The sequence below is a fragment of the Lactuca saligna genome, chromosome 6 (assembly GCF_052625555.1).
Source record: "Lactuca saligna cultivar CGN05327 chromosome 6, ASM5262555v1, whole genome shotgun sequence".
In the NCBI taxonomy this organism is placed as follows: Eukaryota; Viridiplantae; Streptophyta; class Magnoliopsida; order Asterales; family Asteraceae; genus Lactuca; species Lactuca saligna.
In genome coordinates, this window is record NC_136422.1 from 122,300,066 (window position 1) to 122,372,154 (window position 72,089).

At 37.1% G+C, this 72,089-nt stretch overlaps 1 protein-coding gene and 1 pseudogene across 1 annotated transcript; both read right to left on the minus strand.

The window, feature by feature from the left end:
• Positions 1 to 19,631: 19,631 nt before the first annotated feature.
• LOC145002864 (uncharacterized) lies at positions 19,632 to 24,587 on the minus strand. Its single transcript, XM_078962050.1, has 2 exons — positions 24,548 to 24,587; positions 19,632 to 20,605 (listed from the first exon to the last, which is right to left on the minus strand). Exons 1-2 carry the CDS (start codon positions 24,585 to 24,587, stop codon positions 19,632 to 19,634), a joined length of 1,014 nt encoding a protein of 337 aa, XP_078818176.1.
• Positions 24,588 to 33,698: 9,111 nt separating this feature from the next.
• On the minus strand, positions 33,699 to 34,931 carry LOC145002865 (xanthohumol 4-O-methyltransferase pseudogene; annotated as a pseudogene).
• Between the last annotated feature and the right edge of the window lie 37,158 nt (positions 34,932 to 72,089).

Sequence of the window (72,089 nt, forward strand, 5' to 3'; positions counted from 1 at the left end):
ACTTTGTTTTACTACTTATAAATTTGCATGCTTATATACGTATAGCTGTATAAATAATGTTTAAAGGGCTTAGGAAAGCCACCTATCCTATTTCCTTTTCCTCGATTTGGATGTGGTCTGGTGGAATTTCGGGTGACTATCCGAGGGTCGTTTCAATATTAGTTATATGTCATATATACGTGTATAGACATAAAGGTACTTCCAATTTTCATGCTTATCAAAACATCATTTGTAAGTTACCATCGGGGTAACACGAGATCATACTACTACGATTTCTAGATCAACGAGTTAGTTCATTCATGAGTCAATATTCATTTCTAAGAGAACATATACAACGATACTAGAACAAGTAATATTTTATTACAAAAACACGAATACTTTAACAATTGTGATCCACTGTATGGGTTCATGTCTTAATTGTCATGACCCGGGTTGTAGCCAGAGTCTCTTGGAGGGAGAGCGTTGATTTTGTGTATAGATCTATACTGGATTGACTATCCTACACCTTTCTGTTAGCTACAGTGGGACCGGCAGGTCTACGGGTGCCAAACGTCATAACCTATTTTTCGACTATACGTTGTCGATTTACCAGTCAATAGTATGGTGCAACTTATCACACGATACCTTAATATAAACCTGGTTTAAGGTAATTAGTACCACAGTAGTTCATATAAAACGAAACTACCGTACTACAAGAATTTACCCATTGCATTTTGGTGATAGCCTCACCTAAACTTAAATGTACAAACTATATTTTGTTAAATGATAGTTACACTTGGAAAATTTCACACTTTTACATCAAACGAGCATACAAACTATTAAGCCTTGGTAAAAGGGGCTACTTTTATACTTTAAACAGAAAATATAGGTTTTTCTGAGAGATTCAAACATTTACAAACACTTACATGCATTTACAACTCATACTTGCAACAGGTTCAAAACGTTTTTGATAAACGAACCACGACACAAAAATACTTATGAACTCACCAGCTTAATGCTGACAAACTCTTTCAAAATAACTTGTATTCTCAGGTCATCAGTAGACAGGTACCGATGCTAGCTTTTGAGAAGATGGAGCGCATTCAAGTCTCATCATACTATTTCGATATACATTATATTTTTGGTGTCTAAAACTGTACGGAACACACTTGTATTAAAATGTTTATATTTAATGCAATGGATGATGTTGTTTGCTTATTTACAATTACTATGTTGTGATACTACACATGACGTCCTCCGCCCCAGAATGTTTCCGCCATTCTTGGTTTTGGGGTGTGACAGTGTTGATACGAAGTCACTTTACAGTGAGAGATTTAAAGAGATGTAGATCACTAGTGTAAATAAATGTAAGTTCTTTTTGTGCTTATGTTTCTGTATTAATGATGACATCCCAAACATTTTGAAATGAATAAAATACGTTTCTTCGAAAATGTTTTAATAACGTATTTATCATGTATTTCTGGGAACAAATTCCACAACATTTTTATTAAAAGAGGTACTCTGATTTTTATAAAGCATAAACAAAATCGGTCTCTTCTGGCCGTGAAAATGGGGATGTCACAGTTCGTATCAGAGCATTAGTTTAAGCGAACAAGGAATATGGATTTATTTCTAGACTTAAACTTAGAATGCTAAGCGATGATTTCCAGGTGTGAGCGCTAGCTTAATTTAGGAATGATGCCTAAATTGCTTTTATGTGCTAAATGATTTGTTATGCTGTAGTTTGATCGGATATATGGTATGTTGCCGATCGGATCTGGAAACCTTATGTGTTTAGGATTCTAAACGTACGAATACGATATTAGAACTATCATATAAACGTTTCGGAGTGATAAGGATGATTTAAACATCAGTCCTAAATAAAGATCTAGATTCACCTTATTCGGTGTATAGATCAAGATGGAAAGGACCCGTAGTGGAAACGTAAATGCAAATGGAAATAGGAACCAACCCCCTCAACCCCCAGTGGTTCAGCAAATACCTGTTGTAGAAGAAGTTGCACCTGAGCCAGTCACCATGGCTGGAGTTCAAGCCATGATTTGGGATATGCTAGTTGAACAAAGGGAAGAAGTGAGACAAATGTTCCACGAAAATAGGGACGAACCTACCATACATGTTGAGCCGACCGAACCAATTCCCGAACAATCTGAGGAAGGGAACTACAGCCGCCAAGCGAGTCAAGTGGGGACTCAAGGCGAACGAAGGGAAGGCCCGGAGGGGAAAAATGACAAGGATGGGTGAATGTACAAGAATTTCCTGGGTGCGAAACCACCGAGTCTCTCAGAAAGCCCGAAGCTGGTTGAGATTATGGATTGGATCTCCGAGATGGAGATGGTGTTTGAGAGTTGCGACTGTAGCGAGAAACAGAAAACCGTCTTCGCTATAAGACAACTAAAAATTGGATTCTTGAGCTGGTGGAAGCTACTGGTAGATACGATGCCACGAGGAGAAGCCTTAAGGATATCATGGGAAGAGTTCTTGGAACAGTTGAAAATGCAAACTGCTCGGAGATAGATCTGATAGACCTAAACAACGAGTTTCAGAACCTGAAGAAAGGGAAGATGAGTGTGGATGAGTATGCCACCGCATTCACCGAGAGGATGAAGCTATTCCCCTACTTGGTGCCTACTGAACTCTCCAAGATTGATAGGTTTGCTAACGGACTGCCCACTGACTTTGGCCCAATGGTCAAAATGGCAACTACCTTGAAAACAACTATTAGGGTAGCTAAGAACGTAGAGGCTCAGATACGAGAGAAGGGTCTGGAGAGATCTGAAGTTGGCGAGAAAAGGAAGCATGAAGGATCTTCAGAATCCAACAAAGAAAGGAAATTCTCAAGGACTGAAGAAGGAGGAGGAGGTGAAACCAAGTGGTGCGAGAAGTGTAAAAATAAGCACTTCGGGAAATGTAGCGAGGAGGTGACTTGCTACAAATGCGGAAAGACAGGGCATTACACCAGCAAGTGTGCATCCAACAAGAAGGTGTGTTATGGATGTAACAAAGAAGGGCATATTTCTAGGGACTGCCCAAGGAAAAAATAAAGCAGCAAGACCAGAAGCACCACCGAGGCCAAGGGCATTTCACATGATCCTCAACGAAACAGAAAACCGTGCAAGGAATCAAGGATGAGGACTTCATATCCTAAGATCGAGTTATGCGGTAGCCATAGTATCATATGATGTAGCCTATTAGAGGCATAGTCTAGGGTGAACTTGAACACCTATGTAATAGTTTCAAGAAATAATAAAACCTTCGTTTTGTTATCTGATGTGTTAAACTGTTGTGTGATTTTCATGTATGGTGACTTGGGAAAACTACGAGACAATACTTGGGACGAGTATGAGTAGGTGTGAAAGGTAGTAGATGCATATACTACTGGAAGCACAAGACTCACGCTTGGATCAGGGAAAGCCACAAGGTTACCAAGAAGCTAGTAAATGATTTCGTTTTATTCAAGCATGTCGTTACCATCGTTTCGGTAATGACCAAGAAGATTGTTGATATTCCGACCCGAGTGGTCATATTGAATTGAGTCCGACTACGATAAGTATGTTACGCGGTTCAGAGAACCAAGTTCGATGTAGCACCGACTTAAGCCAGAAGAATTAATCAAAGCGATCAGTAGAAGTATCGCGACGGTTGCTAGAAATACTACCTTTTCAAGATGTGATCTAGAACATGAAGGAAGGTATAGTCTGTTCTGGAATTTGACTCTAAGAAACTTGAGTCTAAGCTTTGCAACATATAATGAGAGGTCATTAGAATATGACACATCATTCCACTGAAATAATAAAAGAACTTATCTCAAGTTCGTATCAACTGAGGATTGTCGTTGTGACTTGAAGGTCATAATTTGGAGTCTAACGTGAGGTAGAGAGTGTACGCAAGATCGAGCACCGCCTGCAGTCAAGGAGTCTAAGAGTTAGATACTCGAAGAAACATCGAAGTTATGACTTAGGATGAATAGATAACAAATGGAGTCATCATGTGAGCCCTGTTTCGTTGATGATTTCGGGACATAATCATCCTAAGGGGGAGATAATTGTAACGCCCGCAAATCCGGGCTAGTCAATTTAGAGGCAATAGGGGTCGAAAACGACTTCTCGACAAAAGATTATTTAGAATAAATAATCCTAACCAAGTTGTAGAGTATGTGACATAGTTTCTGTACATATAAAGAACGCCGAAATCCGAGTTATAACGAAGAAGTTATGACCCGTCGAAGTTTCACGACGAAACCGACATGGCACCAGGAAACGTAAATAGTGAATTTACGATAGAGCGATATTTAGCCTTGGTGCTATAAACATCGTAGAATACGTTAAACTAAGAAAACTGATAAAAAGAACGCCCAAATCTGACTTCGTATGAAGAAGTTATGATTTTTCGAAGTTTCGGATTAACAGTGTACAACCCGAAATTCGAATATTAGATCGAGCGATTTTTAGCCGACATGACCTAAACAAGAATCGAAGGTCTCATTAAAAGTAACGTAACGAGAAAAAGATGGGCGAAAACAGATGTCGGATGAAGAAGTTATGAGGATTTAACGGACCAATCCTATCCCAGCCCGTTAATAATATAAAATTTAAAATCGAGTCAGAATTAGCCAACGAAGTCTAAACGAAAGTTGTAGAGTACGTTCCCACCTTCGCGTGGATATAAAGAACGTCGAAAACGGAACTCGTATGCGAAAGTTATGATTTTTAGAAGTCGGAGTGCAAAATTACGAAATCTGCGAGAGATTGATGACGTGGCCGCTTCTGAGCCGTTGCTTGCTGACTAAGGCTTCGCTCCGGATCACGCCACGTCGACTCACATCTACGCCCCGCGTACCTCCGTCCTTATCCTTCCGAGATGAGTGAGAGACAGCTGGCTTCGGCTGGCATCCATACCCGAGGAGTACGCCCAGCGTAAGGACCGAGCTGTGCGCCTATAAAAGGGGTATGAAGGCAGCCCTCATTTTCACACCAAAACTCACTCTCTCTCTAAATTACTTTCTCTCTCTAGCCCATTTTAATCCCCTAAACCCTAGGAAGAACCCCTAGCACCTTAGGGAAGCCCCGAGGCTTCCGGAGTCCCAAGAAAAAGTGTCTTTCGGTTTTGAAACGCTGCTCCAAATAAAGTTCTGGTTTTCGATAAAATTCGCTGTAAGGGTGCTACGCTTATGCAATTTTTAATATAGCTTTCAAATAATTATAGGAATGTTATTAGGTCCTTAAAATAATTATTTGGGCTATTATTATGAGTTATATTGAGTGTTATTAACGCTTATATAATAATAATAATAATAATAATAATAATAATAATAGTCAGACTAATTAATTTGTCGCGGTTATCGTTAGACTAAACCCTAGTGGTATTGGTACTAGGTTTTATCCAAGGAAATTGTTTTGAGAGTATCGAAGCGTTGTCCGAGTGCTGAGTCACCACCTTTCAGGTGAGTGCATAGTTCCCTTTCATCTTACGCATAGATACAAAGTATTTTATATAAATTACGTGCTATGTGTGCATATTATCTGAGTACTTGTTGTCTATGCTAAATGAACGATTTTATACATGTTTTGAATGATTTAAACTGTATATGTATTTTATATCTACGATAATGTTGGGGTAAACATGGGTAGATATAATAGATGGAATGATGAGTTGAGAGGTGTTATAGACCACGAGGTGAGGGTGAGAGGTGGATAATATGAGAAGCCTTTTTTCCCGAATGATGCCCCGTCATTCAGCAGAGTATGGATGACAACCATAGACGATTCTAGACAGTTAGTGGAACACTAGCACGCTCGTAACCTGTAGGTGTTGTGAAGGATGTGTTCACTCGGTGTACTCTAAACCTTGGTGATCATGCAGACTTGATGCCTAAACCCTGGTGATCATGCAGACTTGATGCCTAAACCCTGGTGATCATGCAGACTTGATGCCTAAACCTTGGTGATCATGCAGACTTGATGCCTAATCCCTGGCGACTATGCAGATTTAGTGCCCGTTGTGTAAACCGTGGCTATGATGTACTTTGTGCCGATTCCTTAGGATAATCCTTAGGAACGAATGAACGAGAAATAGCTGATTCTTAGGGTAGATCCTTAAGAGTAAAGAAGATAATGGGGATGGATAATTAGGTTTAATTGCTTGATTGATTAAACATAATAATTATATTATTGTGGGTTGAAAACCCTATGTACTCACCAGGTTTCCCAACCTAACCCACTCAGTTCATTTATATCACAGGTGTTGATACGGAGTCACTTTACACTGAGAGATTTAAAGAGATGTAGATCACTAGTGTAAATAAATATAAGTTTTGTTTATGCTTATGTTTTTGTATTAACGATGACATCCGAAACATTTTGAAATGAATAAAATACGTTTCTTCGAAAATGTTTTAATAACGTATTTATCATGTATTTCTGGGAACAAATTCCGCAACATTTTTATTAAAAGAGTTACTCTGATTTTTATAAAGCATAAACAAAATCGGTCTTTTCTGGCCGTGAAAATGGGGATGTCACAATCTCGCTCTCTCTCTCTCTCTCTCTCGATTTCTCTCTCTCTCTCTCTCATTTGGTTTTTCTTGGATTTGAAAGTCATACCCAAGCCCGTCCCAAAGGGTGGGTGATAAGGGTGACCGTTCAGGGCCTTCTTTTAAAGTAGCCCAAATGGAAATTATTATATTTAGAAGATACTACAAGAATTTTTTTTTTCAATTATTGAGTTATTATAAAAACTTGATGACATATGTGTATTTTAAGGACCCACATTTTTCTTTTGCCCAGGCACCAAAATATGTTTGGAACGACTTTGGTCAGACCCGAAAGGAAAAAATATATATATATATTAACCGAATAGGAGAAACCATTGAATCAACAACATATTAACTAAAGAAAAGAAGTCAATGACTTAGAAAAGTACTACGGTAAAGTATTATGGCAAGAAGGGTCATCGTGATGTCGAGAATTTTGTCTAGCGTTTCATTCTATTGGAATCGAGTTTCGGGAAAGGCAAAAAGACGACTATCGGTGATAGATTTAGGATGTAAGTATCGATTTAAGAGGTAAGTGTCGATTTGGACTTTGGATTTCAAAAGAAAGCATGAGAGGTGAGTGTCAATTTAAGAGGGAGAATGTAGGAATGAAAGCAATTAAGAGGGACAAACGAGGAAGGCGAAATAATTGAAAGGAAATAAAAAGAAACCAACAACCGATATTACCAAGGGATTAACATGGTTTCTAAAAATCTATGATTCTGTCACTAATCACTTTCTAATCCTTCGGTAACATGCTAAAATTTACGCCTTAGGGCATCTCTAACCCACCCCAAACTTCATTTCTTCCCTCATTCTTCTCAAATCCTACCTCATTTTCACCTTCATTTTTTGAGATATGAATAGTATTTCCCCATATATGGGGGAATACTATTCATATCTCCAAAATGGAGGTGAAGTTTGGTTGTTAATTTTAGTCTCTTTCATTTTTATTTTATACATATCTAGTTTATTTTTTCTACTAATTATAATTTAAATGCAATATTTAATATTTATAATATCATGTTATATACTAATTTATATTAATTAATCATAAAAAGAGAGTTTAATTAGTAGAGGTGTGTATTAACAATATATATTAGTTATAAAAATGAAATATTCTAAGAATATATTTTTTGGGATAAAAAATGGGATAGAAAATGAAGTACGATAAAACCGCTAGCTTATCCCTTATAAATATGTCGTTAATTAGCTAGGGGTTTTTTCGTCGTTGTTGCGTCCTTTATAATAGTGCAAAAAATTAATTTTTTTTATAAGCGCATCCACATTGAAAGATCCTTGCATACAAAACCCACGAAGTGTAAAAAAAAGATGTTTGTATGAATAAAGACAGTTATAAACAAAATACATATGCACTAGGGTAAGGGTCGGCTAATAAATATGGATAAATACATGAGCAGTCGAAATAGATACAAGAATTAAGCCAACAGATACTAGATAAATTATACTATGAAATTTAAACTTGTATCAGTTAGTGTTATTAAGAAAAAAAATTATCAATAAATGGAATCTTGTGGAAAAAGAGAATCATCTTATATTCTTATTAACGAAAAATAAAAGAATTTTTTGGTTTTTTCTTTGAACATAAAGTCCTCTCTAATAAAGGAATGTTTTCTACCATATTTCAATCTTTAATAAGTTTTAACACTTATTATTTTTATGATATTTTTTAAATAAATAATATCCACATGTCAATTTATGTTTTTTTTTTAATTTTAAAATTAAAAAGTCATATATATATGTAAAGTACTAAATATAATAAATATTATAATAAATTACAATTAATATGTTTCTATATTCCTTATTTTAAAATTTTATTTAAAACAAAATACTTATTAATTACATTTTAATATATTTTTTTTAATCAATCCATATAATACTTATGTTTTACACCTCATAATTTTATAAAAGAATTATGAGGACCAACACACAAAATTAGCAAAGGTATATAAGCAAAATTACATTAGATCTTTCTCTTAAAAAAAAATAATAATAATAAAAAAAATAAAAAATAAAATAAAAGGAGGGCTTATATAAAAGGATTTGCAAAAATTGGATTATTTGAGATTCATTTTGCAAAATTAGAGATTTTGATTTATTTACAAAAATAGAATACTTTGAGATTGATCCCACCTACGAATCTACGATGTCTGTCCTGGACATTCCAAAAAGATGTTTGGAATGTTACAAATTTAACCTATCATTTTTTTATATTTAACATTTCACATGCATCTTAATTTATTTGTATTATTAGTTCTGAAAATTTTATATTACACGTATTTATGAAAAAAAATATATGAATATTTATAAATTTAGGAACTTTGAATTTATAAAGAAAAAAATATTGAATTATTAAAATGTAAAGTGTTAGAAAAAAATTTGTTTTTGGTTAAGGAATGTTACCAAGACTGTTAAAGTGAATGGAGGGGTTCTGGTTTCCAAAGTGTTCACTGCTGGAAAGTGTTCACGGCCGTACACAGTTCTTGGTGAGGATTTCAAGGGTTCACGCTCCTTAAATGGTTTACGGCCATGAACAAATTCCAACACTTGATGATTTGAAGATTTGAAGGGTTCACGGTCGTACACCCTTCAACAGAGGTTTGTTGACTCGGTGAAAAACACGTTTTAGAGGCTCCACAATAACACCCAAAGGTGATTTTTGATGATTTTCGGATGAAAATGAGGAAATCTTGAGTTTGCGGTTGGGAGATTAGAGAGAAGATAGATGAGTTTTCGGCTAGAAAAGTGTATATGAGGGGTAGGAACACGTATATATAGGCTAGGTTCATGGTTGGTGGTGGGGTGCACCCAACTTGTGAACGGTTTATGGCTGTGATTGGGTTCACGACCGTGAACACCATGGTAATCGAATTTCGCTGATTTTCGAGGAAAAAGTCCGGATTTTTGTGTGATTTTGGTTCCGATTCTTATATAAAACTGAATTATATAAATTAATGATTTACCAAACCATAAGGATTTAACGGAACAAAATAAAATTCAAATGTTATTTAACGGAATTAGGCTAACGTTAACAGAAAAGGTTCGGGTCGTCACAAACATCTTGTTTTACATGGGACCAATAGAAGTTACCATTGATTTTGTGAATTGTGGTGGTAATGCCGAAGTATCCACCAAGTATGGTGGAATGGAATTCTTTGAGGGGTTGTTGGTGGAGTGATGGTAGATCTGGAATTAGATGGTGACTATGGAAAATGACTAACCAATCATGAAGTGTAAATCTGGTGGCATCTTCATGGTTTGATTTCACACGCTCCATGCAAACGTGGCCAGTTGGATCATTGAGGTAGTAGTCTCGTAACACTTGATGCGAAGGAATAATGGAGGTCGACAATACCAACAATTGGGTTTCGTCAATGTCTTCTTGTAGACTTAGGGCATAAACTGTTGGATAAGGTGTCTAAGTCCATAACTTATTTGGTATATACTTGACCCGACCGGCATGGTCCATTTAGGTTGCATCTCATCCAAACTATTATGGATAATTTTATGAGAGTTATACACATATGTTTATTAATATATTATGAGTCGTAATATATTAATATGAAGTTACGTTATTTAATTAGTTTTAGTCTTAAATTAATTATGAATTAATTTAGAGATTAAAAGGAATACTAATTAAATTATGGGTTATTTGTTTTATATAGTGTGGGCTAATACTCATTTGTTAATGGGCTAGGCTTATGTGGAAGTCCATGGATGATCCATGGAGCTTTTAACCCATGGATCCTTGGAAAAGGAAAAGACATGGGTTATTAGGGTTTCACCCTAACCATGCATACTATATAAGCATGCTTATGGAGCATGAAATGGAGCCTAAGAGAAAACTAGTGAACTAGTGTGTGTGTGTGCATGTGTGTGGCCGATTTCTATACAAGGTGTATACTCTCTCAAAGTTTTCCAAGAGTTTGTGGTGTTTGTGATTCCATTTGAGGCATTCACACTATTGGTGCTTGGCCCTCAAACTCCTTAGAACCAAACTCACCAAAAGGTATGTAATCTCTTCTAACTCTTTTATGTTGAAATGTTCCCCATGCCATGTTAGATAGGTTATAAACCTTGGAAAATTATTATTTTGCATGTATTTAGACAAACATAGATCCAAGGTTTATTAGGGTTGCATGCACACTTAGAAAGTGTTAGATTGCTCAAAACCCAACAGTGGTATCAGAGCCTAGGCTTGCTTGTTTGATACTTGATGCAAAATAGTGAAAAAAGTCGAAATCGTTGCTGTCTGCATGGTGGACTCGCCGAGTCCATTGGGGGGACTCGACGAGTCCAAGGCAAACTTCAACCTACTCGGCGAGTAAGTTCGTGCACTCGATGAGTAGGATCGAAAGAATGCAGAATCTCGACTTTTGCTGCTGGAAATGGACTAGAAACATTACCCTAAACTGTTTTGGTGTTATAAAACTTATTTTAGTTGGTGTAATGGTTGTTCTAATCCATTTACAATAGCATATATCAAAATTCCATGATTTTATGTGTTCATATAATTCTTGAATTTTTGATGATCATGTTCATGTTCTTATGAATTTAGAAAATGATAGGAATTATTTGCTGAATTGTTTAGAATTAATTCTTGATCATTTATGTGTTTTAATGGAGTCCATAATTTGTCCTCAAGTTATGGATTACCAAAGGTCACTTTCATTTAACACACACTTAAAACACATAAGTTACATGAAAATGAAGAGTCTTCATTTTTATGAACCTTTAATTCATAAGTTATGAAATGAAGAGTTTTGCAAAGTTACAAAACTTGCCCTCAAGTTTTGGAATTTGTAAAGTTTCACACACTTTAATAAACTTTAATTCCAAACCTTAGAGTTTTAATAGTTAAAATTCAACCCTTATACTATTTATAACATTAATGGTTAATTATTATATATATGTATAAGAATAAGTCGTTTTACCATTAGTAGGCCTCATTCACGAAGTCGGTCTATAAGGTGGGTATAAGGTTGTTGCCTATAAAATGGCGACTTAATGGGTGTATACTCTCACCCACCGCTTGCTTGATCGGTGGAGGGTCGTTAGCCGAACGGGTAGAACAATGACTTTAAATCCTCATTAAAAGTATAATGAATATTATAAAATAACTAAACTCTTTTAATTCCCAATCTTAGTTATTTTAGGAAAATGTGAACATGGTGCTAATCCATGGAATTCACACTTTGTACCTTACCAAGTCGTTGGTGGAGCGTGTGTGGTTAACCGGCACACTAACTAGGACTAGTAAGGATCACGAAGGGTGACTTAATGTTTGTCATAGATCAATGGAGCGTGTGTGGTTAACCGGCACATTGATTAGGTGATAATATTAAGAGTACCAAGTGAATTAGCATGGTTATTCACACCTTGTTTTGTGATCCTCGGCATCCCAGTCACAAAACTTGAAGGGCACAATCGAGATTGAAACATGCCATTGAAAAGTTCAATGAATCTCAAAAGAATCTAGGAATTTCAAATCCAATTAAACCTAATAAATCATTTCGTTTTCATGGTGGAAATTGGTGAATCGTCATTCACCTACCTTTCAAATATATTATTACTTAGATTACGGCATCCCTCTTCTAAGTGTAATATATTGTGATTGGATCCTAGCCTTAATATTACATTTGGGTGTCTTATTAAGGATCCTAAATATCTAATCTAAACTTACTTTCTTCTTTCAGATGTCTTCCAACACTAATGCTTCAGGCTCTAACCCAACTGGTTCTTTCTCTCTCATGAATCTTTGTGGGAGGGTCATCTTTGATGGTTCCAACTTCATGGATTGGATTAGGAACATCAGGATGGTTACTCGTTATGAGGACAAGGAATATGTCCTCGATAAGGAGTTAAAAGAACTTGATGAGTCTACTGCTACTCCTGAGGAGATCGCTGAATTCAGGACTCATGAGAGAGATGCTACTAAGGTGGCATGTATCATGATGGCCACGATGACAGCCGAGCTCCAAAAGTCGTATGAAGATTTCTACCCTTTTGAGATGCACCAAGACCTGATGGAAAGGTACCATCAGAGTGCTCGTCAGGAGCGGTATGAAATAATCTCCTCCATAATAACTACCCGCATGAAGGACGGTGAATCCGTCACGGGCCACATGCAAAAGATGCAAAGGTATGTGGACCGTTTGCTGAAGCTGAATGTTAACATCCCCGAGGAGTTGGCAATTGACATTATTTTGCACTCCTTGCCTTCTTGTTATGATCATTTTCGAATGACATATCATATGAACAAGGAGGAAGTTACCCTCAGCAAGCTTCAAGGACTCTTGAAGACCGTTGAAACCGGTCTTAAGGGTAAAGCGGTTGTTACCTCTACTACTCCTACTCCAACTTCTACCCCTGTTTTAGCTATTGGGCAAGGCAAAGGGAAAAAGAGGAAGCACCCTTCGAAGGGTACCAAGGGAAAGTCTCTTGAAGGCTCCTCATCAAAGACTAAGAACGGTTCTGTCACTCCTTCTGCCATTCCAAAGGATGCTGAATGCTTTTATTGCCATGAAAAGGCACACTGGAAGCGAAACTGCCCTAAGTACTTGCAGGATCTAAAGGATGGGAAAGTGAAACCCACCTATGCAGGTATTTACACTATATTGTCTAATTACTCAACATATTCTAACTCTTGGGTGCTTGATACAGGATGTGGTATTCACATATGTTCTGATTTGCAGGGCCTAAGAAGAAGTGAGGATGTGGAGCACGGGAAGATAAACTTAATCATGGGGAATAGGAAGGCTTCACCTGTTTCCAAGATTGGAGTTTATACTTTGTTGCTTAATAATGGGTTAAAATTAGATTTGAATAAATGTGTGTACTCGTCTGAAATGGCGAGGAATATTATTTCTTTTCATGCTTTGTACAAACAAGGTTTTACCTTTTCGTTTGATAATGAATGTGGTGGTATTAATGCTTTCTTTAATAATGTGTTTTATTTTAAAGCATTACCTTGTGATGGTGTGTATGAAACTGTGTCGATTGTAGACAACTTAGGAAATAATGTGTTGTATATTGATTCTTCTACTAGCCTAGATAAAGCATCATTGTGGCATTGTCGTCTTGGACATGTAAACAAGAAACGCATAGGCCAACTCCAAAAGAGTGGAGTCTTGGAATCATTTGACCTTAAATCAGATGATAGTTGTGAATCTTGTCTACTTAGAAAAATGACAAAATCACCCTTCACTGGAACTTGTGAGAGGGGTGAGGGTTTGTTGGACCTAATACATACTGATGTATGTGGGCCATTTAAAACCGCCACAAGGGATGCTAATCGGTATTATGTGACTTTTATTGATGATTATAGTAGATATGGGTATGTCTACTTAATCAAACACAAGTCCGAAACCTTTGAAAGGTTTAAGGAATTCAAGCAGGAAGTAGAAAATCAATTGGGCAGGAACATTAAGATGCTTCGATCCGATCGAGGTGGTGAGTATCTTAGTACCGAGTTCCTTGACTATCTTAAGGAGTGTGGGATTGTCTCACAATTGACTCCTCCCAGGACACCACAGCTGAATGGTGTAGCTGAGAGGCGTAATCGTACCTTGTTGGACATGGTTCGCTCTATGATGAGTCGAGTTTCGTTACCAATCTCTTTTTGGGGGTATGCCTTAGAGACTGCCGCCCATATCCTTAATCTAGTCCCTACAAAGAAGGTTACCAAAACACCTCATGAGATGTGGACTGGGAAGGTTCCCAATTTGGACCACATCAAAATTTGGGGTTGCGAAGCTTTCGTGAGGCGCGAAACTCATGATAAGCTTGAACCCCGAAGTGAAAGGTGTATTTTCATCGGCTACCCACAGAAATCCTTCGGTTACCTTTTCTACAGACCCAGTGAGAATGTGGTCTTTGTAGCACGAAGAGGGATCTTTCGCGAGAAAGAATTTATAAGCCAAGGAGACAGTGGGAGGCAGATTGATCTTGAAGAAATTCAAGAATCAATTGGTGAAGGAACCTCAGACACTAGCAATCAACCTGAGGAAGAAACTCCTGTTGATCCAGCTGACGAGTCTGTACCTCCGAGACGTTCCACACGGGTTAGGAACACACCTTCGTTTTATTATGGTTTTCATATTACTACGGAAGGTGATACGTTTATTAGTGATAGTACACTAGTAAATTCTGATGAACCTAGCAGTGTTAAGGAAGCCATGGCAGGCCCGGAGTCTGCTAAATGGAAGGAGGCTATGGACAGCAAGATACAGTCCATGTATGACAATCAAGTTTGGAACTTGGTTGACAATGTACCGGGCCGTAAAACAGTCGGGTGCAAATGGATCTTCAAGAAGAAGACAGACATGGAAGGAAAAGTGCATACTTATAAGGCTCGACTGGTTGCGAAGGGTTTTACTCAAACTCAAGGTGTTGATTATGATGAAACCTTCTCGCCGGTAGCAAAGATTAAGTCTATTAGGGTTATGTTAGCCATTGCAGCATTTCATGATTATGAAATATGGCAAATGGATGTCAAAACCGCTTTCCTTAATGGAAAGTTGGCTGAGGATGTGTACATGAATCAGCCAGAGGGTTTTGTCAATGCAGAGTACCCTAATAAAGTATGCAAGCTTGAGAAATCCATTTATGGATTAAAACAAGCATCTCGTAGCTGGAATCTTTGTTTTGATGAGAAGGTAAAAGAGTTTGGCTTCTTGAGAAGCGAAGATGAGTCTTGCGTGTATGTTAGAGCTAGTGGGAGTATAGTTAGCTTCTTGGTACTGTATGTGGATGACATACTACTCATAGGAAATGACATCCCAACCTTGCAGGAGGTTAAGTCCTGGCTTGGGAAGTGCTTTGCTATGAAGGACCTAGGGGAGGCTACCTATATCCTAGGGATAAGGATATTAAGAGAAAGGAGTAGAAGACTAATTGGACTTAGTCAGAGTATCTACTTGGATAAGGTGTTGAAAAGGTTCAACATGGAGAATTCCAAGAAAGGAGATTTACCGATCCAAAGCAATACCAAACTGAGTAAGACTCAGAGTCCGAGTACAGAGGCAGAGATAGCTGAGATGAGCCAATTACCATATGCTTCCGCAGTTGGCTCGATCATGTATGCTATGACTTGTACCCGTCCTGATGTGGCATTTGCTTTGAGCATGGTCAGCAGGTATCAAGGGAACCCTGGCAAGGCTCATTGGACCGCGGTAAAGAACATTCTCAAGTACCTACGGAGGACTAAGGATTGGATCCTTACCCTTGGTGGCAGTGATGACTTGAGAATATTAGGGTATAGTGATGCTGGTTTTCAGACTGATAGGGATAATTTCCGCTCTCAGTCGGGCTGGATCTTTACCTTAAATAGAGGAGCAATTTCTTGGAAAAGTTCCAAGCAGGAGACGGTGGCTGATTCGACTTGTGAATCAGAGTATATAGCAGCGAGTGAAGCAGCGAAGGAGGCGATATGGCTAAAGAACTTCATCGGAGACCTTGGAGTTGTACCAGCTATTAAGGAACCTATAGAGATTTTCTGTGACAACAATGGTGCGGTTATCTTAGCCAAGGAACCAAGAGATCATGGCAGATCCCGACACATTGACAGAAAATATCACTTCATCAGACACAAGATTGAAGAAGGACTCCTTGTGACAAGGAGGATATCGTCAGATGAGAATCCTGCAGATCCCCTTACGAAGGGACTGACGAGGGTTAAGCATTTTCATCATGCGAGACGTATCGGGCTGAGGGACGATATTAGTTTTACAGATTAAATAGTTTTCCTGAAACTTGTAAAATTTAATCGACGTTTGATGATGAATAAAATTTGTGATTTATTTATGAGTAAAGTGTTACTATCATTGTCAATTATTTACTATTGTTTCAGTTTTGCATGTTTTGACTTCCAGAATAATTAATTTATTCAAACCTCCACAATCGATCATACGTCGGAAGTAGGTATGAATCAAGATTGTCATGAATTGGGTTTGTAGATGCCTTAAAGGTGTTTAGACATGGCAATGGTTGCTGCAACATTCATGAGTACTCATAAGTTATGAGTATTGATATAAACCCACGCTCACTTGTATCACTTCATGGAATTTATCTCGAGTGATCGTGAGATGATAACATCATATAAATCTTTAAACCTAGAGATATGAGTTGTTACCTATGAGTTGGTTGTGCATTGATTGCACGTAAACGCATCAGTAACTTGATGTTATAAAACGTGCCTTTGTGTACAATTCAATAAGTAGTAGAACAAGCATATCAGTCGAAGTTTATCTGTTCCTTCTAGAAATAGAAGCGATATCTGGGCCCCTCGATGATTTTGTGTTGACCCATGTACCAGGCCTGGTCAGAACTAAACCGATGTGTTCAGTGAAGTTCTTCGTCAAACAAATCGGAAAATCGAGAAACAACTGCTAGACAATAAGCAAGACATAGTTCCATGTGTTTGTTCGGCTGATATCATGAGAACAGAGGATTATGTGATCACTTATCTAAAATGGCGCTTCATAGTTCGACAGAGTCTTCATTGTTCGAGGGAGTTTTCGAGAGCTACGATTGTTGGTTGGTTCCTGAAGTTATAGGCAAATATAGTTATTAGACTTATCCAAGTGGGAGTCTGTTGGATAAGGTGTCTAAGTCCATAACTTATTTGGTATATACTTGACCCGACCGGCATGGTCCATTTGGGTTGCATCTCATCCAAACTATTATGGATAATTTTATGAGAGTTATACACATATGTTTATTAATATATTATGAGTTGTAATATATTAATATGAAGTTACGTTATTTAATTAGTTTTAGTCTTAAATTAATTATGAATTAATTTAGAGATTAAAAGGAATACTAATTAAATTATGGGCTATTTGTTTTATATAGTGTGGGCTAATACTCATTTGTTAATGGGCTAGGCTTATGTGGAAGTCCATGGATGATCCATGGAGCTTTTAACCCATGGATCCTTGGAAAAGGAAAAGACATGGGTTATTAGGGTTTCACCCTAACCATGCATACTATATAAGCATGCTTATGGAGCATGAAATGGAGCCTAAGAGAAAACTAGTGAACTAGTGTGTGTGTGTGCATGTGTGTGGCCGATTTATACAAGGTGTATACTCTCATCAAAGTTTTCCAAGAGTTTGTGGTGTTTGTGATTCCATTTGAGGCATTCACACTATTGGTGCTTGGCCCTCAAACTCCTTAGAACCAAACTCACCAAAAGGTATGTAATCTCTTCTAACTCTTTTATGTTGAAATGTTCCCCATGCCATGTTAGATAGGTTATAAACCTTGGAAAATTATTATTTTGCATGTATTTAGACAAACATAGATCCAAGGTTTATTAGGGTTGCATGCACACTTAGGAAGTGTTAGATTGCTCAAAACCCAACATAAACAACTTTATTTTCTTTTCTGGGCTTATAGTAGACTTCAGAATCATATCCAATCAGCTTAGTGACCGATTTGTGTTGGTCAGGGGTTTGCATGACTTGTGTTAAGTGATGACGTAGGTTTCTTTGGTCACTATAAACTCGAAATTTACATCCCAGAAGATATTGCCACTTCTTGACAGCCTCTGTGATGTTGTATAAATCTCTAAGGTAAGTGGAAGTGGAACACATACGTGAACATTGATGCGTGCAAATAGCTACAACTAATTCTAAATTTAAAATCTAACTACTTAACTAACTAAAATGCACCTAGGCAGTGTACCTAGTCAAATTATAGAATAGTTTGGGTAAATTGGGTGTCAATCACAGGGAACGGTTTTAACTAATTAATCTTCCTACTATTAAATTAACCTAATTTCTAATAAAAAAGGGATTTTATCTGATTTTTCAAGTTTAGATGAACTTAACTCTTTAATAGGAATTCAATCAATAAACAAAACACTTCTGTTAGTTCAAATCCACTTTCACTCAATGGTTTATAAATTACATATGACAATTACTGTTACCAGTTAAGATAGTATTAGCAATTCAATTTTAAATTTTCTATCATTAATTAATTCATGTAGATCTGTGTATGGTAAAAAGCACACTTATGGTCATAATATGAGTTATCTAACACAACCTAATTTATTAGTTCAATTACTTATCTAAGATTGGTTTGATCTTAGCTCTAATAATTTAATGTTCAATAAATTATTAGGTATTCAAAATCATGCAAATTCATATTCACTTACTACATAGAACAATAATTTAAAGCAATCAAATATTAAATCAAACATGCTAGGTTCAATCAATCAAGCACAAGTCATAACCAACAAGTAAATCAAAGCTAAAGTATCAAAATCATGAGTTCCAACTTCATCTAGCTAACCGAAGCAGCTAGATTTAGCTGGACATGCTAACAAATAAACTAACACAAATCATATTCAAAGTCATATTAAAATGTACCAAACTATTAAGCTAAGTATAAACTCTTTCTTCTTCCTAGGTATATAACCCAACTTCCAGACCTTCAAGCTCTGTAAATTTCGACTTATGAAATTCTCCAAGTCAGCGAAAAGCTGTCAATTCGTAGGTAACAATCCCTATTTATAATTTATGAAATTTCCGTACTCACGTCGTGAGCAAGCAATGCTCATGTCGTAAACAAGTAGATATCTGTGTTTGACAAGGAGTCTGATCTGCAATGCTTATCTTCTGGAATATTCATACTAACATCGAGAATAGCTATGACTTACATCATGAGTTGGGCTTTTTATGTGAGTTTCTTCTTCTTTTATTCACCAAGCTTCCAAAGTTCCAAGCTTTTTTTGTTTTTTGTCATTTTCTCCAAAAAAAAATGCTTCTATTTGGCTGCAAAGTGCATTAAAGCTTATAAGTATCATTATTCAATGCAAATAACCAAAATATGTACAGGGGCGGACGCATAAATTAGTAGTAGAGGTTGCACAAAATTTTTTTTCGGGTCAAACATAATATAAAATATTAAAAAAAATCTAGGTCAAACATAATATAAAATATCTAATACAAATTTTGTTCTGGTTAAACATAATATAACAACGATCTATTAGAATTAAAATTTTTCCGCTTCGTGCAAACATCTTTTGAAACCGCTCCATCACTTTTTCATTCTCAACTTTCGCAAGTGCTTCGGTCTAGACATTACAAACCAATGCGTCGTTCAAAAATTCATCGCCAATTTTGTTACGCAAATCGGTCTTCAAGAGTTTCATCTTTGAAAAACATATTTCTACACTTGCGGTCGCTACGGGTAATGTCAAAGCCAACTTTAAAAGCTTATAAACCAAAGGATAAGACCGATGCTTCCCTGTACTAACCATCAAACGAGAAAGGTCGGAAATTCCTTTCAAACTAGTGAAGCGCTCATCTTTGATGCAAGAGTGATAAAATATCTCAAGTTGTCCTTCAAGGTTTATCATATCTGAATCATCAAAGTCATACTTGTATAACTTACCCAACTTCAATAACTTTGATTTGTCAAATTGTGAAAATGAATCACAAGGACTCAAACCACCCATGTATTCTAGTAATTGGGTGCTTTTTTCACTAAATCGATCCCGATATTCTATAAGTTGCATATCTACCACCGTGTTGAAGATTTCAACCTCAAAATGAAACCTATTAGTCTTTGTAGTCCTATGGTTTCTCGCACCAATATACAACTCTTCCATATCTAAAGTATCAATTTCGTGTGTTTGACAAAAAGAGGATACTTTTGACAAAATGCTAGAAAACCCTATGTTTCTAAAAGATTGCAATGCCTTCATTGTCCTTCTAACCATCAAAGTCGCTTCTAAAATGTCTAGTTCTTTTCTTTGAAGTTGCTTTGACAATGTACCCGTGAGGTGTAAAATGTCATACATCATATGTAAGTATAACACAAACTCATATGATTTAAAATATGCTAAGATTCCAGATGCTTGTTGACGGTTTGCCAATGACACTCCCTCATCTTTAACAAAATCTAAAACTACAAGAACATCCGCAAACAACTTCATCAAACTTGTGAGTGTGTTGAAATGTGAACCCCATCTTGTTTCTCCCGCTCGAACAAGTGTAGTCTCTTGATTTAACCCTCTTCCTGTTTCATGTTCACCACTACACAAGCCTTGTAACGACCCAAAATTTAAGACCAAAAATTTCTTTTAATAAATCATTACTTAATGTAAAGTCATCATTCCAAAACATAATATGAGTATAAGTTTTCAAAACACATGTTCATTATCAGAGTAAACATTCCTAGGCTATCTAATTTATGGTGTGTGCCATGCGATCACCCCGAGCACTTCCCTCCGCTACCGGAAGTACCTGAAACCAAAACTGAAAATCGTAAGCACGAAGCTTAGTGAGTTCCCCACCCTACCACATACCATGCATAACCACATACTGCACATACTGGGCCACGCCCACTATCTTGGGCCTTTCCCCTACCTCGGGCCTCGCCCGCTACAACGGCCCCGCCGCTCTAGGCCCCACCTGGCTTCGAGCCCCGCTCGGATACAAATCTGTTTTACTTAGGCCTCGCCTGTCACAGGGCCTCGCCCGCCAACAAATAATAACACATAAACATTTCGCAACACATAACTAACACATGCAACTGGTTCTGTCCTAAGACCTCGCCTATCCTGGGCCTCGCCCATGTCTTGCTACTGATGAGTCATGGGACCTCGTCCACGCTCCTAATGGTAGTGAGGTACGGGCCCAGCCCAGTCTCACTCCTGTTCTAGTTTGGGCCTCGCCCTTATTCTGCTACTAATGAGATATGGAACCCCATCCACACTCTGCTATTGGTGAGATACGGGACCTCGCCCACACTCACCTCCCTACCAGGCACATACATGTATCACGCAGACAACAAGTATAAACTATCATATAAACAATTCCTTGGGCACCCGCCCGCTATTACTGGACCTCGTCCTGAAAATAATACTAGCATACTGTGCCTAGGGCTAACCCCCAAGTCTTCTACTCATAACTACATGGGCCGGCATTGTGGCCTTAGACCCATTCACACAAAGGGAAACTCACATGCACTGGCTGAACTTGCTGATGATCTCACTAGCTGCTGCCCGACAACTTTCGGAACTCCTGCTCCTCCTTGCTCCTCGAACTATCAATATCAATGCTACATTGAGTCTAACTGTCCCCCGAAAGACAACCAAGTCAACCCTGGTCCAAGTCAAAGTCCTGGTCAAGGTCAACCTTCCAGGTCATCCCTACTCGCCGAGTCACCCTACTAACTCGCCGAGTTCATAATGTTCACATTCCTTCCATTCGTGACTCGACTCACCAAGTCAGTCCATGACTCGCCGAGTTTACCGATTTCTGAGTCCAGACCTGCCCAACTCACTGAGTCTCCACCCGACTCAATGATTCGAGTCTCAACTCAAAGGGTTTGGGGTCTCGCGACCTGACTCGCCGAGTCCAAGAACAGACTCGCCAAGTAGAAGGCAATCTTCATACGACTCGACGAGTTGTTCATCCCACTCGTTGAGTTTCTCCACAACTTCATGCTACTCGCCGAGTCCACTCAAAGGACTCGCCGAGTCCCTTCAGATCTCCTTACATGCAGAGGACATTTGAGTCATCCATGAACTCCAAACTGTAGATCCACCCTTCCTAAGCCTTTTCCCCACGTAAAGTTGCAAACTTTACGTGTAGAGAAGGAGATATAGGCAAAATATGCTATAAACTAGGGCTTAAGGCAAAAAGGCTCCATGGTCCACTCAAGGACTGATACTTTACGGAATTCTAGACCAAAATAAGCATCGATCTGAGGTAGCAACCTCATATCTGAACCTCTAGCTCAAAGGTTACTCTTAAGCCAAGAATGCCCAAAACACACACAAAGATCTAGCTGCAAATGAGGGGAGATAGCAGCTTGTTACCTCTAAGATGAACACCCCTGAAGTAGATCTCGGATCTACACCTACTCCTTGAAGCAACCTACTTTCCCTGCAAGTTCCTTTCCCCAAAGTTCCTTCCTCCAAGCTTTAACTCTCAAAATGATGAAAGCTCTCACGAAATCAAGGGTGCGCAAGCTCTCTAGGGTAATATGGGGGCCGAGGGAGGAACATAACACCCTTTAAATAGGATACAACTCCCGGGATTACGGTTTTCCTCGTTCAGACCAGACTCGCCGAGTCACCTTGGCCAACTCGCCGAGTCGGTCGCTTACTCCTTGACCCGGATCCCGCTCGGACTCGCCGAGTCCCTCCTTGGAATCGCCGAGTCTACCCTTAAATTAGGACTTCTCTTTCCTTTCTTGGCCTTCGAAACATTGGGTGTTACAACTCTCCCCCACTTAAACTAAACTTCATCCTCGAAGATTACTATACTCCACTACCTGCGATCTGCCACCTATGCCCCACCATCCATTCTAACACCAGCTACGTAACTTTGTTGGCCTTCTGTTCAGTCATTCGGACTAACGCCAATCCTTACCGATAATAATCTAGGGTGTACCCTGGCCCTGAACATCCTGGAAGCACGACTTACTCAACCGACAATCTTTCTGGTACTCTCCGGGTACTACAGCATAGGGGTTTACCCCTTCTTTCCTTGCGCGATTTCCTTGCCTTCCCAAGGCAACGCTCCATAACCATCTATCTCCTCTGCCACCGTGAAGACCCTGTCTTCACCCAATCTATTACTCCCACTACTCAGTATGGGTCATCATTGCTAGTATCCACTTGGCGTTCTTTCTACTACCGTTCGGTGTCGAGCAACCCTCGACCGACTAACTGAATCCTACCATACTCTGCATCCCCCACCACTACTGACTAGAAATTCTGCTATTCCTTATCTGGCTTCCGGATGAACTGAGACCATCCTGGTCCCTACTAACCTATCAATATCTGGATTACCGACTCTCACCGATTGCTGACCCAACACAACCACTATTCGCTCCCAGCAACATTCGAAGAAACTCCCGCCACCTATACTTCTCAATCTATTCTACCAGGCTGGCACTACAATATTCTGGGATCCTCGACCCCCCTGTCTAGATACTAAGATCCTTACCAGGTCCTACTTGCACTGCTAAAACTCACGGGCCTTGCCCACGGGTCTCACCCAACCATACTACTGAGCAACCCTGCTCTCAGGTCTCACCTATACTGCTATCCTCATACGGGCCTCGCCCACGGGTGTCACCCAACTATATCCTAGAGCGGCCTCTTCCAAGGTCTCATCTCTCAATGGCTATACAGGCAACTCCATACCATTCTCATCCATTCCCCATTCCCGATCCCTATCTGAATGCTAGGAGATAAGGGCCTCGCCCCGACTCCGCCAACGAAGCTACTACAGAATGCTACGGCTGCCCCGTAGTCTGACAACACTTCCACCACTGACTGCTAGTGAATACTACGGCCACCCCGTAGTCTTATATCACTTTCCACCACTGACTGCTAACACGAAAAAATCTCCTGCTATTTGACCTCAAGATCTCCATTCCGACTCACACGAGTCCTACATGCGACCCTTTAACCTGAATCCGAACCACATACCCACCATCACCCTTTACACGCACGCACTGATGGGAAGTTCTGAAACTCCCAACCCTGAACTACTCAATCCGTCAAACGCTGAACTACCTCCATTCCTTCTCAAAAATCATATACCTGATCTGGATTTGCGTGCCCTTACCCTTATACACTCGGAGGATTCTCCCCCACTTTGATCCGGCTTACACCTCGATGCTCGATGAAGAGAAATCCCAATCCTTGCTACCATAATCAATCCGCTGAGGAATCCCAAGCTTACCATAGCTAAGGGTCTAACCTGACCATTCTAAAACTTATACGGCTCCGAACTAGCGAGACATACCAAGTCTCTCCAAGGCATGCTACAGATACTGCACCCTAAGTAACCTTCTTCGATACAACCCATCCCTTAATTACTACCCAATATCCAAGGTATGCAGATGGCATATAACTCGATCATAGTCAATCCGCTCAAAAATAAAATACTCATACAGATAATGATGCAGAACCATAACAATATAATCATGCACAAAATAAAAGAACTGAAAACGGAAGTCGCATACCTGCCACGTCCGGCGCTGCTCGTGTCCCCAAAGTAGCCATTTAAAAAGCCCTGCCTCCAACTGAAGGCGCCTCCGCACAGCCCTGACGGCCGTCTGTGATCCTCAAAGTTGTAGGGGCAGGTGCCATCACCCATCGTGCTGAAAACAAACTGGAGCACTGGGCCTTCTTGTGGTCCCGCTGATTGTAGTGAAAACATATCAAGTATGATCCCTGGCTGATGGTAACAGTACAATCTCTGCTAAAATGACCACTCTGACCGCACCTGAAACAGCCAGACTCACCACCACTACCACTCCTGCACGCGCCTCCATGCGTCCTGCCACACTTTCCGCATCGACTGCGGTCCTGATGATCCCTCGATCTTGAATCCGATCCCTTGGGCCTTTTGCCCGAACTCGCAGCTACTTGAACCTCATCCGGCTTCCTTTTCCGGATCTGCTCCAAATCAACTTCCCTCTCCCTGGCCTGAGAAATCATATCTTCCAGTGTCTTACAACTGGATCTGCTCACGAACTCCCTGATGTCATCCCTCAGCATCTCATGATATCGTGCCTTCTTCATCTCCTCATCCGCGACATACTACGGAACAAGAAGGGCTCTCTCCCTGAACTAGGCGGTGATCTCCGCCACAATCTCAGTAGTCTGCGTCAAATCCTGAAACTCCCGAGCCAACTGCTGCACCTCAATAATCGGCAAAAACTCTGCTCTGAACCTAGCTGAGAAATCACTCCAAGTCATCGCATCCAACGCGACGTCATCACCCAAAGCATGACCAATCTCTTCCCACCAATCCCTCGCTCTGTCCTTCAAAAGACAGGAAGCGAGTCTTACCTTGTCCTTCTCAGGACACCGGCTCGTACGGAATGCGTTGGCAACATCAGCCAACCATCTGTTGCTAGCGATGGGGTCCCTAGCCCTATGATAATCTGGTTCCCCGCAAGCCCTGAACTTCCGAAATGTCAAGGTACGCGCTCCCAGCAAGGCCATCATCTCAGTACAGAAGGCTCCCAGCCTCTCATCCAAAATCTCCAATATACCCTCCTTGACCGTGCCAAAGATCACAGGAGTCTGAGCTAGAATATTGCGCGTCACCTCGGCTGATATCAACTCTCTCATCCGCTCCTCGAGCTACTCGGCTCCTAAACCCGAGCCCAATCCCTCTCCGGCGCCTGATCCACCCGCTGGTCCCTCTTGCAATGTCACCATACTGAAACATATAACATAACCATTATTAGAATACTCCTTACTGCCGTGAGACCAAACATACTCACTACCAGGTTCCCGGTCTTGTCTCGGCCTTTCCCGAATCGAGTACGGATCCTCTACTTTCAGTAGTACGGGCCCATACTACCTTCCACATCTATCCGTACTTTCCTCAAGAACTGCTTTGACTCCACCAGATCCCTTTTCTACTACTACTGCTCCCAGCACTACCTCATCCTAGGCTTACCCTAGGGAAACCTTTGACTCAACTCAAACCAGTCCTCAGCTGCTGAAGGCCTCCTTGCAATGCCAGTTAGCCATTACCTGGATACCATCACATGTGACGAGGCTCAGATAATCCGTCAAGTAAAAGACTCGTTCCTACAACGATTGGACTCAAACAAGAGCTGCGCAATAGGACCAAATCCCACACTCTGAGATTATTCAACCCTGATCACATGCGATGTGACGTATCCACCTAATGGCTAACTCCCATCACTTAGAATCCCAAAATGCACAAAGCAAGCAGCATTTAGACAAGGGAAAGCTTAACCATAACATACTCAAGCAATCATATCCACATAGCAAGAATCTTAACTAGCATGCAATACAACTCATAAACTCAGGCATAACCTAATCAGGCTATCCTACTACTGACTATTCAGCACTATCATGCAGATCAAAAACACATATAATAGGCACATAAGGCATCCTCCCTAGATCCTTAGTCCTAATCTAGCATGCTGTTCTATTAACTCATAATCAAATCATAAACTCTTATGGGTATTTTGGGGTACTTACTTGAGCTCGTTGATTGCATGCACCGCACCTCTTTTCTCTTGTCAGGGTTCTTTTCTTTCTGAATTCTTTTTACTTTTCTAAAACCATTTTCTTTCTCAAAACTCTTTTTACCAAAACTGTCTTTCCATTTTGAAAACTTCCTTACCAATTCCTCAGTTTGAGTTCAGACACACCCGAGAGCATGTCCGAATCCCTCAAACCAAGGCTCTGATACCAACTTGTAACGACCCAAAATTTAAGACCAAAAATTTCTTTTAATAAATCATTACTTAAAGTAAAGTCATCAATCCAAAACATAATCTGAGTATAAGTTTTCAAAACACATGTTCATTATCAGAGTAAACATTCCTAGGCTGTCTAATCTATGGTTTGTGCCATGTGATCACCCCGAGCTCTTCCCTCCGCTACCGGAAGTACCTAAAACCAAAACTGAAAACCGTAAGCACGAAGCTTAGTGAGTTCCCCACCCTACCACATACCATGCATAACCACATACTGCACATACTGGGCCACGCCCACTATCTTGGGCCTCGCCCCTTACCTCGGGCCTCGCCCGCTACAACGGCCCCGCCGCTCCAGGCCCCACCTGGCTTCGAGCCCCGCTCGGATACATATCTGTTTTACTTAGGCCTCACCTGTCACAGGGCCTCGCCCGCCAACAAATAATAACACATAAACATTTCGCAACACATAACTAACACATGCAACTGGTTTTGTCCTAAGACCTCGCCTATCCAGGGCCTCGCCATGTCCTGCTACTGATGAGTCATGGGACCCCGTCCACGCTCCTAATGGTAGTGAGGTACGGGCCTAGCCCACTCTCACTCTTGTTCTAGTTTGGGCCTCGCCCTTATTCTGCTACTAATGAGATATGGAACCCCATCCACACTCTGCTATTGGTGAGATACGGGAGCTCGCCCACACTCACCTCCCTACCAGGCACATACATGTATCACACAGACAACAAGTATAAACTATCATATAAACAATTCCTTGGGCACCCGCCCGCTATTACTGGACCTCGTCCTGAAAATAATACTAGCATACTATGCCTAGGGCTAACCCCCAGGTCTTCTACTCATAACTACATGGGCCGTCATTGTGGCCTTACACCCATTCACACAAAAGGAAACTCACCTGCACTGGCTGAACTTGCAGATGATCTCACTAGCTGCTGCCCGACAACTTCTGGAACTCCTGCTCCTCCTTGCTCCTTGAACTATCAATATCAATGCTACACTGAGTCTAACTGTCCCCCGAAAGACAACCAAGTCAACCCTGGTCCAAGTCAAAGTCCTGGTCAAGGTCGACCTTCCAGGTCAACCCTACTCGTCGAGTCACCCTACTGACTCGCCGAGTTCATAATGTTCAGATTCCTTCCATTCGTGACTCGACTCGCCGAGTCAGTCCATGACTCGCCGAGTTTACCGATTTTTGAGTCCAGACCTGCCCAACTCACTGAGTCTCCACCCGACTCAATGATTCGAGTCTCAACTCGAAGGGTTTGGGGTCTCGCGACCTGACTCGCCGAGTCCAAGAACAGACTCGCCAAGTAGAAGGCAATCTTCATACGACTCGACGAGTTGTTCATCCCACTCGTTGAGTTTCTCCACAACTTCATGCTACTCGCCGAGTCCACTCAAAGGACTCGCCGAGTCCCTTCAGATCTCCTTACATGCAGAGGACATTTGAGTCATCCATGAACTCCAAACTGTAGATCCACCCTTTCTAAGCCTCTTCCCCACGTAAAGTTGCAAACTTTACGTGTAGAGAAGGAGATATAGGCAAAATATGCTATAAACTAGGGCTTAAGGCAAAAAGGCTCCATGATCCACTCAAGGGCTAATACTTTACGAAATTCTAGACCAAAATAAGCATGGATCTGAGGTAGCAACCTCAGATCTGAACCTCTAGCTCAAAGGTTACTCTTAAGCCAAGAATGCCCAAAACACACACAAAGATCTAGGTGCAAATGAGGGGAGATAGTAGCTTGTTACCTCCAAGATGAACACCCCTGAAGTAGATCTCGGATCTACACCTCCTCCTTGAAGCAACCTACTTTCCCTGCAAGTTCCTTTCCCCAAAGTTCCTTCCTCCAAGCTTTTACACTCAAAATGATGGAAGCTCTCACGAAGTCAAGGGTCCACTGGCTCTCTAGGGTGATATGGGGGCTGAGGGAGGGACATAACACCCTTTAAATAGGATACAACTCCCAGGATTAGGGTTTTCCTCGTTCAGACCAGACTCGCCGAGTCGGTCGCTTACTCCTCGACCCGGATCCCGCTCGGACTCGCCGAGTCCCTCCTTGGACTCGCCGAGTCTACCCTTAAATTAGGGCTTTTCTTTCCTTTCTTGGCCTTCGAAACTTTGGGTGTTAAAAGCCTTTTTGCACCCTTTCTCTTGCTTGCTCGCGTAGTAAGTCTTTTCTTTTAGACGAGGCACAAACAACATTAACCACCAACGAAATTTGCTAAAAAAAAGTCACTAACAGCATCATGATTATTTGCTACATCCACAACAACTAATTGAAGTTGGTGTGCAAAGCAATGTATATAAAAAGCCGTGTCATTCTCTTGTAATATCAAAGCTTTCAAACCATTGAATTCCCTTCGCATATTGCTAGCTCTATCGTAACCTTTTCCTCTTATATACCTGACTAAAACTCAACTTATTACTTGTAAGGACTTCATTTATGACGTTTTTGAGTGTCAAAGAAGATGTATCCTTCACGTGCACTAGTCCTATGAATCTTTCTTTCACAAAGCCAATATTATCAACATAATGCAAAACAATAGCCATTTGTTCCTTTTTTGAAGTATCACTAGATTCATCAACTAATAAAGCAAAAGCATTTTGACCAATCTCTTCACGAATACTCAAAAGTACATCTTGTGCAAAACATTGCACAAGTTCTTTTTGAATTTTAGGGGAAAATAGTTGATTGTTTTAGGAGCATTTTCTAAAGTATTGTTGAAAATATCTTCATTGGTCTCTCAAATGGCTTTTAACACATCAATGTAAAGCCCTTTATTTTCCTAGTTAACTGACTCGTCATGACCACGAAACGGTAAACTGGTTTTCAATAAAAGTCTAACAACAATAATAGAAACACATAATCGAGCTTTATATTTATGGTCCTCTGCTTTGGTTTGCCTCTTCAAGACTACATTAATAGCTTGTTTTTCCCTCATTAAAAAATCACACTTTTCTTTTCCTTTGTTGTGAAAACTATCAACACCACCCACATGAGTCCGAAATGTATGTTTTTTTATTCCAAGTATCAAAACCTTGGGAAACAAATGCATCCCTCCCTCCTTTTTGTCCCATGAGGTCCCCATACAAATAACAATATAAACCATATGCACTATTCTTTTTAACACTATATTCCAAGTTTGAACCAATCAAAGTCATCAAACCATGAAGGAACGAATCTTCTAAATCTATCACCTATTTTTTTAGGAAACTTATGTGCCCTTACTTGATACGGTCCTTGAAGAACATATGCTCTTCTTACATCATCTCTTATATTAGGTTTGTAACTTGTAATCAATTAATAGCCTATCCGCTGGGTCCTTTGGAAGATCTTTCAATTCAACATTATCATTAGGTTGGTTAGGGCATGGTGTTTGTGGAGTTGCATTAGAAACCGAAGGGATTGATTGATTGGTGATTGGTGTTTGTGGAGTTGCATTAGGATTAGAAACGGATGGGATTGATTGATTGGTGATTGGTATTTGGGAACATTCTTAACCACTTTCATTAGGATTAGGTCTTTGTCTTTTGGTAAAAAAAACCACTTAGTTTAACCTATAAAAACATAACAATTACACCTAATCAAACAATGATTTCAATAAAACAAGTTGCTTTCACCTAGTCAAACAATAAATTCAATAAAAACATACCAATTACACCTAATCAAACAATCAATTCAATAAAAAACATAGCAATATAACCTAAGCAAACAATATAACTTCAATAAAACAAATCAACTACACCCAAGTCAATAAATAACTTCAAAAAAACATATCAATTTCAAATATCTAAATGAATTGGTACTAAAACTTACTTGTTTCATTGTATTGTAGGGCTTTGAAGTTTGAACTTTGAAGTGGATTTTGTTAACCAATAAACCAAAACAATAGAAATTGAAAGAAGTCTATCGATTGAGTGATTGAGTATTGTTGAAATCGATCAAGGATTGTGATCGATCCAACAATGAAATCGATCAACAACGAAGGATTGTGAGGATGAGTCCAACAGTAGACCTAACGAGCAAACATCGAAGTATGAAGTATCAGACGTAATTTTTGATGCAGAGGAACAGAAGTCGAGTAGTCGAATTGTTGTAATCGTGTTTTTTTTACTTGTACCGATAATAGATAATTACACACTAAATTAATTAGGATTGGGCTGTCTTTTTTACAAGCAATTAGCCCCATTGCTAATTTATTCAATTAAGTTTTATTTTGGGCTTTAGGCAATTGAATTATTAGACAATAATTGATTAAAAACATTGGACATTTGGGCTCGTTATTATGTTTTTTTGTTTGGTAATTCCCAATAAAGTGACAATATTTTTTTTTATGTAGTTGCACGATTTTTTTTACATAGTGACACAATAGGTAAAAATTAAAAAAAAAAAAAAAAAAGAAACTTTTTCTACTACGTGCGCGGAAGCTAGGTGTTGTCGGTGCCACACCGGGCACCTATCTAGGTCCGCCCTTGAATATGTATATAAATATAAGTAAATATTACCTAAAAACATGCATAAAGATTGCAATATAAAATACCCCACACTTATTCTTTTCGTGAACTCAAGCAAATCTAATTTTTTAAACTCAAACTCTTATCTCTAACATCACATAGAGCAAGCCAATTCAAACTCAACTATTATGCTAAGACCGCAACGCATGCATTTGTGTCTAAAATTTTCCTAAGGACCCCCCATAATTCGAAATTCTCACAATCCTCATAAACACTCACCCACTTCTTTTGAGCAACGCTCATTTTATGCATCCCTGTGAATTCATCCGCATAAATCTTTCTTAACCTTAAGGTATTTTTCTAAAGCTACCCAAGTATAAATAATCTAGAAATTTCAACTTTTGATACCAAAATGGAGCTCTTGGAATTCTTCACTTCTTAAATATTTGATCTTTGATTTATTTGCATTCACCAGCTTTTTTATTTTTGGTATCTTTAATTTTTGATTCTTTGAAATTTTGATCTTTTGATCTTCATACTTGATAGCTCCAAAATTCTTCAAGTTTTTGGTAATTTCTCTTTTTCTTTTTACATGTAACTCACTTTTTTTCACTCAAAAACTTACATAGTTAAGCATGAACGCTTAAGTTCAACATTTATTGGTTAATGTATTAGCCTAAGTGCAATGACTACATAAGCTTTCCTAGATAGATTTTTGGTTCATGATGTTAAACATAGCGATCCTCAAACTAAGCGAGACTGTATTTTTATCCCATAATTTCATTAGAATAAAGAGGGCCCCACAAATACACTATAACGTATATTGGCTCAACTAAAAATTTGAGTTCTCATCGAATCACCACATACAATACTAGCAACTTAAGTTCAAGTTATTATCACTAGATTAATTATTAGATTATTACTTCAAACCTATTAAAAATTTTAAATTTTACCGAATTCTAGCAATTTACTTTTTCTTTACTTTTCCGACTCCCTACCCCACACTTATTACATACAATGCCCTCATTGTATGCATAATATAAATTAAAAACAATAAAAGGGAGAAAAGGGAATAGACATCCATGGGATAGCAGTGGCGAGAGCGAACTCCAAATATGTGGAAAAATGATACATCTTGAATACAAACTCTTCTAAATAGGAACTTGGATCTTGATCACGTGAGATATGTAATGTGCCGGCAAAATATGGAATCGAAACTTCAATCTTCAACAAATGTGGTGGAAATCTCCAAAATAGAAAGAACAATGTGGGAAAGCACACGCCACAATATTGGATGGTTGAGAAAATGAGCCATATTGTCTTCATATAAATCTCAAGAAGAATATTGGAAAAAAAATTAATTCAAAGTAACCAAAAAATAACTTTCATTAAATTGAATGATAGTATGACAAGTGACAAAAAAACCTTCATTTATTAGAGATGATATGAAACATTATCAACATCGTTTATTTAACCAAATGTAATTTTTTTCTATTTGTATTCTCATACTCTTCACTACCATTTGGCTAACAATGTACTTAATTGGCTATTCAAACGCTTCCAACAGAAAGAGCACGATGTTTTCCCCCTTAAGATTTTGTACCACATAATGCAACAAATTGTTTCACAGTTTGTCACAACCTAGGAAATGCCCCCATATACTCTCGAAAATATCAATTATATTTTGGGCGTGTTCGGCACGGAACGTTTTGGAGCGTTTGAGAGCTTCTAGCTTCTAACTTCTAGTGATTGACAAAACGCTCCATTTAAAACAAAAAACCTCGTTTGGAACTACAAGCTTCTAGCGTTTAGTTTAATCAAAACGCTTCAAATCCAAAAGCTACTTCATGTAGCGTTTAACAAAACGCTACAAGCTACAAGTTACCCGCTACTAGCTAGTTTTGCCGAACACGACCAAATTGATGATTTCGATTATAGAAAGTAATACAAAAAAGATCTAGGCTCCTAAGAACCGATTTAACTTAAGATAATTGATCTCCAAAGGGTAGACAACGAGTTTTCCAAGTACCCATCTTTGATCGAAATCTATCAATAATTAAAGACATCAAACTTTCCAAGTTCTTCCAAAGGGTAACCAAATTTGTTGCAACGGTTTGACAACGGTTAATCATAGCGTAATTCTAACTATTTAAAAGTAATTATGGCGGCTTTATGTATCAAAACAGATAATCGGTAATACCATCTGTCAAACTTTAACTACAACAAAAGTTCATCCATGAACCGTTAATGATCATGCATACATTTAACATTCAGAACAAGTTTGGTACATTTCAAATCGATTTGGCCAGAACCTTAAATCGCTTTGACTAGAACCTTAACCTTAAATAGTAAATATCATTATAGATTGGATTAAAACCAAGAAAAATACATGAAACATGTCTTATTGCGTTAAACATTCATATAGAGAACTTAATTGTGACTTCATATTGGAAAGGCTTCAATAATTGATACAATCTCGGGAATATAAATAATCTTGTAACGTTGAAAGCCACCTTCCTCAAGTAATTTCTTCCATTCGCCTTCTGTTCGTTCTCTTCCCCTAGAAAAGTATGCAAACATGGTTAGATCAAATGGAACGCGTACATCGTTGAGCAGATCATGTTGTCCAGAGTACTGTTGAACGATCTCCACGATAATGACTTTTCCAATATCCGTAGGTATCGCTTTTCGGCAATTTTTTAGTATCTTAACACAGTCATCATTGCTCCAGTTGTGCAATATCCACTGGAAAAGCAAAATAAATAAATAAATAATAACTCCACTTTCCGTATAACTTAGGAACTTTGAGTTTTTATTATAAATACACATGCGAACATGAATCCATTTTTCATACATCACTCTAATTCTAAAGATGGACGACAAAACTTACCTTCATGAAGATGGTTTCTGCAGGAGGAATGACTTTAAACATGTCGCCAGCAACATGAGTAACCCCATCATACTTTGGTGCATTGGAAATCACTTGTGGCAAATCAAAGTTGATCCCCTTAAGATGTGGATACGCCTTCACAATCTCAGATATTGCAACACCAGTACCACCTCCAACATCCACGACACTTCCTTTCATCCCAAGAAAACCATTTTTGTAATTCGATATGATGACATCCAGGGTGAACTTAGTAGTACATGCCATAGCCTCATTGAACATTTTGTTGAACTCCGAATTGATCAATGAAAAATCAAATATGTCGTCTCCGTGAGTTATTTTAAATGCTGAATCACCTTCTTTAATTGAGCGACTTAGGTTGCGAAGAGGTGAAAGCATAAACGGATCAGTAAAAAACATAACCAAGGGTGCCATTGTCACATTTGTGTGGCTTACAAGCCAATTAGAGTAGTGGTTCAGCGAGTAAACTGTTTCTCCTTCTCCATCATCTTTTTGAGGTATTTCATCAAACATCTTTCTATGGACTAAGAACTTCATGAGTCGTCCAAGCCCATCAAGATTTACTGAGGAAGAGTTGATACCAGTAGCAATTTCTGACAATGTGGTTGGGCGATTGTGGTTGTTTATTATGTCAGGAATACCGAGCTCTATGCAACATCGTATAGCCATGGCGTCAAAAGTTCCGAATAGGTATCGGGCAATTTGTGCTTTGCCTATTAGTGCATCATTGTCTTGATCATTTCCACATTGTGTATTCATCGTTTCTCAAATACTTGGGCTCTTCAATGGATTTGTGGATGTAAAACATGAAGAGAGGTGTATTTATAACCAAAAAGTCATGGATTCCACCTAGAGTATAATCTATAAAAGATAAATGCAGTTTGAAAAAATAAGAAAAAAACAAAGAAATAGTTAATGAAATCTGCTCTCGTCAGAAACAATGGGCGTCAACAACTGAAAGTTATTTTTACTCGCACAACATGGACATGGGTTATTTCTTTTTTCGAAAGTTAATGTCTATTTTGTTATCACAAAAAGTTTCAAATGTTTATGAGTTGATTATAATATAATTTGTTGAATTCGAATATATCTTTATTCTCTTATTGCCAAATCAATCACGCATCAAAAATTCATCTCGCAAAAGAATAAAGAGCTTAAACAAAACCCACGACCTTGAAATATGCAGTAATGATATCAAATTGAAGGACAACTACCGTCGCTAACTTATGTTACGACAGCCGTTGCCACAAAAATGAACTGTCACTTTAGATAGTCCTCGCCTAATATCAAAAACTTCAAAATATAATAAAAAAACCTCACAACTACACGTCGTTCCTTGAAACCTACAAAGACCACAAAGTGTCCTAGCTAGAATGCCAATTTAATATAGTGAATGTCCATCACAAGTACCAATAATAAACTCTATTGATGTGTGGTTAACTATATATAAAATATGTATCATAGCTTTCAATCTATAAAATTTATCTTATGGTAGCTAAACTGTAACAAACTAGGAAGTGTACCAAATAGCGTAGTAATATATTAAAGATAAGACCAGGTGTCGAAGACAAGCGAAACCAGAATGATTATTCTCATGTAACTCAATTTCTAATACACTATACACAGTAAAGTATAGGGAAGATTTGTTTAAATTCAATTAAAGTACACTAGAAACCAAACAAAACTGTAAATTAGTTTTGGATACAAGAGAGATAAAGATGTTTTCACAGAGATTCGGTTACGCCTTTCTAATATAGTGGATTTCAATATAGTGCAATGGGTATTAGTAAATATTCATTGATTTTTAATATTAGTCAGTTATGTGGGTCTGATTAACTAACATTCAAACTGTTAGGACATTTAACGAAATGGTAATGTAATTAACTATCTAGGCAATTATTATTAAGTTCCTATCTTGAAACACCTGATCCGGAAAATGAACCCAATGTTCATAGTAATCAATTTGGTGCATAGGTTGGCTGTCTAACACAAACATATACATTAAAGTTAATTAGATTATTAACGTGACCCTAGGATTTGGTATATCTTTAGTCATAGTCAGAATTGCTAATGGTTGTTAACAACTATAATTCAAGCCAACAAAGTAGATTGGTTCTCTAAACTCTGTCAACTGAGCTATTAGCGATAAAGATATTAACTAAAACACATACCGATCTTTAACCAATCATAATAAACTAAATAAAACTAATAATATGATTAAAGGATAACACAAAAAAAAAAAAAAAAAAAAAAAAAAAAAAAAAAATTAAAGTTATATCTACTCTAGTGAAAGCAAAAGAGTTTTTATTCCATAACCAGTAAAGAACTGAAAAACATCAAAAACGAATTGGTAACATGATCATAAAACAAACCTAATTGACGTCCTAATTCTCCCACCTTCCTATTCCTCAAATCATCACTTCAAAGTTTTTCTCCATCCTTGAAATGGACCCAAAAGGGTTGAGGACAAATATACCACTACGATTATTCTTGTACATGTTGCACAATAAATTATGGTAAAAAGGTCGAGTATTTATATAAACAGCTAAAATGTGTCACAAAGGGGGCTTTGTTGCATCGCTAATCCTAGATGTCCATGTTTGTTGCGATTTGGGAAGTTTAGATGTGGTGCGTGCTTGAGGTTGACGTAACGCATTTCTTGATTTGTAGCAACTTTTCGAATTTGGTCAGTATCAGCTCTTTTCTTGTCCAAAACTTTTCTTTTTGCTCTTAGACATGCATTTTTCTATATTTATCGAGTTCAAAACGTTACTACTATCTTTTATCTTTAAATATAATATTTATGCTCAATATATTAAAATAATGGCCTAGAATATATGTATAAATATGGACATATGAGTTACTAATTAATAAAAGTTCTTTTTATTGTTTTCAACATTTGTAGTTACATAGCTATAAAATGATGGTTAATAAAAAAATACACTTTCAGTCGATGTGTATGTGACAAACTTTCCTGATACGCTATAGTAAACGAACTATGGCAACTCTATGATCGACATGGGGCAATATAGGATGTATACACTAAACGAAAACTCTCAAAACTAGGTAATTTGGTTTTATTGAAGTTTTAAATTTCAAGAAATATAAACATGTTGTGGAAGATTTGAATCGAGGTTGTTTTCGGAATCATCATGTCCTTGATTCTTGGGCAATTCGTAAAAGAAAATATGAGGGATCCAATGTAAGACTACACTCATAAAACCATAAACACCCAATCACTCAAATACACATACAGACAATATCACAACATATACAATGTCAAAAACATATACATAAAGAGGAGTATACATAATTATAACTTTAAACAGAAGGAATAAAAAAATAAAAACTTATACATACACACTTCAAGTTATAACTTATAGAATAAGTAAAAAGAACATGAATTCGTGTCACGAAATGAAATGCAATGAAACCGAAACAAAGTTCTTAGGTGGTAGAAAATGAATTGCAATAGGAAGATGAGAAAAACCGTGATATTATTCTTTTCTTTTGTTCTGATCATACATTTTTTATTCAATTCGCACGTTCATTATGTTGTTTATGCACTGTAATATGGATTATATAAAAGAAAAGTAGTTAATTCTAGAGTAGAATTAATACAAAAAATAATGCAAATGATAGCATAACAAAAATACGAAAAATCATACCAAAAATAAATCGATTAATATCATAATTTCAATTATATAAATCATTTTAAAAGTAAGATTAAAATTAACAGCTAAAATCATGGAGTATCTAATAAACATTTATTGCAATTTGCACTGTATATTGATTATAAAAATAAAATACGTTTTTAGTTATTGTGGAAGAATTTACTAATTTTAAAAATAAAAAATTGAACTTCATACAAGAAGTAAAAAAAAATTGATTTCTTTTTCACATTATACAAAAATACATTGTTTTGTAAAAAATGTTTTATGTATTAGTAACCAAAGTTGAGATCTTTTTGGTGAAAAATACAAAACATTAACAAAACTGAAATCACTCCAACATTTTCAGAAATCGTACCATGACTAATCAAATTAATTATTTAACTGGACAACTCTATTAAAATATATTTATAGGTGTTTTTATAATCTTAAATTTTTAATAAATAATGTTAATTGTTTGCATTTCGCCCAATCAAAGAATAAATGCAAGTTACAACAATGTACTTCCATTCAACTATGCTCGTGTCAATGGGAGGTAGTTTACAATTTTAAATTCATTGAGCTTAGGACCTCATTTACTCCTTGAGCAACATGAACAAATCATCTCAAGAAACATCTCAATGTTGGAGTAGTCATTTTACTCTTCTAGAAATTTAGAACTGAAGATTCCATTTGCCTAAAATCACCAATAAAAATTGATTAGAAATTATCAACGAAATCACAAACGAAATTACCAACTATCAAAATAATAATGCACCTCAGACGCTCTTAGGTGTTGATAAATGTAACATGCCATAATTGCACACAACTGTGGATCCATGAAATAAACATCAAGATCGACAATCTTATCCTTTGTACCTATCTCCATAAGTATCTCTCTCTTGCATACATTTCCCTAAAAAAATCCAATTTGTAAAATTTTAATCTACAAGAAAACAAAATTGAAAAACTACAAATTGTATCATCACAGAAATCAGTATCTGATGTTTCAACGTGATCATAGATGTTCCGTTTTAGTGCATGTTAAGGTTTAAGGTTTAATTTAGGGAATAGGACTTGTTAAGGTAATTAATTTTTCGGGTTTTTCACATATAAGTAACTATCTTTTTTTTGTACACATCTAGGTAACAAACTTTTTGGAACTATTCACATATGACCATTATGACCTGCTGTAGCAGGTTACATCCAGCTACAGCAGGTCATAATGGTTATATGTGAACATTTTCATCAAGTTCGTTACCTAGATTTGTACAAAAAAAATAGTTACCTAAATATGAACAAAACCAAAAGTAAGAGTAAATTCCATGTAATTTGATTTTATTATTTATAATTATTGCTTATTAATTTTAAAACCACTTGTTATTATTAATAAGTGAAAGAAACTTTTAAAAAACACTTATTATTATAATTAAAATGCTAAAGATACACTAAAATATAAAGTAATAAGATAGATAATTTGTATTTAAAAAAAAGCTTATATGGATAATATGGATAATATGACATATCCATAAAATTTAATTATTTATTGTTTTGAAGTATCATGAACATACAAACATGTATAAAATAGTTAATTAAATACTATATATATCATCTTCCATAACACATGATCGATAACATGAATCTAACAAAACATACAATATTATTCTTAAAGGAATACTTAAATCAAGAAAATACAAAAAAGAATTAGTATATAACAAACTTACAAATTACAAACATCAACATAATTACACAGCTCGAAAAATTGTTCAAAGCCCTCAAACCAACATAAAAACTTAAAACTTGTTTTTTTTGTGAATTTTGTATGTGATTTGTATATGTGTGTCTATTAAAAAAGATTGACCTTTTTATAGTAGAGTATCCATTAATTGTTTATTAAATATATTATATAATTTATAAAACCTTTAATTTCTTAATCATTATTATGAGACTTTTGAGTGGTATTCATTAAATTAAGAGATTTCAAATGCATGAGGTGTTTGCAAATTTTTATGGGGGTTTCAAATGCATGAGGTTTAGGGAAAAAAGCTAGCTTTATAAGTATGTTTGACTAGACGAATTATTGTACGTTGCGCAACATAGGTTAAAATATCTTGTTAAAATATTGAAAAATATATGTTCAAAATGGTTATGTTATTGACATTAACCTTCACATAATATGTTGAACAATATTATTCATTGACATCAACCCATCTTCTTTATTAATAAAATTAAACATAATTATATATTTATTATTATTTTTAACAATTGTTAAGATTTATTAATTCAAATTTTTGTTTATACGATTATTTTTTAATTTCAATAATGATGTTCATTTAAAATTATTGTTCTTTTGTTTTAAACTACTTATTATTTGTTAATAAGTTAAATAAGATTTTTAAGAAACACTTAATATTACTATTAAAATGTGAAACATACACTAAATAATAAACTGATAAGATAGACAATTTGTATTTTAAAAGAGACTTGCATGGATAATATGACATATATATGATTTTTATAATTTGATTTTATTATTTATAATTATTGTTCATTAACTTTAATTAAAATGTAAACATATACTAAAATATAAAGTGATAACATAGACAATTTGCATTTTAAAAGAGATTTACATGGATACTATGGATAATATCGCATATCCATGATTTTTAATTAGTTATTGCTTTGAAGCAATACAAACATACAAATGTATTTAAAATATTTAATTTATTATTATCTATATCATTTTCCATAACATATGATCGATAACATGAATCTAGTCTAATTTACATTAATGTTTCAACCATAACATACAATGATTGTCTTAAAATAAAACTTAAACCATGAGAAAAAAGAATTATTATATAACAACTTATAAATTAAAAACTTTTACATGTTAACATGGCTCAATAAATGGTCTAAAGCCCTCAAACCAAAACAAAACATTTAAACTTGTTTTTTTGTGAATTTTGTTTGTGATTTGTATTTGTGTGTCTACTCAAAGATACTGACATTTTTATAGTAGACTATCAATGAATTGCATATTAAACTTATTAAATAAATTATAAAACCTTTGAATGGTTAATCATTGTTAAGAGACTTTTCAGTGATATTCATTCAAATAGGATGTTTGAAATTAATATGGTTTGAGTAAAAGTATCTCTTGTTGACTTATCCGATCAGGAATACATCAAGTGTAAAGGAACTGTCAGTTTAATGGACGGCCTGGGTAAAAGTCAGTGTACACCTACCGTCAAGTCCTCGCCTTCGCCCTTCACAACCCCGTGTGCATTCCTTGGTGCCCAAGCATCAGAACCAACATTAAGACAAAATAGTACTACTCATCCTCCAAAGCGACACATGTAACGCTCAAGATCACGGAGCACAATCTACCAATCGGAAGCCGGTTTTACCTGCCAGACCTAAAAACATACAAGATATGGTCTGGGTTCTATTCCCCCGACTCCAGGTATAAAAAGGCCCCTTCTCCTCCAACAGCAGGGACTGAATCTCAACATTAACCCTTTATCTCATAATTTCACACCCCTCACCAAAACCTAGATTTGACTTGATCATCCGAGCATCGTTCCAGGACAACCTCCCGGGCGACGACTGGCAGTGTTGTTTTCTTTGATGTGATTGGCAAGCCCTTTTTTTCCATCCCTTACGGAGCAGGAATCGAGCCGAAGACAAATGACAACACTTGGTGCCATCCGAACGTACACCAAGTACGCCAAACCGTACTTTGCAACACCAGGCGCCAGAAATGATGGATAAAGGAGCGATATAGCAACAAGGCAAAAAAAATATCCCGGTGAGACCATTGCAATCCCTCGACAGAAGTAATCCGTCGACGCTGGAAGGATAGCCGCTCACATAGGAACCAACGACGCCACTAGTCGACTCCATGGTGGAGTTCATTGCTAGCTTATGGTGACCGCCGCCCGTCACAGCAGAACTACTGGCCACAACTACGACCACAGCTCCTCAAAGAGCGCCAAACACCCAATCACAACAAGTAGCAAATTGAGCACAACCATCATCACGACAGCCAGGGACAAGTGCTTAGTCTTTCGGCACCATTCTATCGACGACACCACTTGCAGGCGAACAACCTTCTCCAATGGCAGCCATGTTGCATATCCTGTTATTCGGCTAACAACCTCCAGCCAGATTTCTATATATAGTCCTGAGATTTTTGTGTGACAACCCGAAATTTCCATTCTGTACGAACTTTATAAGGTCAGTAGAAGTTATAACAATCACAGTAAATTTTCAAACTTTTCTGTATAACTTTGAGTATTTCAGGATTTACACTTAAGGAGATATCAGGAGAGTGGATGCACTAGGGTTTTGTGCAACACTGTTATTCCAAAACTGTATTACATTAGAGTTCATTACGGGAATAAAATATTTTCTGCCAAAAATCTCAAGACTATATATAGGATTTTGAGCCATCTTAATTTATTATTGTCAATTCCAACTAGAGAAAAGCCATTTCTCTCTCACAGATCTTCGGGTTTTCCTCCCAAATCATGAGTACCCTTCTCTAGTTACATTATAGGGCTTATAACATGTTTAATAACCTCGATTACATAACAAATCTGTGAGATCCGGGAGTTTACCGCCTAAGAACGTTCTTGGAGAGTAAACTCATATATGAGGCTTATATGATGCCTAGTCCCTTCCGCATGTTAAATAACGACCTTAGGATGTTATGTAAGTGTATTTAAGACAAGAAAACACCAAAGAAACACCCAAGTTTAGGTGTTCACAGCCCAAGGAGTTCTTGGACCGTGAACTCCAAAAACAAGGACCAAAAGGTATTTTTAACACTCCTAAGGCTTTGGACATTTACATAGAATTGTTTCCACTTAAATCAAGGACTTAAACACATCCAAAAAAACCCACTTTTGAGAGTTTATGGCCCTATGATTGTTCCTGGGCCGCAAACATCAAATTAAGGCACCACAATGTGCCTAAGGCCTTCATTTGCTTAGGTTAAAAGTCTAGAACCTATCCTACATGTGTATGAGACTTGAAAACATCAAAAACACCCTTCCATAAGAGTTTACGATAGTAAACTCAAAGGGATTTGGTCTTTGGGCCGTAAACTCCTCAAAGGAGTGTTTATATGCCCTAAACCCTTCCAAGAATTAATCCACCAAGTTGGAATACTTCTAGGGATCATTTAGAACTTCAAAACACGTAATGTCACAAAGCTTGAGAGTTCACGGCCATAAACTCATGATTTTATAACCGTGAACTCCTTGTGTGATGGCCATGGAAGAGTAAACTCAAGTATAGGGTCCTTTGGAACCCTAAACCCAAGTGCCTTGTCCCACAATAGCTTAGATGCAATCCTTAGGGCTTATAAGACTTATATAAAGTGTTTATTATGTTCTAGGATGTCATAACATTATCAATTAGTAGTTTAAGACTAATTGGATACATATATGTGGTAATATATGTTAACTAGGGTTATAAAGTGTGTTCAAGACTTCACTTGTCACCTAGCGATCGTACATCTTCAGTTCATCCATACAACTCACTACAGGTGAGTTCATACCCCTTAACCAATGATTTAAATGTTTTTAAATGCTTTATGGGGGGGGGGGGAGGGGGGGATACAAGTTAAATACATATAGTTATTACATCAATCACATGTGATTAATAACTACAAAACCAGTGATTTCTTACCGTTCAAACTATTTATCAAACCGTATGGTTTCAAACTGTTTTACAAAGTCATTTACTTATCAAATACTTTCATTTAAACTCTTTAATACTTATTATCAATTTCATGTCTATGTAGGTATACATATATAATAAATGTTTAAAAGGCTTAGGAAGGCATGCCCGCCCTATTTCCTTTTCGTGCTTGAGATGTTGTCTGGTGGGATATCGGGTATCCGTTCGAAGGTCATTTAAATATTAATTATATATCTTGTGTACATATGTAGTCACAAATGTCCTTCCATTTAATTCAGTACCCTTGGGTAGCAATGGTATACTTCCAGGTTCATACGTACCAGTTACATCATTAGTAGGTTACCATAGGGGTAGCACAGGAGAATACTAATACTATAACTAGAAGAAAGAAACATACAATGAGTCAGTTCATTCATGAGTCATTTTGAGTAGTACACACAGTACATTAACTATACATGCTAGATAGAGAGAACGTACATTAAAGCTAGAACACGCAGAACATTTCAGTACACACAGGCTAGATATAGGAAGATTACACTTTCAGTTAGCACATTTGTTACATATACGTTTTTGCAGTTATGTGAACCATTGAGCGGGTCATGGAACTTCGCGCCCCAACCGTTCTTGTATCCCGAATCTCCTAAATTGGAGAGTGTATGAGTTTGCGTATAGATCTATACTGGATTGACTATCGTACACCTTGCTGCTCGCTACAGTGGGACTTGCAAGTCCACGGGTGGCAAATATCATTTCTTACGGCGTCTTACATCGTCGTTTTACTAGAATCGGTAGCAGGATACAGGTCGATCACATGTTCTTTGAAAACACCTTTTTGTATTAAGGTAGTTAGTACCACGGTAGTCACATATTACAAATACTATGGTACGTTAATATTTTCCCATTTACATTCACTTCGTGAATATTCACACGATGCACGGTAATGTAGTAACTATATTTTTGGTTAATGCTAGTCAGAATTTGGGAAACACACACTCTAACAAGAGACATATACACAAACACGAGATGCCTTGGTAGAAGGCTACAGTTAGTAGGAAACATAGGGTTTTCTTTGAGAGTTCAAACATTATACAAAACATTGTACAAAACATTTTACAGAAACAACTTTCAAACGTTTTCATACAAACTCAGACATTAATATACTTATGATCTCACCAGCTTTAAGCTGATACTCGCTTTCAAAATAACTTGTATTCTCAGGTCACCACTAAACAGGTACAGGTGCCAGGCTTTTGAGAATATGGAGATCGTTCAAGACTCATCATTTATTTTGATATGTATATTTTTGGTGTCTATAACTTTGACAGAACACACATGTATGAAATTATAATATTAATGCAATGGATGATGTTGTTGCTTGTTTACTATTATTCATTGTTGTGATACTGTACATGACGTCCTGCGCCCCAGAATGTTTCCGCCATTCATGGTTTTAGGGTGTGACATTTTGGCAGAAAATATTTTATTCCCTGAATGAACTCTAATATCATTGAGTATTGGAATAATAGTGTTGCACAAAACCCTACTATATCCACTCTCCTGATATCTCCTTAAGTTTTAAACCTGAAATGCTCAAACTTATATCCAAAGTCTGAAATTTCACTATAACTGTTCTAACTTCTATTGGCTTGATATGGTTTGTTCAGAATGGAAATTTCGGGTTGTCACAATCGTCTACCAGAAATAAATTTTATATAACCTTAATGTAAGTACTAAGTATTAACAGAGTTATTTCCCCTTTAGAATGTGTAAAAGTATATCTTTACATAAATAATTAGTTAATACTTATTTTGAATGTTCATTATAACCATACTAATATGAATAATGGCTTGCACGACGTTCTTCAGGTGTCATAAAGTTAATGATGTTTGTCACCTCAGGCCTGTTAGCCTAGCTGTAGCAAGTAGCTCAAGTGTGGGATTGTCAGCTCTATATAGATCTATACACACAATCACGCTCTCCCTCCAGGAGACTCTGGTTATAATTAGCATTTTAACGGGTACCATACATCAAGCGGTTCATAATCCTGTATTAACTAGTTTACATAAAGTGAAAAACCTTTTAGTAAATAACATGTGACTTTGTAAAATAGTTCCTTTGTTCCATAAACTATACCCATTATAGTTTATAAGTTTATTTCAATGTTTTAACGTGGACTTTGTAAAATAGTTCATATGATCCATAAACTATACCTATTATAGTTTATAAGTTTATTTCCATGTTTTAACAAATTTCAGGTTTAAATACATATTAACAGTAAGAAAATATAATAAGTAAATTATTATTTTAAACACAAGATCTTGTGTTTGAATTGTATTCTGTCCCTAAAACATTGAGAAAGCTTGAAAAATATGAGGGTATGAACTTACTTTATGTGCGGTTTTGACTAGATATCAAGACGAAAACAGTGACCTTCGGATTAAAATATGGGAGAGTTGTCATGATCCTAATGATTTTAAACCCACACTATTGTGTGAATAAGATGACCTTTAAAACATATAATAAAGACCAAAGAATGTGTATAATACTTACTATGACGCTTTAAGGGAATTTGGTTTGAAGAAAATATGACTCTAGGAGGTGTTGATCTTCAAGATTGAAATGAATGAAGTTGAGTTTTGAGAGAGAATTGCGAGGAATAGTTTACTGAATGTGAGAAATGAAGAATAACTCCCTATTAATTATCTTATACACAAAGTATAATGAGGTGGTGATGTGATATGTTCATTCGAAATCTGAATTCAAGATAAGATATGAAGATATTAGGAGTTTTCGGCCATAACTTCACCTAGAAGGAAGTAAAATCGGTCTTAAAGGGGTTGGCTTATGAGTGTTCGGTCCTTAATGGGCCATTTCTATATGAATTCGGTCATACCTTGACCGAATTCCGCTTGATTTGAATGTGGTTACCGAAAACAAAAAATAGAAAAGATTCTAGAAACGGAATTCTACTTGCTTTTGATTTCCTTAACTAAATTCATGGTGCTTCTAGAATGTATGTACCGAATTCTCTTTATTTGAGGACCAACCCTAAACTAACTTAGTCTTTAATCCATGCTAAGTTGTAACCTTATAAACAAGCCATAAAGGCTATAGAGGATACAATGCAACAAGGGTTGCAATGTAGATAAATTTGTGATATGTTTAAAATTTTAGATTGTGACATCATCTCCCCATTAGAAGGAATTTATGTTGGATTTGTTGTCTAAGTTGTTGAATGAAGAAGTGACCCTCTTGAACCTCACATCCGAAGTCTACATTAGCATTGTGGATTCAGCTACCGCAACCTCAACTGATGTCATCCGCAGCCTACCACAACTGCAATAAAGACTTAGTTTTATCTTACTTCTTTACATTGTAATGTCCAATGTACCTTACATGGACACTTATTTTGTTAGTCTTTATTCATACTTCATATTGTATTCGAACCTCTATAAATAGAGAGTTCCGCTTCTTTATCAATACACATGTTTCCTAAAATTTCATATCATATATTCTCTTTACTCTCAGAGACCTTCTTGAACTCAATGTTCATATTAAGATCATAATGTATCCATCGGGGCAAGTAACTCTTGACTTAATCACTTTGAGATGATCACACTTATTAACTTGGTTTGATTGCAATACTTTTTACGAATCAGCTTAAGTGTTTACTTGATATAATACTTGTTGTCATTTATATTTCCTTATTTTTCCACACTTAACAATCTAACTATCTAACGTTAACTTATGATTCTTGAGCTTCATGATCCTTCGAGTTATGCATTATTTTGCAATATTACTTGTACTAACGTTTGTTCAAGTGTGTTAGTCAAGTTTTTCTCTCAACAATTGGTATCAGAGCCAAAGTGATTGCTTTTTGAACAAAAACTCTGATTTTAAAAGGCCTTCTATACCAATGAAGCTCATTTCTTTCAAACACAACAAAATCTTTTCAAAAAACAAGGAAATATGGCACAAGCATTATCACTCAATGTTTCCAACAGTGTTGGAGGTTCAAATAGAGCTCTAATGTTGGTGGCAAATAAGTACATCACTGGTCCCAAAGGATGGAGAGATATCTAAGAAGACTTCGACGAGATATGTGGAGATCTGTAGAAGAAGGACTTCATGTCCCTATTCTTACTCCAGTTCAAGCCGATGGTGCCCAAGCCAAACTTGGAGGAGGTCAAGTTGCCTTGAATCGCCCCACAAAAGATGATCTCGAGAAAATGGAAAATGATGCAATTGTATTTTATGAAATATCTTTCGAAGTTGCTCCTCAGAACTTCGACATGATCATAAATTTAAAATACGAAAAAGAGATCTATGATGTTCTCAAGAATCTGTATGAAGGTTATGAGCAGCCACAAGATAAGAAGATCACTACCGCACTCAACTAATTCAATAATTTCAAAGCTAATGCGAGAGAAAGCCTTGAGGATTCTTTCAAATGATTCAACCTAATTGTCACCAAGTTATTAAATGTTGGCACTGTCTGTTGCAACCATGAAACCAATCTCCAATTTTTCAATGGTTTAAGGAAACATTGTACTACCGTAAAGATGATAGTCCAAGGTGACAGGTAGATTCACTTACTCTCTCTTTTCAAACTGTATGGGGAACTCCAGGCACCAAAATCAATTGTGCTCAAGGATTGTGTTGACTTCGGAGGACCAGTCGCTCTCATAGCCCAATCTCCACAAAACTTAACTTCTCAACCTTACTCTCTCTCCTATGAAAACCAACCGTAGTCATACGAAGCTGACATAGAGTAGGAGGATGAAGAAGAATTCTAGAATGCCATTGCTCTTGTTAGTCAGCAGTTCAATCGTTTACATCCAACTTCCTTTCATAAAAATTAGCAGTCCCTCGACCAAATTTAAAGAAGATGTTGTCATTTTTCATAAGTGCAATAAAGAGAATCATTTTGCCAAGGAATGTAATGCAAATGTAGTAAAGGACAAAGCCGTTTATCTCTAAATGGCATAGGAGATGGATGAAAAAGAAAACGGAAGGGAATATGTAGCCCAGGTGAAAAGAGATCATCAAGTGTGGTCTTCAGGTGATGAGGATGAAGATTTCAACATCAAAAGCAAAGGAAAGATTTGTATGCTAGCTACTGCGGATGAAGATGGGTCAACAAAGCTCGAAAAGAACTACTACTATATGGCCATGTATGGAACTTTGAGCATAGTCGAACGGGTAAAACTTATGATCCAAACTCTTAATTATAGCATGCATGACCGTCAACCATTCCATGAAAACCTTAATGACACATTTTTTGCCATCCTTTTAGACTATAACGAGGCCCTAGATGAGAAGAACATAGCATCCAAGGAAATGTTCCATGTTAGAGGACGTTTAGAAGACAAAAGGCTCACAGTGGCCATGCTTTAAAGAAACTTAGGATTAGAGAAAGATGAAAAATTGTTATGTGAAACTCAATTAGGAATAACACTAGATTAGAGGGATTTAGCACAAAAAGAAATTGTACGTTTGAATCTTTTAATTGAAAATTTGTTTAATGAAAGCAAGGCCATTGAAAATCTTTTAAATAATGGAACCGTTGATAACACGTACAATTGGGGTTGGTCCATTGGGTACTCCACCCCAAATGACTCATCCCCCCGATTCAACAAAGATTGTCTGTATATCCCACCTAACCAAGAGTTTCACTTTCCTATTAATGACAAGACTTTTCCGGAAGATATAAGAGCTCACTACGGTAGACTTCACAACCTAAGTAATAGTTGTGTCATCGAGGAAATTCTTCCTGAAACCTCAGATCACTCATCTGATCAAATCCCAATTATTGGCGAATTTTATCCGAACTCTCAGGCTTCATCAGTTTTTGATGTGGAAATTCTTATGGAAGGACCCGAAGTTCCAATATAGTGTCCAAACTTGTCCTCAGATTGCAGTTTCGAACTAAAATTACCATCCATAAAGTGTCCCAAGAACGAATCAACTCTGACTTACTCTGTGGTAGTTTAATCCACTCTACCACAGACCGAAGTCAAGAGTACTATGACCTTTCAGCTAATTCATCATGAATTGCCCATCGATAACATTGAATTTTGTCAATGTTCTGAAAGTCCTATTTCTTCCAGCTCAAATGTCTCAAGTCCTCATTTTTTAAAACAGTCAAAATTTTAAGGAAACCGCAGTTAAATCTCTCAGACTGTGGTTCTCCAAAGTCACAGGAAAAACAAGCTTTTAAAGAACTCAAAACTCATGTCAAAAAGAAAGAAAGTTTTTCGAAAAACAAACCTAGAATCTACAAAAAAAAAAAGGGTCCTGAAAAACATGATTAGATTTCAAAAGACAATACATTCGAGAAAATAGACAAAAAGGAATGTAAATATCCAAAAACTTTTTCAAAATACTCTGACAAATTCAAAAAGGTGTAAAATCTTTTCATTGATAACACATTCAAAACTATTCATCAGATGACCCAAAGTGGAAAGGATTTTTACCAACTCCCACACTTCAAAAGTCACGTCAATTTAACAAACAAACAAAACCAAGGAGGAAAACAAAGGCAGACAAAAGATGTAAACCTAGGAGGAATTCCACTGCCAAAACTTTTTCAAAACCCAAGGGTAACTCTATTAAATCTCATACTGGTCACAAGCCTCACACCACACCCTCTGGACCGCTGAGCAGGTGTAGTGTCTGGCTAAATGATAAAAATCTCACATTTGGATTTTATTATCATACACAACCAAATCAACTCCAACCTCCTAATCCTACAAAATCTCTTACTCATTCAAAACCTCGTAATCATTAGAAACCTTGTAACTTTCAGAAACCTTTTAATTCCCAAAAGACAAAACATCTAGGTCTAGAGTTGAAAGTTGATACATAATCTGTCCTCGCTATCTACTCTCATGCATCTAAGAAGAACTCTATTGTAACCTTAGGCTCCAAAATTCTTTGGGTGCCCAAACTAACCGTGTAATTTATAGGCCTTATGCAAGGAAGAATAAGAAGACGTGTGGCTAATCGATAGTGCATGCTCCTTGCACATGGAGGACATGTAACGTTTCGTAACAACTCCAATGGTATCATCCAAGGTTATAACAACTGGGAATTTCTCAATATAGAAAGTTGCTTATGTAGAAACCCTCAAGCATACTCTCATAAGTGTAGGCCAACTATGCAAAGAAGGTCATCGGGTGAAGTTTGATAATGAATTTTCTATATCATGACCAGCGATAGGAGCACCTTCTTGATCAAAATCAAAATCCGAAGGGATCATGTACCCTTTGGATGTCTCATTGATCATTTTGAAACCGCAACTATGCTTTCTGTTCAAAGTTGTATCCGAAGTTAGCTGGTTGTGGCATCGTAAGCTAGCTCAGCTGAATTTTTGAACATCAACAATCTTGTCAATGGAGAACTCGCCCGAGGCGTCTCAATCGTGAAGTTCATCAATGAAACACTCTGCCCTACTTGTGAGTGTGGAAAAAAATCAAAGGGAAGTCACCCTCTGGTTATTGATTCATCAATTTTTAGACCTCTAGAGTTGCTACACATTAACCTCTACGGTCCATCTACCTAACCAATCTCCATCACAAGAAGTACATACTGGTTATAGGGGATGACTTCACTCGTTTCACATGGGTTTTCTTTTTTAGACTAAATTCTGAAACACCACAGGTTCTTATAAACTTCATTAAAGAAATTGAACGCCAAATCAAGCTACTAGTTCCTAGAATCCATAGTGACAATGGAACTAATTTCACTAACCATATCTTGGATAATTTATTGGTTTACAAAGGCATTAGTCACAATTTCTCTGCTTCCTACACACCGCAGCAAAATAGAGTAGTAAAACGAAAGAACTGTACTTTGGTAGTAGCAACCAAAAATATATTAAACTTTGCAAAACTTCATCTATACTTCTAGGCCGAAGCAGTGGCAATAACATGCTTTGTCCAAAATTAAAGCATTGTCTGCAAGCGTGTCAACAAACTTCCTTATGAGGGCCTCAATAATCGAAAACCGAATGTATGATTCTTCCACATATTCAGGTTTAGAGGTTTTGCAATCAGCAACAAGGATCATCTTAACAAATTTGCACCGAAGTCAGATGAAGGCATATTCCTTGGCTAGTCAACAAACAAGGTGGCATACAGAGTCCTTATTCGACGCACACAGCTGATTGTTGAAAGTTTCGATGTCAAATTCGATGACAATTATGCCCGCAACACTGCTCCTTCTAGTGAAACAAATTAAATCTTGGAAAGTGATATCCCAGCCTCTTCAGGTCCTCTCAACATAGTTGAAATCAAATATGATGACCTTTTCGATCCCTTTGAGGCTGCTCAACTATCCAAAATTCTTGTGAACCTTCATCATCGAACGAGACTTTGAGACCTGTACCTCCAACAAGCTGAGATACACTAATGAGGTTGTGTTGGAGTCCTTCCACATAAGCCACCTTCCTTATAGTAAAATCCCCATTTGTTATCATCCCGTATCCCTTTATGGTGCCGAAAGAATTATTTCCAAACTTGACGTTGCCACCATTTGCAAGAGATTTGTATTCCCTAAGCTCCTCTTTCCTCCCTGTCATGTGACGTGAGCAGCCACTATCGATGTACCATTCTTCGTAGAACTGCTTGTCACTTATAACCTGCAAAAATTAGGCAGATTTAGGAACCCAAAGTTTCTTGGGTCCACGTGAGCTTTGCATGGGAACGGGAATAGTAAGTGAGACGTCAACTAGATATGTTAGTTTTATAAGAGTTGTTTCATCTTTCCTTTTAATGGTAAAAACTTTTATTTTGTTAGGATTGGGTGTGTTCGATTTGGACTCTGGTTTGGATTCATTGACCTTCTGCTTTCCCTTTTGTTCAGCTGACGAATGAGATTTTTGAGAACAAGAGGAATCGGTGGAAGTAGAAGAATTCAAAGAATGAGAGGAATTAGAATGGAAGGGTTTGGATTGAGAGGACTTCCTGGTTTGAGACTCTAGGTGACTCTTTTGCTTTTGATCATTGGAGGGACCGTCCTTAGAGTCTTGGTCTCTTTTGACTTCAGAACTAAACCTTTGCGTTCGGTTGGAGCTGTCCTTGGAACCGAACCTTTGGTTTCGGTTGAAGTCTTTTTCAGAACCGAACCTTAGCCTTCGGTTGATATTTTCTCGTGACCCGAACCTTGGCTTTCGGTTGTTGTGACTTTCAGGCTTTCCTACAGGATTGTTTTCATACTTCAGATTCTTGTCTTGGTGTGAGAAATATGCATTCTGGGAATGCCAGAATTGTTTCCTTTCAGAAAGGTTCTTCCTGTATCTTTGGTTCCTTTCTCTCTTCCTATTCCTCATCTGCTTAGGTTGATGATGAACATTCGCTTTCGTCTTCGGTGTCTCCTTGGCTGGTTTCTTTTGAACTGTAGGAGTTTTATTTTGAGCCGAAGGAGCAGAGGAAATGTCTTCCTTTGCCGAACAATCATCCTTCCGAGGAATATCTTTTGTACCATTGGTATTTGGCTCATCGAAATTGTCCGGCTTATTCAAGGGTTCAGGTATGTATCTTCCTTTGCTCTTCCAGGAGGTTCTTTCAGATAAACCAATGGTTTCGTTTGCATTATCTATTGGAGCATCCCAGAAGTACTCATCGCAGCCATCAGCAGTGTCTTCGTTTACAATAGCTGTGAGTTCAGCTGTTTGATGTTCGGTAACTCCTGTCACCTTGTATACTTGATTCGGAGTGGTCCTGACCTTTTGATACACAACCGCTTTCTCAACTAATAATGGGGACTTTTGATGGGACAACCGAGCGAACTCCACTGAATTTTCAGAAATAAGATTCTTGTGGTTTTCAGGTTCGGTTTTAATAAATTCTGAGCAGTCAACCGTGTCCTCTACAGAAATTTCACTCATGTTTTCGTCCTCGTTAAGCTCAGATGCATTTTCAACATCAATTTTGTTTTCTGAGCTTACGTTGGCGTTTAAAGAGTCAAAATTTTGCATGGTTTCGGTTCTCAGTTTAAGTCTATCATTTTCATCCAAAAGATTTTTAAGCATGTCCTTGTGGTTTTTGGATTTAATGTAGGACTCAATTTTGTCCAGTCCATACATGTAGGTCGGATTGACATCATCAGACGATATCACACTCTCACAATTGTAGGCTTCGGTATCGATTTCATCCTCCTTAAACTCTAGGAAGGGCAAAATCATGCGATGGATCTTTTGGCCTATTTCACAATCCAAGAGAAGCTGAGTAATATTAGAGTACAAACGTTTAGCAATTAAACAAAAAACATTCCGCTGTTTTAACAATTTTAAATTGTCTCTTTGCAAATAAATGTTTTCGTCTTTAACTTTAACTAATTCTGACTCCTTTAACTCGATCCACATTCTCCGCTCCTCACTTTTCGACGCCACCCTGCTCAATTGATCAGTTAGGTTAGAATTGGTGACTCGAGTTTGAGTTAAGCTACTATCTAGATGAGAAATTCTTGTATTAACGTTTTTTAGTTCTTTCTCATATGAGGATGATGGTACTTTGCATGAAATAAAAACAGATTGTACCTTCTTTATCAGTTCATCGAGCTCATTGAATTACTGGCTGAGAGGTTTGGCCGTAAAGCACATGTCCTCCTTTACCTTCGGTCCATCGCTTCCTCTATCGGTGTTGTATCCCCGCATTTGAGATACATCAGTTACCATGAAGCATCTTCCTCCACTTCTTTCCTCCTTAGCCACATAAGCCTTTCCATGGGTAGGCTTCCTCACTTCCTCGTCTTCTGAGTCGGTAGACCAAACTTCCGTGCTACCGAACTCGTCATCATTAACAGAACCCTGCACAATGAGAGCATTAATAGAAGGGTTAGCGGTAGACTTCTTCTTACTCAACTCGTCCAATCTTTTCTACAACACAGCTCCCTCATCATTTCCATCATCCTTTTCAACCATCTTCTTAAGAACACAGTCCTTAGCATAGTGGTTTTTCCCACCACAGTAGAAACAACTTACTTCGGAATCGCCATCCACCTTCGGTTCCTTCTTGTGCTCCTCAGCCTTCGGTTCATTGTTCACCTTTTCAGAGCTGTAACTCCCCTGCCAGTTTCGGTTTTTGTTGCTGGGGAATCTCTTCTTTATGAACCTCTTGGGATTGGACACCATCATGGCATAATCCTCAGACGTGAAATCATATTCCTCCAAGTTGAGATCTTCATCTTCCATCACAACTTTACTTTTAGATAGGAGGGCCATCGAACCAAGACTAGAGACGACGTTCTTTTCTTGCAGCACAATCTTCTCTTGGGACTTGAGAATACCCACCAGTTTCGCCAAAGAGTATGATTTAAACTGCTCATGGGCTTTGACTATGGAAACCACTGCTCTCCATTCAGACCTCAGACCATTCAAGAAAGTAACCTTCTGTTCGATAAGCTTCCTTTCAATATCGTGTTTGATCATCTTGCTGAGTAGATGATTAAAGCGATCAAACGTCTGGGTCACGGTTTCTTCGACCCCTTGCCTGAATTCTCCAAACTCAGATAAAAGCAAAGTTTGAATAGAATGTTCAAGATCCTCGTCTGTAGAATACAGTTCACGAAGTCTATCCCAAACTTCCTTTGCCGTTGTGCATGAGTTGACCAATCTGAATGTGTCGGACTGAAGGGCGAATCTGATCCACCTTAACGCCTTAATATTGCACTGGAATTTGTCCTTTTCATCTTGTGCAATATCCTTCACGTCCTTTAGCAGATCATTGTACTCCTTTTGTGTGTTAATGATTCTGGACGATGCAGAATGAGAGAATGGTCCATTGATGATAGCTTCCCATATGAGGTACCCATTATCCTCCGATCCAATCATGTAGTCTTCAAAGTGATGTGCCCATACTTCATAGTCATGGGTGTATAAGATTGGAATCTTTGTCGTCGAACCGATGCTGTTGGAAATGTTAATAGGATTTGATTGCGTCGCGTCCATTATAATTGTAACAACCTGTTCAAAGATCAGACTTGTAATAAAGCAGATTAGGGCAAAACAATAAATATCAAGATACGTCAATAAAGAGATGACGGCTCAATAAATATTGATAATTGCGGAAAAACCCTAATGGAAATCTTTTTCACAGAAAAGATGTGTATGGATTACACAGCCTCCTGCTCTGATACCACTTGTTGAGATTAATTCAACCTTTAATCTACAAAGATCGATTAGATCTTGAACAAGTATGTAGATATAAAACTGAATGAATACAATAATAAGAACAAGTCAAGAAGGAATCAAACGTGTCGAATGATTAAACAAAATCCTCAGAAGAGCTCAATTAAGAACATCAACTGTAGAGGATTGGAAGGTTACAAGAACGATTAAAGAAACCTGTTATCGTCTAGATGAATCGCTATCCTTGTTTAGATCTCTAAAAACTTGACCTAATATGCATGCAAGCGTAAACTTATATACAAAACATAAAAGGTTCATGGTTGGACAGGCCCAAACCGGAATGCAAAGAAACATATACTATCGAGGCCAAAAAGACGCAATCTTTAAAATAATTTTCAGCCCAACAAATCCGAAAAGTAGAGAAGATTAAGAAGAAAAAGAAGTTTAACCATGAAACTATGGAAGAAGATGTTGTTGTTTACCTTGGTTTTGACCTTAAGAGAAGTAAGAACACTTCAAGGTCTTCAAAGTCTTGAAATTTGGCAGAGAAATGAGAGAAAATTCGTGAGTTTAGAGAGAGAGAGAGAGAGGAAGAGAGTGAAGTGTGTGAAGAGAGTGAAGTGAGAAGAGTGAAGAGAGAAGAGGTGGAGTGTGGGTTTGAGTTTAATCATGAGTTTTGGGAAGAGAGTGCATGGGGAGAGGAGATGGACGGCTCTTGCATGCATTTAGGCCTCCTCTCTCCTAAATTTTAAACTTTATAAACTTCCCTCCTATATTTTATATAAAAACATTCATTTTTATAAAATGTTTATTAAGCAATTTGATTTATTTAAAAATCTTGTTTTTAACTAATAAATTATGATTAATGCATGATAATTTATATTTCTATTTCATTGGTATAATCCATAATTTGATTAATAAAATTTGATATTAGGAATTTTATAGCCAAATTTTATAAAGTTTTTAAGCTTTAAGATTTATAAATTTTGATTTTTGGCTCTTTAGGGTTTTTGGAAAATTGTTTGATACTCAACAACATGTTGAAGTATAATTAGAATGTTTTAATTTATTTTTAGAGTTTTATACCCTATGTCAATTATAACAAAGCTTGAAGCTTTACTCTAATTATAGTATTGGCATTTCCTATTGTAGCTAAGCAACTTACTAGAATTGTAAGTATCAAGTGTATTAGTCCTAAACCATAGTTGGATCCTAGTTTATGCAAGATTTTTGACCTAATTTATACTACTAGGTCATGGCATATTGTGCATGAATGGTTTTTATAAGGATGCATGAGTCCGAGAATGACCTGAATTGACAGTTGTCACACATGTAATAGTACAACATTCATTGTTTACATCGAGTATTGTATTTGAATATTACATGCCAAAATAGTAAGAGTACGATGAAACAAAATATCACACAATATGCATTAGTTTGTTTCGTTCATCCTGCTTCAACGGTTTCCTGAGAATAAAAGTTATTTTGAAAACGGTCAACATAAAAATGTTGGTGAGTTCATAAGCATGTTTGTGAAAATGATTTGTATAACTTGGAAAACCACCAGAAAATCCGATATTTTCTGAAAACTGTTTAGTGTGTTTGTGTTAGATCTTGTATTAATGCATGTATGCTATTGTTTATCTGACTAAAAAGGTAAAGAGAATGTAGAGAGAATGTAAGAGCATGTAAAGCGAATGTTCCCAGACAACCCGACGTTGCCTAAAAAAAATGTAGATGTCTTCCGTAAACTTCATAACGTTAATTCCTCTAAGCGAGCCGTCATAACCATACTAAATAATGACAATTTCGCCTGTCTTGGCGTCGTTGGATGCCGACGGAAAAATAGAATAAGGTTTTCGTCACCCTAGACTGAGTGAGTCTAACTGTAGCGAACAGCTGAGGTGTGGGGTGTCAACCCCGTATAGATCTATACACAAATCCCCGTTCTCCCTCCAGGAGACTCTGGTTATAACTATAGGCTACGAACATACACTTAATAGGTGCCAACCGATAAAACCTTGCTAGATCCTTAATCGAATTTACGCGAAGAAAAAATGTCTAAACTCATTCTAGGACCCATGATCCATGTAAGTGAACCACTAAGGCGTCGCTAAAGATGTAAATCATTTCAAGACCCAAATGGAATGAGATTATATAACATGAGCCCGGAATATATATGAAAGGACAACTAAGGCCCATTTCACATATAAAGTATTTACATGCCCAAATAGCACACAAATAGTATCCAAGGTCTGTCGCACATGTTAATGGGTCAATGAGGCCCAATAAACATGTAAACAGTATAGAGGACCTATCACACATAGAAATGGGCCACTAAGGCCCAATAACCTAGAAAATGATCAAATTAAATCCGTTTGTTGGTTTATCATTGATTTTGAATCAAGTATTTAGTAAAATAGCATAAAAGAAGAACACATATAAAACTCATTCTTGAGCCCAATAAACATGTAAGTGGACCACTACGACCAATAAACATGTAAGTGGACCACTAAGGCCCACTATACGTGTCTATTATTTTCAGGCTTAAAGGAATGTGAATGTCTATCCTAAGCCCAATATACATGTAAAATGACACTAAGGCCCACTAAACATGTATATTATTTACAGATCCAATAAGGATATGAATATCGTTTTTAACCCGTTTGTTATTGTTTTGTTTATTTTAGCTTGATTATTTACAAAGTTGATATAAAAAGCCCACTTTTTGTAAATATGATGTTCTTGGCCCAATAAGCCAAAAATTTAGGATTTAGGGCCCAATTTTTGTAAGAATAACACTTTAGTCTCCATTTTTTCAAAACTTGTTTTGATGACTATTTTGTAGTAAAAATAACATGTTAAAACCCATTTTTGTCAAAACTAACATTCTTGGGTTGATTTTTGTGAAAATACACATTTTCTGGTTTTTAGCATTTCCGACTTAGTTGTTTGAAAAGTTGTAGAAAAATTATTGTAAGTTGAAATTTGGATCCGTAAACTCTCAAAGTTTAGAAATTTTGTCTACTTTGTTCACAAATTTTCTGATAATTTTTAATGGCTTGTAACAAGTGTTAAATTGCTCATCTTCACAGGTTGGTTCGAAATTATTTCAAATCTGATAGGCAGTTTTGTAAAATTTGCCAAAAATTGTAGAAAACTCTTATGAAAGCGTGCGAGTAGTAATTTTAAAGGTATGAACCTGAACTTTATCCATGTGAAGAATTAAAAATTCTTCCATTTGGATAGTCAAAACAGTCTTAGATTGGACCAAAACGTTTCTGTCAAGAGCTGTTTTGTGAGTTTAGTTTATAAATCTTTGAACACAACACTCATTTTTGCTATATAAAGTATACAAATACCAGATCTACATGTTTACATGTAATACTTGAGATAAAAAATACTTTTCTCATGTTTCATATAAAGATCTTAGTGATACACTTCAAGTTTCGTAACATATTTGTAGATTAGTGAAGAAATCACACATAATCACCAAATGTTTCAAGGAAATCACACAAAATCATGCATATACACATAGATCTACACAAATCAACCTGTATGCTCCCCCTAAAACAAGTAAAAACCAAAACCAAGGGGGTATGAACTCATCTTGGGCTTTGGTTCGGTTTTGGTGAGAAGATGGAAGGAGAATTTGGCCTAGCTTGCTTTTTGAGAGGAGTTTTCGAATTCAAGATGGATCTAAGAGTCATGATCCACGAAAATATGGTGTAAGAGGAGTGATTTTTGAAAAGATTAAGAAGTTAAATCATAGATCTAAGTAAGAAATTACCAAGGTTGAAGATCTAGAAGAACAATCTCTTGAAGCTACACCCACACTCACACAAAATTTGAAGAAGGAAAGAAAATGATTTTTCTTGAAGTTTCCTAGAGAGTTAAGGGAGGAATGTGTTTCAAATTGAAGTGACGTTGATGGTGGTCTTGTGATTCTCGGCAATAAGTAAAGAAGAAAAGAGGATCAATTAGTTATTGTATGAAGGTTTATTCCTAGATATATGTGGGTTATTACTTAGAAATCTATTAAATAATAATTAGGTGTCAACACCCTAATTATTCTCTTGTTATTGATTTATTTATTATTATTAATTTTTTTATTTAAAACGAGATTGAGGTGTGGAGAGGGGATAAGAGTTATGTTGGGCCATAATCTAAATACTCTTGAAAATACAAGGCCTAATTATGAAAGTTTTCGGCCTATTAGGCTCTCATTGGTGCTCATGGCCCAGTAGAAGCATAATAATGTAGTTTACGACACATTAGGGCTAATAAAACTAGTTATGGCCCATCATTTCTCATTAGGGTTAATTAATTCATTTATGGCCCATCATGCTCATTTGGAGGTAGAATGAATCATTCTACACATAAATGGCCCAAAATGTTATAGATTGATGAATTGATGATTTATTGGTCCTTTAGGCCCAATAAGAAAATCCGAGTCCATAATAAATTTGAGTCGGGATTTCTAGGGTTTCCAACACTTATTTAAACATATGAGATATATTTGAATGAGAATGAAGTATATTATTCACTTAGAGTACTAGTTATTACACTAGGTGAATGATTGCATGAGAGTAGAATTTCCTAGCAAAAATGCCAGTTGTGACAATTTTCCCCTTTAAGTTTTATAGTTTAAATTTAAACTCAAAAGTTTAGTTTTGAAATTTAAATAGTTGAAACCCAAATGTTTTGAAAAAGGTTTCAAAACATTCCCTCAAGTTTTGGAATTTAAATTTTGATTAAAAAGTTTAATTTTGATGTATATTTAAATTCTAAACCCTAATGTTTTGAAATGTTTCAAAACTTGTCCTAAAGTTTTTGAATTTAAATGCTGATTAAAAGTTAATTTAGAAAAGTTAAATTCTTAAACCCTAGTATTGTTTTGAAAAGTTCAAATCACATCCTTATGGTTTTATCAATTAATTAAAGTGTATAATTAAAAGAGATTTCATAAATCCATAAAAGTTTAGGTTTACCATTTAATTGAATTAAAGGTATAATTGTTAAATTTGATCACTTAGTATTTTAAAAGTGTAAAATACACCCTATACTACATGTAGCATTAAAAGACTAACATTATATATATGTATGAGTAAAAGTCAGTGTTACCGTTAGTAGGCCTTATTCATGAAGCTGGTCGATAAGGGGTGTTTAAGGAAATTGCCTATAAAATGGCGATTGAATGGGTGTCCACTCTTACCCACCGCACTCTTGACTAGTAGAGGGTCGTTAGCTGAACGGGTAAGATAGGACAAAACCTTTCATTATAAGTATAATGAAGTACAAAAGTAACTAAATGTTTTTACAAATTCCCAATCTTAGTTACTTAGGCAAAAGTGAATTGATGCAATTCCATGAAATTACACTTTGTGCCCTTGCGAAGACGTTAGTGGAGCGTGTGTGGTTTACTGGCACACTAAATGGTTCTAAGCAAAGGTAGCAAAGGGTGACTCAATGTTTGTCATAGTTTGGTGGAGCGTGTGTGGTTTACCGGCACATCAAATAGGTGATCGTAACATGTGCGGGCACCATGTAAGTTTGCATGGTTATTCACACCCGCTTTGTGATCCTCGGCATCCCAGTCACAAACTAGAGGGGTATATCGACATTTAAACATGCCATTGAAAAGTTCAATGAATCTCATAGGATCTAGGAGTTTTCATAGATTTAAAACTTAAATTTATTTTTCGTTATTCATGGTGGAAATTAGTGAATCGTCATTCACTTACCTTCAAATATTCTGCAACTAGATAAAGACATCCCTTTTCTAGGTTGTAGCATATTGTGTTGGGTCCTAGCCTTAATATCTCGTTTGGGTGATTTATTAAGGACTCAATCTACCAACTAACTTGAATTTGTTTTCTCCTATTTTGTAGATGTCAAAGTTCGAAAACTATGGTCTTCCCAAATCCCGTGGAACAAGCTTTCCACATGAAGATGATATTCCACGATTCGATCGAGGAACAAGAAATGATGCTTCAATTCCTCCTCCTCCTCCTGTTATTCTCCCTAACCCACAAGATCGAAGAATTGAAAGGTTCAATGTCACTAAATCCCTATTGGAAATGAAACATGAAGATCGTAAACCCGTGTGTGCCTCCATTCTAGGAATGAAATCACACATTGATAGGTTGAGAATGTTGGGTGTGTCATTCCTGGATAAGTTGGTTGTGAACTGGGTTCTGCAGTCACTTCCTGAATCATATAATTAGTTCAAAAGAAAGTATTATATGATGGATCATGAAGAAGGCCTCATTGACCTAACTTACATGCTCCTTGCTGCTGAATCAGAAATGATTTGGCAAAGCAATGGAGCGTATTTGTTGGGAAAGTCAACCAACCATGCTTCCGAGGACGTTCTAGGAGAACCGACATGCATTTGCTGCCAAGAGAAAGGGCGTTGGATACAAGTCTGCCCTAAGAGCCTGAAGAGTCCAGAAGATGGGAGAGTCAAAGAGTATGATTGTGCTTCAGATAAAATCCACTATCTAACTCGATTAAGTTCCTATTCGTTGATTCATGATATATAATGTGATAACATCGCATTTGAATGTTTTGCAGGATCAATGAAAGGAGAGGAACCTTGATGAAATTGAGCAAGATGAGTCTAATCATGAAGAAATGGATCTCGATCGCATGGATTCGAAGATTAGATTGTGAGCTTAGATAGAGTTGTTAGGAATATTTGCTGCATAGTTTTTCACTTGATTTAGGATTGTAAGGACAAATGTTTTCCGCTGCTTTTATAAATAAAATAAATTTTGTTTGACTCATTTATTTATTTATTTCCTTGCAATGAAATCGTTATGAAAAATTGATGATCGTATATTTACAACAAGTGGATGTGATTCTTAATTATGTTGTTTGCGGAAATGTCGAGAATTTACCAAATAGGGAAAGTTTGTCATCGCCCAAGTTTCTATTGGATAGAGATATGGAATCGTACAACAAGAATTTTATGATGAATCTATAAACTTTCACATTTGGAAATTAGACTACTTTGTTGACAAAATGTCAAGTGAAGGACTAGGAGATCAAGTACACAAGGTTATGTGTTGATCAAGTCCACCATAAGAGTAACAAAGATATTCGTCATGATTTACTAAAGGTTTAGCAAATATGATTACACTTATAAGATTAAGTGTAATACTGAATTAATTGTAAAAGTTTAAATCAATAAGCAGAACGAATAAGAAGAATCAAGTAGGAAGAAAGATAAAAGTTTTTCTATTCTAAGAAGAAGGGAGTGTACCTTTTATTATGGTTTATGATAGGTCTTAATGATCAAGAACCATATCTCAATTGATCCTCTAAGTAAGTCTTAGTACAATTGTATGTCTAAGAAGAGGAATCAAGAATTGAAGAAATGATTAAATCAAGAAGTCAAATCATACTAAACTCCAAAACAAATCTTAGAGTTAAGATTGTGACATTGAGAATTAAGAAGGTTTATCACTTTCATCAAATGAGGAAAGTTGTGATGTCTTGGATAAGACAAAGACCAACTAGGACCTATTTATGAAGTATTTTGATAAAAACTACACTAACTCTTGAATATTTGTTTGTCAAGAAATGTTTATTGATAAGAGAATCCTATATGTCAAGGAGTCAGTGGGAGTTTTAATGGTCTTGAAAGGTTTCAAGAACAAATCAAAATAGACCTAATAAATCATCTCTAGCACACAACTTGAGGTTTATAACCTATCGTGTTGACACTATATTGTTTCTGTGTCATTCCAATTAAGTTAATTATGCATGAGAGTTCTATGAGTTCTGATTTGAATGCATAAAAAGCAAGGACCTAGATCAACGAAAAGTACATTGATAGGAAAAGGTGAGTTGCTTAATTACTTGGAAGGCATGGTGTGCTACCATAAGGCAAGAAATCAAGATTAAGAAAGTACGGTCCATATGAGTTTGGATTTGCTGCAAAATTTGGTTTTGATAAATTCACATGGATAGGAACACACAAATACACCATTAAAATCGAAATGTCATAAGATTTCCTCCTTCATGAAAATTACTGTGAGGAAATGCTTTCACTAAGAGAGATTTTAAGAAGATAGAAATTGTAAAATTGCATTCTCAAATTTGATTATGGTTACGGTATCCCTCTCCATGACTCGAATTGTGAGATTTGGCAATTAGTCTTAATTGTTTAAGACACATATGAGCTATCTCGGATAAAGGTGTATGAGATTAAGAAGCCTTGATAAAGGATTATCAAATCATTAAGTATTAGAAACATGAACTTAAGAAATTCAATAGGGATTGTTTTTCTGTAAGTTAAGCTGTTTTCTGAATACATGTCAGAGCTAGTGGGAGCATAAGCGTTATGTTTATAATAATCATCATGATAGTGGGAGCATAAATGTTATGATTGTATGATTATTAAGGCAAGTGTTGCAAGTTAGCAATATTAATTATAGAAAACAAGAGTCATACTTTGCAAAGTTGTAAGAGTTGAATAGTTGTTTTTCTATAATTAAGGGAGAGAATATTATGCTTCATTTCAAATCTAAAGGCATAGGTTATGGAATATTAATAAATTTAGTCAAGGGCACATAGTGTGTTCTTAAATTTTGATTATGATTATGGGATTCCTCTTCATATTTCGAATTATGAGAACATAGCACATAAAATATTATGACAGAAGATTGATAAAGTATCATATCTTCATGTAAGACATTATGCATCATGTCCCATATGCCTCGGGTATATGAATGATTGCAAATGCTATAATATTTGACCATTCTAAAATTTTCCAAATGTCTAGCACATTTAGAGGGACAAAGGACAAGAATCGGTTTTGACTAAGATAATTAAACAACTATCAAAGGACAATCCAAAGTTCGTCGAGGATTGTTCGCTTGTGAGTAGTTGGAAGTATAGTATTGAGTATATCAACATTTTTTTTGATGAATAGATAAGATTCTATTAAGAATGAGTAGTGATATGGTAAGTATGGAAAGGTTTCCATATTGGGAGTTAGATATTGAGAATCTATGTCTAGATTAGAAACTTTATGCAAAAGGATGTTCAAAGATATGTACTTTGAGTGAGAGACATCACATTTATGGAATTTTCCTGTAACAATTTCTGATAGAGAGCTTTGTAATTCATTGGCAATAGTCATTGTGAATTTAGTGCAATGGCATTACAAAAGGATCTTTGCATAAAATGTTAGAATCTAACATATTCTATAAGTGGCAAGAATTTGATATTCTCACACTTATGAAAAAGGATTTGCAGTTGTGAAATGAGTATGATTGGAAATGTGTTCATTTGATCTATTTCACAAAGTAAGAACCATAGGTAAACATTGTGTGCATGCTGAGAGCATAGGACACGTGTTATAATTCAAGTAAGAAGTTGATTACCCGAAATGACAAATAACGAGTAATCGATATGGTGATAAATAAAATGTGTTTTTTTTATACTCAAGGGTTTGGGGCCATATCGGATTAGTATTATCCTTGTGTTTCACTTTGCATGTTTTGACTTCCTGAATAATTTAATTGGTTAAGAATAGTCAAATTATTCAAACGGGCCATAGTCGTTCATATGTTGGAAGTAGGTATGAATGAAGACTGTTGTGAATTGGTGTGTGAATTGTCTATAAGAGTATTAGACATAAGCAAATGGTTGTTGCAACGTTCATGAGTGCTTATGAATATGATTTGAGCATTGGATTAAACCCACACTCACTTGGATCACTTCATGGATTTTATCACGACTGATTGGTGAGACGATAACATCTTATATTCTTGAAACCAAGATGTGTGAGTTGTATCTTACGAGTCGGTTACACATTGATAATATGTAAACGCACTAGTAACTTGTTGTCATAAAAGATATTGTTGTGTGTGATTCGGTGAGTGAGTGCAAGCGAGCATTGAATCAAAGTTTATCCGTTCCTTTTATCCAAAGAAGGATAAAAGTGATATCTTTGGGCCCCTTCAATGGTTTAGTGATGACAAACAAAAATGCTCGGCCGGGCTAGGGCTAATTTGATTTTTTCAATTAGTCAGTCGTCATAAATAGGATCAGAGTTGATTGCGGCTTTGGAAAGCTACGATTGCAGATCTGGATCTGAAGTCATACGCGTAATAGTTATTAGACTTATCCAAGTGGGAGACTATTGGATTAGTGTTTAAGTCCATAACTACTTTGATATGTACTTGACCCGATGGTGCATGGTCCTTTTGGGTTGCCTTCACCAAAGCAACTTGATAGGATGAATTATGGAGAGAAAGGATGAAATGTGATTTATTAATATATTATGGATATACTATATTAAAGGAGAAATCATATTGTTTAATTAATATTAGTCAAGAATTAATAAGAATTAAGTTTGTGACTAAAAGAGATTAATTAAACTTAAGGGACTGGAATTGTAATTATAAGATAATTGCAATTGGGCTATGGATTATCTTATATTATAATGTTGGACGAATTCTATGGGAAACCCCATTAGAAATCGTCCAAGGCCTTAAGGAAAGGAATACATGGGCTGCTTAGGGCTTAAGTAGTCAGATTAGGGTTTCCTAGTTAAAATCCCTAATAGCCTACATGTATAAATATTACCCTTAAGCCCCCAAAACGTGAGGAACTGATTCTCTAGGGTTTTGGACGGTTTTCGGCAGCCTCCTTCTCTTCTCCTCTTTATCCTCTTGCTCTTGGTGTTTGTGAACCATTAGAGGAGTGACACTTGTGACTCTAAGCTTTCTAAAGTCATTACAAGAAGGAATAGTGATTGTTATTGCTATATAACAATCAAGGTAATATCTTAAACCTATTGTTGTGCTAATATCGATTATCACATGCTAGTATTAGGGTTTATAGTCTTGGATGAATTGCATGTACAATAGAGAAACCTAGATCCAAGCATTAGGGTTTGTATGAGCACATAGGATGTTCTTATGATCAAAACCCTTCATTTAATTCATTGAATGTTGACATGGGATTTACTATGTGGTATTACAAACAAATTACAACTGATAACTCTAAGATTTTTAAATGTACCTCGTTGTTATGTGTATTTAACAGTGTTCTAAAAGGCGCGCCATGGCGTGAGGCGTGGCTCTGCCGTTACGAAAAGCCTCATAACGTTGCTGTTAGGCGTGGCCGTGGCAAGGCGTGATATGGCGCGCCATGGCGCGTTATGGCGTGTTATGGCGCGTGTTTTTTCGTTTGACACATAGTTTTTTGCTCTTTGTTATGTCTTTTCTAATCGGAGATACCAGTATTGTGGTTTTTGTTAAAATTTTGTTACTAGTTATTGATCTACAACTTCTAAAAAGTAGTTATATTTAATATAAATTTATATTTACGTGGTAATAGAATTTTAAATTAATACAAAATTGTCGCGTTACATCACTCCTTGAAAAACTCCATGGATCGCCATGGCTCGTTAAGCTTGAGGCTTGACCTTGCTGCCACGCGACGCCTCATGCCATTTAGAACGTTGGTATTTAAAGAAGTAATCGACCTAGAAATGGTGAGTCTATCTTAGGCCCTGTTCCTTGTTTGGTTGTGGACTTAGGACAAACTCATTAGTATCAACAATTTATTTAGAATTTTAATTGCGCATAACTGTGGCACATCGAGCGAATCTTAGGAGTGAGTCAGACTCGAAACCATACACATGACTCCGTTTGAGTCATCACTATTAAATTCAGAAGTTTAATTGCATAAACTTTTTCTATGAATTACTTGCTAATGCAAACATATGGAAGTTGGGAAATACTATACTTTAAAAGTACCTTGTCTCTTACTTGGAATTCTAATGGTTTTCGACGATTATCCGCATACCTTTTTGGATGATCTCTAGCAGTTTTAAGCCTATCCTTGATGATAGCAATCCTGTCAGATGTTTCCTGGATAAGTTCGAGTCTAGTCAACTGTCTGTCTCCGATTTCTGTCCAACATAAGGGCGAACGACACTTGCGTCCATACAATGCTTCATATGGAGCACATTGGATACTCGTGTGGTAACTATTATTGTAGGAGAACTCAACTAGAGGCAAATGAGTATCCCAATTTCCTTTGAACTCAATGACACACGCTCGTAGCATGTCTTCCAATGTTTGTATTGTTCTCTCTGTTTGCCCATCTGTCCGAGGGTGGTAAGCTGTGCTCAAATCTATCTTGGTTCCTAGTGCCCTCTGTAACATCCACCAAAATCGTGATGTAAAACGACTATCTCTATCAGAAATGATAGATAGGGGTACACCATGCAGAGAAACAATTTTGTCGATGTAGATTTCGGCCAATTTTTTCATTTTGAAATCTTCTGGAATGGGGAGAAAGTGAGCAGATTTCGTCAGTCGATCCACTATGACCCAAATTGAGTCATGACCTTTAGCAGTTCTAGGAAGTTTGGTAATGAAATCCATAGATATTTGCTCCCATTTCCATTGGGGAATTTCAGGTTGTTGTAACAAGTTGGATGGCTTTTGATGTTCAGCTTTGACTATTGAGCATGTCAAACACTTCCCAACATACAAGGCAATATCCTTTTTCATTCCAGGCCACCAATAGTACTCTTTAAGATCCTTGTACATCTTATCCGCTCCAGGGTGGATTGAGTACTTAGATCGATGAGACTCCTCTAGTACCATGTCTCTCAGGTTGTTAACCCTTGGAATCCAGACCCTGTCCTTAAAATAATGAACTCCATCGGGTTTGATTTCAAATCTCTCTTCCAAACCATGCAAGGTCTCGCCTGGAAGATTTTCCTTGAATAATGCTTTCTCCTGGGCATCAATGATTTGAGATTTCAAGCTTATCTGAATTACCATTCCCAAAGCTCTCACACGGGAAGGTTTCACTCTTTCTTTCCTACTAAGAGCATTGGCTACTACGTTAGCTTTCCCCGGGTGATATCGTATCTCACAATCATAATCACTAAACAACTCTACCCATCTCCTCTGCCGCATGTTTAACATTTTCTGATCTAGGATATGCTGAAGGCTTTTGTGATCGGTATAAATGGTGCACTTGGTTCCGTACAAATAATGCCTCCATATCTTAAGGGCGAAAACTATTGCTCCAAGTTCTAGATCATGGTGGTACAATTTTTCTCATGCGGTTTGAGTTGTCTGGAAGCGTACGCAATGACTTTCTCTTTTTTGCATTAACACACATCCTAACCCTTGATGAGACGCATCACAATACACCACAAAGTTTTATGATCCTTCTAGTAAAGCCAGAATTGGTGCATTGCACAGCTTGTTTTTCAGGATTTGAAACGCCTCTTCATGTTTCTCTTCCAAGAGAAATTTTCTATCCTTTTGGGTCAAAGATGTTAATGGTTGAGCAATCCTAGATAAATTCTCAATGAAGCGTCTGTAGTACCCAGCTAATCCTAAGAACTGTCGTATTTTTGTCGGGGTTTTGGGGGCCTCCCATTTCCTGATTGCCTCTATCTTAGCTGGATCTACATGAATTCCTCTTTCGCCGATCACATGACCAAGAAAATGTACTTCCCGAATCCAAAATTCACACTTAGTGAACTTGGCATACAATTTATGCTCCTTCAACAGCTCTAACACTAGCTTCAGATGTCTATTGTGATCTTCTTTGGTCCGCGAGTAAACAAGTATGTCATCGATAAATACAATTACAAACTTGTCTAGGTATGGTCTACAGACCCTGTTCATCAAATCCATGAATACAGCGGGTGCGTTCGTTAGTCCAAAAGGCATGACTAAGAACTCATAATGTCCATAACGGGTTCTAAATGCTGTTTTGTGAATGTCCTCTTCGTGAATTCTTAGCTGATGATACCCTGACCGAAATTCGATTTTTGAGAAGTAGGAAGCGCCCTGCAACTGATCGAATAAGTCATCTATTCTAGGGAGGGAATATCGATTCTTGATTGTCAACTTGTTCACTTCTCTATAATCAATGCACATTCGGAACGAACCATCTTTCTTTTTGACGAATAACACTGGGGCTACCCACTGTGAAGAACTTGGTCGAATAAACCCTTTGTCTAGAAGTTCTTGAAGTTGTCCGGATAGTTCTTGCATCTCGGATGGTGCAAGGCGATATGGTGCTTTTGCTACCGGTGCCACTCCGGGAACTAAGTCTATCCAAAATTCGACCTGCCTATAAGGGGGTAGACCGGGAAATTCCTCCGGAAACACTTCGGGATAGTTTTGAACCACTGGAATCTCCTTGAGTTGCTTAACTTCAAGTTCTCTCTCTAGCACGTGGGCCATGAATGCAATACAATTCTTCTTCAGGTATTTGTGAATCTTCATGCTTGATACTATGTTTAAACTTCTTCCTGGCTTTTCACCGTGTATGATAAGGGTTTCTCCATTAGGGAGAGGCACTCTAATGACTTTATCGTAACAACCAATGTCCGCTCTATTTTTGGATAACCAATCCATCCCTACTATCACATCAAAACTACCTAGCTCTATCGGAATTACGTCAATGCTAAAGAGTTTATCAGCTAAATTCAGAGTACAACCAGGAATTATATCACTAGCCCTAATTTCATATCCATCAGCAAGTTCAACAGCATAAGCATTCCTCATCTTTACCGATTTCAAGCCAATTAACGGTCTAAATGCTAAAGAAACAAAACTCCTATCTGCTCATGCATCGAATATTACTAATGCAAAATGGTTGTTCAGGAGAAACGTACCTGTTATCACTTCAGGGTTCTGACGAGCTTCTTCTGCACCAATCACAAAGGCTACACCTCTTGGCCGTCCAACTTGATTTCCTTGAAAGTTTTGCCTGGCTTGGCCTTGTCCATTGTTACCAGGTCCATTGTTCAGTTTGGGACATGCTCTACGGAGATGATCAGTACTCCCGCACTCGTAACATGCCCTTGTTCCCTCCTTATTCACCTTACAATACTTCGAGTAATGGCCTGTTTGCTTACAGTTTTGGCACACTGGGCAAGCTCCCTTGTGATGGAAGTTACACTTATTGCACTTTGGAAGCGGCCTGGAGTACTGCTTTCGCTCCTGCACTTCCCGTTCTTGAGTTTTCACTGGTTCTTGCTCGTGGGCTCTTACCATAAAGTTTCTTGACACTTTCTGCTTCCTCCCTGACTTGCCTCCATACTTCTTCTCTCCCTGATCTGCTGGCTTCCTCTTGCTACTAGAGCTTTCCTTTGTTGATGCTCCCATCCTTATCACATCATTGGTTAGTCGATTTGCTAGGCTTACTGCACTCTGAATAGTAGTTGGGTTTGCTGAGGTAACCATTCCCCGAATCTCTGGTGCCAGATCCCAGTTGTAACGATCTATCCGTTTCTCCTCAGGAGTAACCATGTGAGGTACCAGCTTTGCTAGTTCATGAAATCGGACTGTGTACTTCTCTATTTGTGTTCCAACCATAGAGTGGTTCCAGAATTCAGATTCAAGCTTATGTAGTTCATCCTTGGGACAATACTCCTCTATCAGCAGCTTCTTTAGGTCTTCCCAGGTTAGCTGGTATGCCGCTGTACGGCCTCGGGTTTGCACTAGGGCATTCCACCAGGTCAATGCCATATCTTGGAGTAGGCAAGTTGCATACTTAACTTTGTTGCGCTCGAGGCATTTGCTAATGTGAAGGACAGACTCCATGCTGTCAATCCATTTCAGCAACCCGACCGCACCTTCGTTTCCATGGAACTCCTTAGGTTTACAGGCCATAAAGGACTTGTAGTTGCATTCTCTTTCATTTTTTCCCCGGTTTCCTCCACTACTTCCTTGGTTAGCGTTAAGTCCTGCAGTTACTTGAGTAACAATGTTTGGGATTGCTTGCATGAGTTGTTGTGCTACCATTTGAGTAACATCGGGTGTTTCGTTCTGTGGGCTCCCGCGACTAGGCCTTCCTTCCATGGTTCTATGACACAGGAGAAGAAATACATATAAATACATAAAATAATGTATAATATGTAGTTCACTACTATTTTGAAAACCGTAAGTGTTGTCAAATCATTGGTTTGCATTAATACTAGGCATATAGATTTTCTAAAGAAAAGAAAAGAAAAATCTCTTTTTATTCAACCATTTATTAAATAAAGTTTAGGGTTAGACCTCATAGTAAAAGTTTTCAAACATAAAATAAAATTCTTCATTACCATTTGAGATATTCTTAAAACCAAACCAATACATGAATCCCAAAATAAAGTTTTAAATGTTTTTCCCAAAAGACACCCAACATGGGTTTTCATTTCATAACAAAATAAAATAAAATACTGAAATCAGAACCAAAACCCAATCGCATCCCAACAACAAGCATCAACACCACAATCAGGAACAGCCCACCAAACAGATAATATGCTGTCATCACATGACCTGCTTCTCGTCTAGTAGCACTAGCAGTGCTAGCAGTCTCCATCGAATGCTGATACAAGATTTCCATCCCTGTCATCACTTCGTTCAATACCTCCTGTTGCCCGGCTATTA

Excerpts from the sequence above, each read along its gene's own strand:
- LOC145002864 (XM_078962050.1), bottom strand. The coding sequence starts at position 24,587 with ATGGCTACTTTGGGGACACGAGCAGCGCCGGACGTGGCAG. Across the intron at positions 20,606-24,547 it reads AGCAGCGCCGGACGTGGCAG|GCTTGTGTAGTGGTGAACAT; the intron begins GTATGCGACTTC and ends GGTCGTTACAAG.